Source organism: Carlito syrichta, unplaced genomic scaffold (genome assembly GCF_000164805.1).
Source record: "Carlito syrichta isolate Samal-C Ts95f unplaced genomic scaffold, Tarsius_syrichta-2.0.1 Scaffold135585, whole genome shotgun sequence".
Taxonomy (NCBI): Eukaryota; Metazoa; Chordata; class Mammalia; order Primates; family Tarsiidae; genus Carlito; species Carlito syrichta.
The window spans coordinates 266,797-331,299 of NW_007079681.1; the positions used below are offsets into that span (position 1 = coordinate 266,797).

General features: G+C 51.8%; 1 protein-coding gene across 1 annotated transcript; it reads right to left on the bottom strand.

The window, feature by feature from the left end:
- Nucleotides 1–17,291: 17,291 nt before the first annotated feature.
- On the bottom strand, nucleotides 17,292–59,663 carry LOC103250832 (metalloprotease TIKI2-like; the record flags this gene model as incomplete). Its single annotated transcript, XM_021708219.1, has 7 exons — nucleotides 17,292–17,778; nucleotides 26,229–26,498; nucleotides 29,705–29,795; nucleotides 45,570–45,744; nucleotides 51,935–52,081; nucleotides 57,370–57,463; nucleotides 59,518–59,663. Coding segments are annotated over 7 exons (1,140 nt in total), but the record flags the coding sequence as incomplete, so codon positions are not given.
- Between the last annotated feature and the right edge of the window lie 4,840 nt (nucleotides 59,664–64,503).

Genomic DNA, 64,503 nt, shown 5'->3' on the forward strand with positions numbered 1-64,503 from the left:
GAGGCAAGCCTGGGGAAGGGACCAAGAGAATGAAAGATTTTTCCAGGAGTTCAGGGGTTACACTGAAAATCCTTGCCCTGTCTCCGGGAGCTAACACGGTGCCCCAGAACATAGTCTACTCTATTTAATTGTAATGTTTGTTGAATGGATGAATGAGTTTAGAGAGCATGAGGAATACAACCTTCTCCTTGTATAGGGAAAAACCCTGGATTACAGAGAGGGGAAGGGACTTGGCCAAGGTCACACAGCAAACCCATGGCAGTGGGATTTGCCCTCAAATCTGTCTGATCTCAAGTCCAGGCTCTTTTCACGACCTCTCCAATCACTGATTGTTGATTGAATGGACAAAGTTCTGCATTCAAATCCTGTCTCCATCAGTGGCTTACCATCTGATCCTGGAAAAGTGACTCAAGCACTGGAAAACATTCTTCACTCCATTTTATAGATGTGGATACTGAGTCTCAGAACCACTAAACAGGAAGACTAAGACTGTGATCTGGGAACAGGTAGAGCAGGGATTTCACACATTCACTTGCTTAATCAATATTATTGGGTGCTGGGGTAGATTAATCTTTTGATCTGAATTTTTTTTTTTGAGTCGAAGTCTCGCTCTGTTTCCCAGGCTGGGATGCAGTGTCATGTTCACGGCCATCACAGCATTGACCTGTTGGGCTCAGGCGATCCCTCTGCCTCAGCCTTTCAAGTTGCTGGAACTACCACACCTGGCTTATTTTTTGATTTATTGTAGAGACGAGGTCTCACCAAGTTGGTGAGGTTGGTCTCGAACCCCTGAGCTCAGGCAATCCTCTCCTTTCGGCCTCCCTAAGTGCTGAGATTACAGGCTTGAGCCACCGCGCCTGGCCTTGGCCCAAATTCTTTACTCCATTGTAAAAGGATGATGACACACCCACACTCTTTGCCACATACTCTTGCAGTGAGGGAAGTATACTTCCTCCTTTCTTTGCTGTTGGGCTTGGCCATATGACTTGATTTGGCCCATGGGAAGTGAGTGGCTATGACACAACTGAGGACCTAAAGGAGCTTGAGTCTTGGTAGTTGCCAGGAGAAGAGTATGCTCTAGAAAGCCACTGCCCCATCAACTGCCCTAGAATGGACACACATGGGTCAGACCTGAGCCCAACTGCAGCCTGGAGACTGGCATGCAACCACCCAGCTGCCCGTCTGTGTGGAGGCCGTCACCCAGCTAAATTCAGGTGAGAACAACCACACTGAGGCTGACCTGCAGTCAACTCCTGAGCAGAACAGATGCCTGCTGTGGAAGGGTGGCTCGTTGTGCAGTATTATTGCAGGAGTTATTGATGGGTGCAGGAGCGACCAGATCCTATGCTAGGTAAAGAACTGCATTATAGAGAGGAACCAGATGTTGTCTATATTCCCAGGAGCTCACAGCTTTTTGGAGATGGCATTGCTAGAGAGTTTTTAAAAAAAATCAAACTCTAATTTTAAACATTATACCTAGCCAGGGGAGGTGACTCATACCTGTAATCCCAGCACTTGGGGAGGCTGAGGTGGGACAATTGCTTGCCCAGGAGTTTGAAATCAGCCTAGGCAACATAGGGAGACCTCGTCTCTACAAAAAACACAAACATTAGCTGGGCATGGTGGCACATGTCTGTAGTCCCAGATACTTGGGAGGCTGAGGCAGAAGGATCACTTGAGCCCAGGAGGTCAAGGCTGCAGTGAGCTGGGATCAACCACTGCACTCCAGCCTGGGTGATAGAGTGAGACTCTGTCTCGAAAAAATTAATACATAAATACAAGTAAAAATTCGTATCTAAATCTGGGAGGCCAATGCAAATTTGCTCAATGTTTCTTGTATGGACAACTGTAGATTAGCCTTGTAAGAGGAAGCTGACAAGTGAAACAAATACTTGTGGAATGTCTTCAGTGTACCAATGGCAGAATTTTGTGATGACAAGAGGCAGGTGAACTGGGACAGTGTCTTAGTGAATGATGACATTGAACAGTACATTAAATGAGCCCAAAGGCAGACATCTGCACCTGGTGTCTTAAATGAGGTTAACTTGACTCTATCCTAGAGTTATATAAGAACATGGATGCTGATGATTTGATCATTTTATGACTTTTTTCTCAGTGTATAATAAAAATGCCTGTGAAAACATGTTAGCTTGCCAGGTGCTGAGTGAGTGCCTATATTCAGGCCACTGTGTGTGCTCGTCACATGGAGAGAGAAGAGAGTCACTGAGACACTTTACCAAACAATGGTTTTTATTAAAATGTAAAAATAGTGACTGTAGTGTCCAACTCTGAGAGTATATTTGTCATAAAATCAAAAGTGACTTTGGAAGCTCAGATGCTCTTTGGAGAACCCAGAAGATGCTGCCAAAGTTCTCAGGCTTAGAGTCAAGTGGTTTTTTGTTAGTCCCTTGCGAGCTTACAAGGTGGGGTGGGGGGGCGGTACTTGAGCCTGCTTTTACCCTGAAGGGAGCAGCAGAGAAGCCGGGAGAGGCTGAGATGACAGAGAGGGAGTGAATGATGGACCAAGAACCCGGAGAAGGCGAAGGGAGAGGGCTGGGGTCTAGGTTTGAGTGGCGGTGGGGGATAGCCTTGGAAGGGAAAAGGGACCCTCCATTCACCAAGTGGGGCGATTACATGGAAGTAGTTTGTCTGAGGAACCAGGCTGGGACAGGGCAGAAAGTTGAGGAAGTTCAAAGCAAAGGCCTCAATGAATTAGAAGGCAAAGAACTTCCCTTGTGAGTGAGACCCATGGGGGCGGGGAGGAACAACATGGAGGGAGGCAGCAGAATGAGGGGGCTGCACAGGGACCAGGGGCTGACAGAGGCACAGGGTTGGTGGTGCTAAGAAGTGCATCTTGATGAGGCCAACTGAATGTGTGAGGTGTTATCTGTTCAGCTGAGTGACTTTATCTTTCAAGAATGTTTATTCTTCATGACTCCACTCCTGTAGCGTCTCCTCCAAAAAGTCTTCCCCAGTTCCACTCCTGTCTATGTATTCTACCTCCCCAGGTCTGGTGGGATCCCTCTTGGGTGTTCTGAAAATCCTGTGTGTTTCTGTCAGTCCTCTTCCCAGAGATGCTATGTCCTGCAACTTTGTATCCCCAGCCCACGTAGGACATGGTTCATGACTGGTCCTGGGTCCTGGTAGTCTGGAGGCAGAGGCACACACAGCATGCCTCCCCTCCCATAGTCAGATGTAGGCTAGGTGGTTGAAATGGGGCATCTGTTTTTCCCACCCACCTCCACTCTCATTTCCCCCTTCCACCTCCCCTGTGGTTCCAACTCCTCCTTCTCTTCTTACTTTGACTTTATTTTTGGCCCCGGGCTAAGCTTGTCTCATCATTCATGGGCCTTCCTGAAGGTAGTGCAAGTGATTCCTTCTTGCAATCCTGCCCTCCTTCAGAGACTTAGTTTCCTTGTCTGTAAGGAGGATAATGCCGCACTTGCCTAGGGCTGCTGGGAAGATTCACATGCGGTGATCTGATTGCAGCTCATGGCACAGAGCTGGGCACAGTAAGTGGAGCTCCTTCTCCCCCTCTGCCCACTTCCTGTCTCCTCCATACTGCAGCCTTGCTCTCTGGCTCCATCACTAACTTGCAATCAAGTCTGACCCTCCCTCCTGGGCCTCAGTTTCCCATCTATAAATCACCACCATCAACACATGCATGCATGCTCTCCACTAGACTGTGAAGCCCTTGAGGACAGAGCCTGTGTTCAAGTCAACACCCACTGCATCCCAGTATTCGTCAAGGGCTTAACGTGTAGATAGGCTGGATCAGTTTTCATGACTGTGATTACTGTTTGGGTAGTGGTTTCTGTCGCTGTGACTACAAACAACACCCTTAGTAGTGCAAGGGTGAGCATCCATGATTTAGAGAGCTTACTGTTGCCTGGTCATCCACTCACATGGGTCAGAAGGCAAGTTCTTTGCTTCTGATCTCAGTCATATCCCGAGGAGCCTGTATTATTTATTCGTGGGTCCTCAGGACCCAGCCAGGGACTGACACGTAGCTCACATCTGAGATCTGGCCAAGGGGTCAGTCCCTGAATTGAGGTATGGGAGCGGGCCTCCAATTTGCCTATAGGTATACACATCTCATTAAAATATGTAACCCTAATTTTGCCATGAACAGAGCATTTCAACATTCACAGCACAAACCTCTCTTCTGAGAGCTGGTTCTGAGCCAGACAGAAATGGAGCAGTGGAGATGTGGAAGGGGTGTGAGCACAGGGACCTCCACCTGGTGTGGGGAAGGGGAGACATCAGGCACATACAGCAGTCTACCATAGAATACAGGTGGTGGCCCAGTGGCTTGAAGAAAACTATCACAGGAAAGGGACAGAAAGGCCGGAGTGCAATGGCATAATCATAGCTCACTCTAGCCTCCAACTCCTGGGCTCAAGCAATCTTCCTGCCCAGTCTTCTGAGTAGCTAGGACCACAGGCATGCCATCATGCCTTACTAATTATTTTTATTCTTTTTGTAGAGACAGAATCTTGCTTTGTTGCTCATGCTGGTCTTGACCTCCTGGCCCTGAGTAATCTTCCTGCCTGGACCTCCCAAAGTGCTGGGATTACATACATGAACCACCGCTCCTGTCCTCAACTTTTATATTAAGTGTAAAAGAGTGGTTAAGCCTGCAGGTTAACCACTGGAGTTGACATTGGCTTGATGACTACAGGCAAATCATTTAACATCTCAGAACCTCAGTTTCCTCATCTGTAAAGCAGGGGCAATGGTCTTCACTTTCAAGGATGCTATCAAGATTAAGTTCTTTAGGTGCCAGTTAATGAAAACACTTGTTTGTGCATTTCTGAGGAGTCCTCACATCTTCTATCCCAGATTGGATGCCAGTTCTTCTTGCTAATCTGGGCACAATTCCCTCCTGTCACTTGCCTGGCCTGCAAGGCTCTTTGATAATAACACTTGGTGTATCTTGAGCATTATTATTTTATTTACACCTCACAATAACCCTGCAGGATAGGTATCATTATCATCCCAATTTACAGATCACAAAACAGACTCAAGGAGGTTGAGTCAGTTGCACAGGGTCAGATAGCTTGTAAATAGCAGAACTGGGATTTGACCACAGGCCTGCCCAATTCCAAAGTCTGCCTGTTCTGCTACTCATTTTACCTCCCTAACCAACTGGCTCTTTGTCCTGTCTTTTTGTTCCTTCTGCCAAGAGCAACCATTCTGCACTCTATGGATGTAATAGTGAATCCCTTTGAATGAAGTCACTTCCTGCTTGAAGTGCACCCTGGAAATAGACTCCCTCACTGACACCAGGAGACTGACACTTCCTGTGTTGCTTAATAATAAATCCCCATAGCAGCTTTGTAAGGGTTATATTGACTCCATTCACTTCCTGTCTACAGTTATTTAAGCTATTTACAGTTGCGTTTTCATGAAAAGCATCCAGTTACTATTGATTCAACATCTTTCTGGTGTCCAACACCAGGTTAGTCAAGGGGAAGGTGTTTTCTGACCTTAAACCTAGAATCCATTTTGGGAGATAAGACCCGTAAAAAAAAATAGCTGGCAATGCTGAGATGTATGTGGTAAATACCTGTGAAGGGGAACAGAAAGTGAGAACTCAAAGGAGAAGGCAATCTGGTGGCTAGGTGGGTAGGGAGGGGTAGGGAGAAAGTCACAAGAGGCTTCTTGGGAAACCTGGGGTTGGGGCTGAGACTTGAAGGCCTGGTAGAACTTGGAGAGGTGAAAGTGAGAAGGACATGTGTGATGTGTTTGCAGCCCAGAGGATCAGGGCCCATTGAGGCAGGAGCCCAGCATGGGTGCAGGACCACATTCTTCTAAAAGAATCTCTCTTTTATAACCCAGAGCCTCTTTGCTCCCTGCGTGGGGATTTTTATGACCCCATCCATCTGTTTGCAGTCAGCCTCAGGTTTGCTTTGAAATTCAAAAGCTGAAAGGGAAGTGTTATATTGGAGCCAGAGCAGCAGGCTGGGCAGCTTTTTCTGAGGAGGGAGCGGCCTCGAGGAGCATAAACCACTGCAGGGAGAACACCTCTTCTTGTTGGCCTGAGTCCCTGTGAAGCATGGGACAGGAGTGCTTGAAGGAGCAGTGGGTGACCAGCCAGGAGGTGCTTCCAGCTGGTGGGTCCAAGCCACCGGCCTGTGTGCCCACCAGCTGGCAGCCTTAGCGTGTGTGACCAAGAGTGGAGACTCAGGGGACCTTCGGCCGGGACTTCGTGCTCCATCCAGATCCATCCGGCCTGTGTTTGTTTCTCTTTCCTGCTCTGGCAGACGGGCCTGGGCCCGCTGGGAGAGTTGGCTCAGCCCTCCGTGCCTCCTAAATTCCCTGGCCCAGCAACCACCCCCTGCATTCCTTAGGAGCCTCAGTGTCCCGGAGAGACAAGATTTTTTTTTCCATCCCCTTGAATAAAAGACTTTTAGTGACAGTCATTGGTCAAGTCCAAGATCCACAGCCCTGACTTCCAAGTCCTGCTTCAGACGCCCTACTTCCCTCGGCCCCACACACCCTAAGACCACGTCCTCACTGATGTACCTCCCCTCGTCCTGACACCTCCCCAGCACGTCTCTCCACATGCTCCTTCTCTGTCATTCACAGCCAGAGGCCCACAGCACACCCCTTCGAAAGCCCTCCTGGGTGGTTCCCTCTTACCCAGTCTGTCCACTCCCCACATTCCCATAGCTGTCTTTCCTGCCTCCACTTCCAAGTCCCCCCCCAAGTCTGCTTTCTATCCCGCACCCACCTACTTCCTCTGGCTGTACCTTCGAGCCTCTGCTCGAATGTGTTGGAAATGCTCCTAACGAGGATCGGGAGCTCCTCACCAAGTCCTGAGGACGTCAAAGGGCTCCTCTTAAAGCAAGTCAAGTTGCCAGATTGGAAGCTGCTAAATGCAGCAACAAGTTGGCGGTCTTTAGCATGTGACGCAGATTAATTTTTTAGAAGGGAAGGTTTCAAAGCCTGGGAGTTGAATTGAGAGGTTAGCAGGTAGAGGAAGATCCTGAAATTCTAACCCATCAAAAATAAAAGGCTCTTGAAAGATCATCTGCTCAAATTCCTGCCATTTTTGAATGGGGAAACTGAATCTCAGTAAAGGGATGTAATTGGTCTAATATTATTTATGAAGTTCATGGCAAAGCAGAACCGGGACCCTGTTTGGGTTCAGAATCAGTCATAACCTTCCGCTCACACCACTAGAGGTCCCTGAGTGAAGGTTGGGGGGATTGTGGAAACTCAGGGCATACGCTCCTTTCCTCTTGATGTTGACTTTATAGATATGAAGTGCTTCAGGTCGGTTGTCCAAGTTAACTGTCATTACAACTCTATAAAGTAAGTCATCCTTATTCCCCACTTCCCAAATGAAGCAAATAAGCCTGGGGTTAAGTGGCATGCCCAAGGAAAAATAAATAGTAAGTTGCCAGAGGGGGTCTTGGGGCCTAGGCCTGTTGCTTTTTGCAATATATCATGCTACTTCCTGTTCTGCAAAAAGTGCTACTCTCTTCAGGAAAATCATGCAGAAAAAGACTGGGGCAGAAAACAAAATAAATGGACTTTTAGCTCCAGGTCCCAGGAACTGGTACAACTGCTCAGGGCTTTTTATTTCTTGTGGTGGAAAGGTACATGAAGAGCCAGGGCTCTCTGACCATTCAGATCCAGTGTTCCATTCTGTTAAAAATTCTTTAGGGTACTCCTTCTGCAGGGAAATGAAATGTACAGAAAATATAACATACCTACATATAAGATTTTGAAAATTAAGGCCAGGGTCCATGACTCAGCCTGAAATCCTAGCACTTTGGGAGGCTGAGGAGAGTGGATTGCCTAAGCCCGTGGGTTCGAGACCTGCCCAGGCAACTTGGGGAGACCTCGTCTCTACAATTAATAAAAAATTAGCCGGGTGTGGTGGCGAGTACTTGAAGTTCTGGCTACTTGGAAGGCTGAGGCAGAAGGATCACCGGAGCCCAGGAGGTCGAGGCTGCGGTGGCCAGGAGAGTGCCACTGCACTCCAGTCTGGGAGACAGAGTGAGAGACTCCAACTCAAAAGAAAAAAGAAAAGAAAGGAAAGAAAATTAATTTAATGCCCTAACTTTAAGGAAAAAGATACACTGTCACTTATATTAAAATAATATATAATTTGGTATGTCAGGGCACAATAACACTTGCAGACATAATGCAATAGTCAAAAGCCTGCGCCTAATAATTGACTTCCTGTGAACATGACAGTTAAAATACACAGGGGTACAGGCATGTGCTGCTCTGACATCTCAAATACACGGGAGTGTTGTGGGTACAGTGGAGTGCAAACATGGCAAACAACTCTTGGTAAAGCTCAGAATGAAACAAACGACATTCTTTTCTCAATATACATGGCAAATGCATTCCTTGAAGAGTCAATATATTAAAACTTTGCAAACAAATTCTATGTGTTTATAGCAAATGGATTTAGGTTTTAGGTTCAGATAATTAAATCTTTTTTCTTCTCTATTGAATGTTTGGCAAGATGTGCAAAAAGTGTACAGGATGAGGGAAAATTCTTTGTGTGGGGCTCTTAGCAGGTCACTAAGCATCTCTGCTCCATGACCACAGTCACCCCTCCCCCTCAAAACTGTATGGAAGCCAAACATTTCCCCCCAAATTTCCAAAACATCCTGTGAATGGTGATACTACCCCTGTTAAAAGACACTGACTTGGAGGTTTTCTCTTAGAAGTGAGGCATAGAAGAGGGAAGGCTCAGACCTGTGTTATACCTAGGGGTTTGCATTTATTTCAGTTTTGCTTTTGATGAACATAATTTGGTACTAACCTGGGATGGCACTAGTCTTCAGACTTTAATGAAATAGATATTAATGACATACCCTCTATTTTGTTTTTGAGTTGGAGTCTCACTCGGTCACCCAGCCTGGAGTGCAGTGGCCGCTCCTGGCCACCGCAGCCTCGACCTGCTGGGCTCCGGCGATCCTTCCTCCCCAGCCTTCCAAGTAGCCGGAATTACAGGCATGCGCTACCACGCCCGGCTGATTTTTTGATTTATTGTAGAGATGAGGTCTCGCTGCCCAGGTGGGTTTTGAACCTGGGGGCTCAGGCAATCCACTCACCTCAGCCTCCCAAAGGCGCAGGATTATAGGCTGAGCCACCAAGTCCGGCGCATACCCTCTATTTTAAAGACTATTCACTCAGGGGATGCAAGATTGAGAAGAACTGGGCTCTTCATGCAGGAGCTTTGCCCTTTTAGTATTTTAGGGGTAATAAGACAGAAACCACAATCTGAGACTGGCTGCTTATGAAGCCCGGGACTTCAGAAGACGTGTAATGTGTGAGGCTGGGGGGACTAGGGCAGACTTCTATGGAAAGGTAGAGATTAAACTAGACCTTGAAGAATAGGAAGGAAATTTCCAGGTGAAAACATGGAGGATGGGCAGCTGTGAAGGGGACAGTGGGGACTGAGAGATGGAGTTGGGAAATTGGAGATGTGTTCAGGGAGCCCTGAGTATCTCTAGGTGGCTGAATCCTGATCTTTTGGGGGGAGGTGAGGGAATGTGTAGTTGGGGAGATTGGCTGGGCAAACTCTGGCTGGGCCTGAAAGGAAGGATTACTGGGGAAGAAAAGAGGGAAGAAGGTTGGGCAGGAGGAAGCAGAGGCACATTCCATATTAATTCTAACTCCTTGAGAAAGGCCTCTGCCCTGATGGTAACCACCGTCTATTAGACTGGTGGTACTCAGCGTCTGCCTTCCTCATTGACCTGCTGGGAATATGAGACAGGGAGTATGCATTTCTCTAGTTGGCAGGATTTTCTTCTTAAACAAATCTACATGGGCCCAGTTCTGAGCACAGGGCCTAGCACCCTGTGGGCTCAGGTTTGGAGAGTGAAGCGTTTTTGAAGCTGAGGTGAATTGGACTCTTGGGCTCAATGCTTTCTACCTGGGGGAGCCACAGTGGGCTGAGGCCAGAAGAGGAGCCCGGGAGTCTGGAAACCCAGGCCTGTCTCCAACTCACAGATACGGGTCCACCTCTGAGTCCGGCTCTTGGTGGTCTCCTTTTCTGCTCAGTGAGGGGCCTGAGCCCAAAGGGGAGTCGTGTCTCCTTTAGCTCCCACATTCACGCCTTGCTCTTTCGGGTCACCTGTTTGGAACTCAAGGACACAGCCTGAGCAGCACTGCCCCCTGGTGGCAGCTGCCAGATGGCAGGAAAGCCAGTACCACCTTCCAAGTGCAACGCTTGCTGAAGGTAGCTGGTGCTTTTAGTATGTTTCTCTTTGGATAAGGCTGAGATGGGCCGCTCCAGAGGGGGTAGAGAGGCAACTTAGCAGAGTTAGTCTCTGCCCAGGGGACTCCCAGTAGTGCTTCCAATATCCTCCCATGCCCACCCATCATCACGGGAGAAAGTCCCCGGGACCTTGTGGCTTCATGGGTCATTCTGTTGCTGGGACCAGGCATGGGGTGTAGGGGGACGTAGGGCTCTGTAAATACCTTTCTCCCTCATCATCTTCATCATTATCATCTCCACCAGCAAAGGACTCAAAGCATGTAATCTCTACAGAGCACAAGCACCTCCACTTTATCCTAAGTCCTCACAGTCACTCTGTGAACTCGAAGTTATTCTTCCCCCACTTTATTGATGGGAAAACTGAGACTCAACGAGAGGAAGAGATGGCCCAGGGCATCATGCTTTTCCTCTACATCACACAACTCTGTTCCAAAGCTGCCGGTGGCTTCCACTGCCCATAGGGCAGTAGCCTCAGCCTGAGGTTACAGCCCTTGGATCCTGACTCCAGCCTTCTCAGGTGTATACCCTCAGCTGCTGCTTGGAAATCTGCCTCCCCATGCCCAAACGTTCCAGGGCCTCCAGCTGCAGGGGCTGTTTGAGGACCTTCTGCCTGCACTGCTGGTTTTGCCGCCTGCAGTTCTGTAGTAACAGCTAACATGTGCGCTGGGCCTTGGTTTCCAAGGCATTTTTACATCCACTATCTCATTAAACCTCACTGCAGCCTGTGCCAGAGGTATTTTTATTACCCCCACTGTAGAGGAGGAAAGCGAGGCTGGGAGAGGGGGAGGCACTACCTGGGTACAAGGCCGGACTGGACCCAGTCCCCTTGACGACCGGCCCCAGGCCCTGAGACTGGACAACCTTTGGGGTGGGGCTGAGGGGCTGAATGTGGGGAGCCTGACTGGCCCTGGGAGCAATATGTGTTGTTCAGTCTCCCTGGGAGGAGGCCCCAGGAGTTGCCTCCAGTGGCCCACCTGTCATGGCCCCTCCCCCCAGCCCCCAGCCTGCTCATGCCAAGACCTTGTTGCATTCTGACCCCAGTGGGTCTCCCCTCGTCTGCGTTCTTCTGTCTCCCCACTCAGGCCACCCCTTCCTTCTCCCCCTCCATCTCTCCAGCGCCATCTACCTGCCTCTCCTCTTGTCTCCGTCTCCGTCTCTTTGGTGGTCCCTCCAGCTCTGTGCCCTTGCTCCCTCTCCATCCATCTTTCTGTGTAATTTTTTTTTCTTTCACTGATCTCCCTTGCATTCCTCACCCCACCTTGGTCACTATCCTATTCAACCCCTTGCCTCCTTCCTGGGTCTCAGGGAAGTGGGGGTGGGGTGGGAGGAAGGTGGGGGGGGGCTGGTATAAGAGGGGGAAACACTGGAAGGAGACACCCAGGGAGATCAAGTCTCCAGCCCTTCCTTGCCTGGGAGCTTGTGTCTTCAGGTTGCAAATTTTATCAATCTTTTTTTGTGGCTGGTCAGGGAGGAAGAAATGAAAACTAAGAAAAAGAAAACACAGGAACTGTTGTGCAAGTCCAGAACTGACCGATATGAAATAGGGCTTTATGAATATTTTCTGAAAATAATTTCATTTTATGATGCTGTAACGGTGACTGGCCCTGCTTGCCTGGCTTGCTGGCTAAAGTGAGTGGCAGCTGGAACCCCACCCATGCCCTGACCCGCCAGTCCGGCCCGACCCTATCTCCAGGCAGACTGTCAAAATTGAACCAGAGGATACATGGCTGCTGCCCACTTGTTGGTGTGTATGTGAAAAATCCCCACACCCTTCATCACAGAAGTCTCCTTCTGTGTTGATAGACTGTTGCTGTGGTGTGAAAGCAGAGGAAAAATATGCTTGAGAGTTTTTCCCAAACACGTGGCATGAAGCCTCTTAAGCTGCTGGACCCCTGCTCAAACCACCCTCTGGACCCTGCTCGATTCTCTGCACAGGCACAGGGCCTGTTCAGTTCCTCCATTCCCCTGCCTCCGGCCTCGGCCCTGGAAGCAAAGCTGACTCCCCCTGATGTTCCCTGGCAGGAGGAGGAAGGAGGCCGTCTCACACAGAAATAGCAAGCCACTGAATTCACAATGTCTTTTATTAATATATTATGCTACAAAAATATTTTTGGCAAAATAACATTAATAGCATCTTTCTTTGTCTTCCATTATATTCTTAAAGAACTCTTCATGATAATTCACAGAGGTGAGGGCATAGGTGGCTACAGAACACATCATGAGTACCTTTCAAATACATTGACATATGAAGCTCATGTCACAGTGAGTCAAGTCGGGACGATGGTGAGCTCTGTAAGGCTCAGGGATGGAGCAGGCTCTGGCTTTCCCTGCTCTGGGTGAGAGCCTCCTTTGGCCAGGCATCAGCCCCGCTACCCTCCCCAGCCCCCAGGAACCCACGAAGTCTGAGAGCCCTTTGTCTCTGGCAGCTCACTGGAAACATCTGAGACTTGGATCCCGTTCAAAGCCCACTTTCCTCACAGCAGGACTCAGGGTGGAGGGGCCCTTCAAGGCATGCAACTCTGTCACCTTTCCTGCCTGCCACATGCTTCCAATCCCATGCAGGCTGTGTGCCGTGGGAGGGCAGCCAAACACTGAGCCTGGGACGGGGTTGCACCTCACCCGTGTGGAGCACCAAGATTGTACACATCATCCCCAACACTCCTCACCCTAGCCCAGGCAGGACATGTGATAAATGAGGAAATGAAGGCTCAGAGGAGACAGGGGCTTGCCCAAGGTCACCTAGCAAAGTGAAGGAGTACCCAGAATGTCTCCAGAGAGGAAGCACTCACTCCCATTTGAAGAAAGGATGGGGTGAGCTGAAGACCCCTGGAAAGGATCAGGGAGGGGCTCCATCAGTTCTCGAGAGCGCTTTCTTCCCTCCCCACGGTTGAGAGGGCTGGGAGAAAGGAAAGGAGCTCTGGGCTGGGACCTGGGGCTTGCGTTCCAGTCCAGCCCTCTCTCACCTCCCAGAAGGCCCCCTGCCCAGGAGCAGCAGGCAAGCCTGCCAGGATTGCTGAAGAAGGGCGAACATGAGAGGGGCAGTGGCTGTGGGTGGAGGAGGAGGCTGGACTGATTCCTGAGCCTTACTGGTTTAGACAGCCAGCCGGGGTGATTTTTTTTGGCTGCTTAGATGAATTTTTAGAAAAATAACAATGTTCAAAGAAACTGAGCATCACAGAGCCAGGAGGGACCCCTGATATCACCTACACCGGTCCCTTGCCAAGGCTTTCCCTCTCCTGCCACTTCCCCAGCCAGCGGGCACATTGCTCCTACTCGAACTCCTCTCCTGACAGGAAACTCACCACCTTCAGGGGCACCAGTCTATCTGTGGACAGCTTTGGCTTGGTAGAAATATTCCACTGGCAGAGCTAAGGTTTGCCTCTCTCCTTTTCTGCCTTCATTCCTTTCTTCCTCTCTCTCTTTTGGCTTCCTTCCTCCCCTCTTTCACATCTACAGAGCACCACCTTTGGGTCAGATGAGGATACAAGGGTGAGTTCACATGACTTTGCCATCAAATGGTTCACAGTCCAGTGGGGGAGCAGATATAGAAGTAGACAGTCACAGCACTGGGAAGTGGGTATCGTGATTGATGCCAAGAAAGCACAAAGAAATCAGAGGGGGCTTTCAGGAGGAGGTATATATGTGCAATATTGTGTCTTTTTTAGAAATGACTGAGATTCAGCCTGGTCAGACAGAGGGTGGGAGAATGAAAGATGTGGCTGATTGAGTCAGCAGGGCTAGGTCATGGATTGTCTAAATGTCAGGCTGTGGTTCTTATCCTATGGTCACTGAAAAACCATCACTTGACCCAGTTCTTTTCTCTGCTACACAGGATACCATCAAAGCTGCAATTCCTGAGCAGAACTTCTCTAGTCCTTCACGGTGTGTTAACTAGACTTTCCTTTTGGCAGAAGGACTTTTCCCCCTCTGTGGGATCCATTGTGACAATGGCATTGGGCTGGAGACCGGGCAGGTGGAACAAGTGGTCTAAACCCCTAGGCTTTCCCAAGTCTAGCTGAGGCCAGGAGGTCGTAGATGACAGTTAGAATGAAGAAAATACATTCAGGGTCTTTTGGTGCATGGGGAAATTTGCTCATAGTTGGCACAAGGTTCTATGGTTTGTGGACTCCAGACCTTTGCCTCTCAGGGTTAGAGGGGCCTCAGTGACCCACTGCAGCTCCCTGGAAGCCTAACCCTCACACCTGCACTGTGGGTGATGGGGTCTTCCCTGCCTTTGCCTGGCTGTTGGTGCATTGGATCAGCCATGGAGGAAGACCAGAGGCATGATCTTCTGTCCTGCCTCAGAGATTCCCTGATCACACAGCCAGCTTTCCTGAGAGAGGGGGACCTAGGGCCACACCAACATGCTGCCCAACCTTAGGCGGGTCACTTGACTCATTGGGTCTTGGGCCTTCTGTCTTTCCTGCCTGCCTTAAGGTCAAACATGAAAGTCCTAAGAAATGTACGGAAAGCTCTCAGAGGAACCGAGGCATTTTATGAAGCTAGGCATATAGTACATTTCTGGAAGAAATGTCTGTAGATGGTGGATAGCTTGTTCCATAAGTGGCTGCATATGGAATGGCAGTTCTCTGGCCTAAGATGAGCAAATTTATGAGCCCCAGTCATGCAGACTCCTATCTGTGTGCCTCAGGTCTTCTGGGACACAAGTCAGCAAGTTGAGTTCATTTCAAAACCTAACCAGCTGGTGGTCCCCAGAGACCAGTGAACTTTGGCTTCAGATCTGACCACAGGGGCTCTGGCTCGCCTGTCAGCACCTGTTCACCCAATCAGCTGGCCTAGCCATCTTTCTCTAAACTGATCTTTCTCTAATCTGAAGGTTCAGTTAAGAGAACGTTTGGGATCCCCCAATCTGCCCTGAAAAGGCATCTCGTTAAGACTAAGACTGAATCTGCCTGAAGTCAGGGGTCAGGACAGGAAAACCTAGGACAGGGCTGCTTGTCCCATCTTGATGACGAGTTCCTCTAGGCCAAGGAAGGTGGTTAGATTCAACTCCAATACAGAGCCTGGCATTGCCTGCGCTCAGTAATTACACACTGCATTAATTTACCTTCTTGGCTCCATGCCTGGCACAGATCTGGGCACACGGTCAGGTGCCTGGACTGTTTACCCAAATGCTTCATCTTTAATTAACCTCAACCTCCATCTCAATACGTCGCATGCCATACTCTACCCCAAACAGAGGGGAATCTGGCCCGTGTGCTTCTAATTCCTTTACACTTATCTCATCCAAATAGCTCTCTGCACGATCCGTTTGATGTCCAACTTCTGAGCCTGCTTTATAAGTCAGCTAAGCCCCTTCCCGCTCAGAAATAGGAAGTCGTATTTTTGCCAAGGATAAACCAACTCCAGTCCCTGGCCAAGGTCAAGTTCAGTTTATAGCGTGGTGCCCATGAGGCTGGCTGGACCCGCTGAGGCAGAGCTCCAGGCTCCTGCCAGGTCTCAAGCTCAAGCATGTCCATCGGGGCTGAGCTGGAAAGAATTCAACTGCCTGCCAAGATGCCCGTGGGACTTCTGACTGTCCCATGAGCTGCCCAGAGTTGTACCATTTCAGAAGGGAGACAGCTGCCAAGCTGGGCACGATGGCACTGGGGCCAATCAGTCATCAGCAAGCCCGCCAGGGAAACCCATGGAGCAGTGAGGCTGGGAGTTAGTGGAACTGCCCTGCTGGGCAGCTTTGGAGAAGCGTCTCCCCTCTCTGGCTTTTTCATTACTCCTACTGTTATTATGACTCATCAAGTGAAAGGCCCTTTCTGCACCCAGGTTCCAGGACTCTGTACTTAGTGAGACACCAGAACAGCTGGAGTTCAGGCCTGGGAGTCAGCCCACCTGAGTCTTCTGTCTCCCCAATCACCATTGTGGGGAGCAGAGGGGCTGGATAAGTCTCTTGAAGTTTCCATTGCCTGCCTCCCCAGGTACCCCACAGCTGTGCCCAACTCCCAGCCTCTGATTTGGCAGGAAGGCCTCTCATGGGTTCCAAGATTTGACAAGTAGGGGCATGAGACACGTGGCACATGTTGTTGCCAGAGCCCTCTGGCCAGAGGGACCAACATGAGCAATTGGTTAAAGGGTCTGGCGGGGGTGAGATGCTTGTGCCGGGCCCAACTTGAGCAAGCTGCCTCCCTGGGAGCTTCCCTGGCAGAGAACACGGACCAGGAGGCAAGGGTTGCTTTTGTAGCATGCTGATCTGGGGCTACAGCCTGACTGGGGGATCTTGAGCAAAGCCCCGTCACCTCTTTGGGAGGCTCAGTTTCCTCATCTGTGAAATGAGGACAGTCACATCTCACAGAAGTGGAATGAGAACCAGTGATTAAGTGACCGTGCAAAGTGCCTGCCTCTTACTCGCTGCGGGCTTTGGACAAATGCAGTTCTCATCACCATGATTATCACACATGACTCTCTGGGAGCCCTATCTCTAAAACTGCCTTTCTGAGCCCACTCCCATCCCTTGGCCCAGCTCAGTCCATTTAGCCATGATTTCAATAGCCTCTCCTGTATTAACTATACCAGAACAGAGAGGTCTGGACTCATGTCCTTGCTCACATGCTGCGTGACCTTGGGCAGCCCACCTTGCTCTCTTTGGATCCATTACTGGGGGCTGGGGACCACAACATCCCACCCCCAACCCACCCCAGCGCTTTGGTCGAAACACTTACCAAGAGCTATGGAAGGCCAGTTCACAGACACTCAGGGTTTTCAAAATAGCAGCATTCTCTTTCCTGACATGCCTTCCCCAGCCCTGGGATGCATCCAGGGCTGGAGGGGAGGACAGTCAGCATTCACACGTCTGGTTCCCAAATCCAGCTTCACAAAAGCCAAGCCTGTCTGTCTGCCCCTCCCTCTGAGGTCCCCACAGTGGGAGAAGCCAAACCCAGACCCAGGAAGCTTCGGCGATCCAGGAGCAAGCCAGTTCAGAGCCACAGTCCACAGGAGGTCACAGATGTCTTGGTTACCTGGAGTCCCCTCCTGGGTTGGCCCTGGGGCAAATTAAGGGGTTATAACATAGGCCACATAAAAATAGTTTTATCGGTAGAATAAATACACTTTTCTTTTTTAATATGGACACATATTTTACAAAAGAGCCCCATAGCACTATGGGAAATTAAGATCCTTCTACAAAAAAGAAGATGTAACTTCGGTACAATCAAGCTCTAGTGTTCTAGCCCGTCTCGTCTGGACTGCCCTGCATGTGTTGGGTACCCCTGGAGGTGGTGGTGGTGGCAGGAGTGGCGGGGTGTGGCCGCAGACCTTCGGGTGGTTTCTCTGGCTTCTCTGCAGGAGGTGGCCAAGGTCAGGAGGGCCCAAGGTTGTGCAGCAGGAAGGGGGCAGCGATGGTGGCAGCGACAGGCAGGAGGCCCAGGGTGGGGTGTGTGCGGCCAGGTGCTGAGCCGCTGGTGGACCCTGGTGGGTCTTGCTGTTGCAGCTGGTCCGAGAGCTGGAAGGGGGGCTTGGCAGTCCCGGAGCTGTGGGTGGGCTGGAGGGGCAGGGGTGGTGGTGAGGCGGTGGTGCTGGAAAGGAGGAAACACAGGGCAGAGTGACCATCGGTCACTTCAGGGCAGAAGCCTTAGGGCTCAGATCCGATTTTATCTCCTTTTCTCTAAATGGAGAAGGAAACCAGGGGCTTGGGCAGGGAAAGTAAGCAGCCAAGAGCCACAGAGCCAGCCCAGGTAAGCTCTGGAGGCCATACTGACCCTCCTGTGCCTGGCTCCAGGGGCTGGGCCAGACCAGGCCCTGGGGGCCGAGGGCCTCAAGAGTGACCACTCAAGAGAACGGGTCCTAGGCAGAAAGAATTCATGTTAAGGAAGAGGTAGATTCACTGACCCATACGGGAGCCCGGCTCCCTGCACTCTTCCCAGGCAGACAACAGAATCACACAGAAAGCAAGACAGGCAACTCCACACTCTCACATGAAAACTGCTTCTCTCAAGCAGCCTTTATGAATCCGGCACTTCATAAATGATACTTCTGGTCCTCACACCAAATCTTCCGAATGGCTCTCATCATTCCCTTTCCATCACTGAGAAAACCGAGGTTCAGAGAGGCTATGTGGTAGCCAGAGAGGCTACCTAGTGGTGGGCTCACAGAGGGAAGCAGTGTTGTGCGTCCAATGGGAAGGATGTGTTGAGTGAAAAGTGCAGTCCTTCATAAATGCAGAGAAACAGCATCTAGTTTGGGAGGTAACAGGTGAGAATTTTGGCTCAAGAAAACCTTTGTGACAAATAGAGTGAGACAGAAAGAAATAAAAAGAGATTACACATGGGTGTGAATTGGCAGGCTGACCTGAGCCCAGCATGTGGTGGCCTTGGGAAGCTGGAGAGAGGGATGGGGCAAGACAGGATGCAGGACCAGGTTACTGGCTCAAGCCCAGGAAAGCAACAATGAGCAACGGCAAATGGACGAGCAAGGAGAGAGACCGAAGGCAAGACAGGGACTGAGGAGGAGAGTGGACAATGACAGAGGCTTAACAGAGAAGTCACAAGGGCAGGAGTTAGCCAGGAGGCCTGTGGATGAGAGAGACAGGTTCTGGGATACAGAAAAAAGCTGGGCCCAGAAGTAGCAGCCGAGACTGCCCTCAGGGATCCAGGGCAGCTAGGAGACAGATGAAGATGAGATGCAGGGACCCACAAGCTCCATCACACCAGAGGCGTGGGCCAGGGGCCAGCCAGCACACAGGGGACCCCAGTCCAATGTGGGACTAGGAAGGTTTCCTGGAAGAGAGGATGCTGAAGCCGATCGAGAAGGCAGAATGAGTCTAGCCCACACGGGGAGGCACTCCCAGCAGGTGAAAGAAGTACTTGGAGATCCCTGCCCCTATGCCAGGCTCTGTGCAAAGCACCTCCCAGATCTTGACCTTTCCTCCTCATGATAACACTAGGAGGCAGGGACGACTGCTATCCCCATTGTGCTTATGAGGAAACCAAGGTACTGAGAGGTTAAGTAACTTGCTCCAGGACCCACAGCACAGCCAGGATCTAGACTGGGCATACCTAGGTGCCCACTAGCAGATGCATGGGATAGGCTGGTGGAAACAGGGCAGGGTAGTCTCCATGGGGTCTGAAGTTGGGGCACTTCCCTGCCTCCCATTGCTTGAGCCGGCCCTGACAGGCTGCTCATGCCCAGGTCACCAGGCCGCATGTCCTCGGGCTGGGCCATGAGATCCTAACAGCTGGGATCATACAGTGAGAGCCTGTAATAATCACCCAGAAACTTCGTCGCTGTTCTGGCTGAATGCCTCTCACACGGTCCTGTCTCTGTCTCAACCTCAGCCTCAGCCTGGTGGTGGGTAGGGGAGCCCAGGGTCAAGCAAGCACACCCCTGCCTCCAAATGGGCTCGGCTCAGGTCTTGGCTTGGGTGTTCTGGGCACCCTGGCCTGATGTATGTCAGTAAAGAGAGGGGTCTTCACTCACTGCCCCGACTCTTCCTCTCCCCTCTGGTGATGTTCTGACCATAGGTGTCCGCTGAGTCCTTGCAACCTGCAGTCTACAGGTGGGATGCACCACAATCTTGTTTCCGAAAGTCTCAGAGGAGAAGTTAGGAGAGGAGGCTGCATGTGGAATCAGCAAGGGTGATCCAGGTGGCTCCTAGCGCCCCTTACTCACCACAGAATCCACCGTGTCATACCTCTCCCCCATGCCAGCCTGTTGTGGCCTGGCCTCCCTCCCTTTCATGCTCTCCTGGCACATACTTTCCTCCCTATCACACCTATCTTCCCACTCACCTTGGAAGGCCTGACTCCATGACCCTGCCCGGTGGTCTTCTATGATCTGCCCCTCATCCCTCATTGCCACCTGGGGTAGTTAAGTCTCCCTTAAAACCTTGTACATTTCTCACTGACCCCCTATGCCATAGGTCTGTATCTGTCATATGCGGTTTGCATACACATAAAGTGCTTGAAACAATGGCAGTAGGGAGCATTAGAGGAGGCTGGCTATTTCTAGCATCATTATTAACATTTTTGCAACTGTATCCCTCCCACAAACAATATCCTCCATGTGTGGGGCACTCACTGTGTGCCAGCAGACACTGCTTGATGTCATTTTATTATTCTTCCCATCTCTCAGATGCAGAAACTGAGCTTAAAGGACATCAAGTTTCTTGCAAGAGAGAGAATATGCCTGGGCCAGCCTATCTCCCCAGGTTGAGCCGAGCCAAGGTGCTGTCCCTGCCTGAGCAGATGAGCAAACCCCTGGTGGGGAGCCCACGAGTGAAGCGTGGGTGCTTCTGGCTGAGGCCTCTAAAACCTGTGGGTGGCAGCTTACCAGGGCTGGAGACTGAGGCTTCCTCTGGCCTTAACCCTGGAGGGGATTCTTGCCTGTTCTGGGTAAGGGTCACTCCCTCAATCCCTTTCCTCCCTTTCTTTTCTAATGAAAAGAAAACCCCAAACCCACACCCCAACACAACACAATAAATCTGTAAAAATTATTCCTAGCTGCTGCCCCATCATTTCAGCCTAAGCAACTGAAAGGCTTGGAGGGTTGGCTTCAGGGGAACAGCCTGCTGAGCCCCTTGGGGTACCCAGAGCTGGGGCCCAGACTGGCCTCGGCTGGTCCCACTACTGGAAGGCAAGACCAAGTAGGAGTCATGAAAACTATGTCTCATAAGGTGCCCAAAGACATTTTCTTTCACACTTTGAAATCCAAAGAAGAAAACTCTCCTTTGGAGCCTGAGTGGGGTTTTTATTGCTTGGAAGGAGTCCCAGGGAAATGGGGTGGGACTGGGGGGATGCAGAGGACAGGCCCCTCCAAATGTCCCAACCCACCTCCCTGGCCCACTCTGCTTGCAAAGCTTAGTCCCCCAGTCCAGATCCCTGCCCCCTCCCGGGCTCATGTTGGGGAAAATTGTCTCATGGCAAAGCAGCCTTGAAGCCAAACCAAACACTGTGAGTGTTCCCAGGCTCTGCAGATGGCTGGCACCAAGGGCTGAGTCTGCTTTGAGTCAACAGGGACCCTCAAGTGAGGAAGGGGCTCTCCACCCGGGCGGAAGGCATAAGCCTATACTATGTTCTAGCCTATACTATGCTCCTGGTTTGCTGTGTGACTTTGGGCAAGTGCTGTCCTCCAGGCCTCAGTTTCCCTGGCTATACTATGAAGGAGCAGGAATAGACCCACGGACTTCAACATGCTTTTCAGCGGCAGAAGCCAGAGTGAGCTCTTAGGTGGAAGCCCAAGGAAGAAAGCACAGAAGAGCAAAGCTGGCACCTGAGACGCTGTCAGCTGTCTACCCCCGGAAGACCCTCCAAGGGGCTTCCTAGAATAGGGGTTGATCTTGACACAGGGCTTCCAAGCGCCATCCCGAGTTCTAAGCATCTTGGGTCATGGCTTTCTTGCCAATATGAGGGGCTGGTGGGCTGTGCCTTGGGTAATCTCCTTGGAGAGTTTCAAGGAGATACAGGGGAGACTGGGTTTGGGGTATACAGGACCTGGGTGGTGGGTGGCCCTGCTGCCTGGGGTTGAAGCCCTTGATGTGATGGGCCAGAGGATACCCTGCTGTGGCTCCAGTCTGGGCCTCAGCCTCTCTGGGCCAAGCAGGTCAGACGTAGGGAGATAGCCAAAGCAACTGGGTCACCTATCTAAGACTTCTGCATGTCTAGGGCCCCACCAGCCTCTACACCTTTGTCCGCATCATTCTGTGCTGGGAATGCCTTTACCCTTTCTTGCCGGATCATTTCTGACTGATTCCTTCCCAGACATAAGACAGACAGTCTGGCATGTTTTCTAATAACTTCATAGCAGACCACAGGTAGAAAGGTCTGTCTCTTCCTGAGATGGAAAACTAGGGCCCAGAGAGGAGGTGGGACTTGCCAAGGCCACCTAGGAGAGCTGAGGCATGGTCTATGGATTGTGGCTCGGGGTTCTTCAGTGGCACCGTACTGGGGAGCCATCTGTCCCTGACTATGACCCAAGACTTCTCCTGTTCCAGTCCCTCACCAGCACTGAACACGGTATGTGCCCAACATGCTCCTGTCAAACGGGGGGAGTTCACAGCACCAACCCAATAGCTCACTTAAGGGCTTTAAGCCTAAGATCTTCTAAAGGCCCCGAGCAACTTCCTGCTGGGATAGAGGGGTGGGTGGGACATCTCAGACCAGAGACTCTGAAAGTCACAGGCACCAACAGGAGCCACAGCTGTTATGGAGTGCTTCTGGTGGTCAGAAGCTGATCAGAGCTTTACAAGTACTGTATCATCTTAATCTCTAAACCCCAAAGCAAGTAAAAGGGAGGGAGGGTAGATTTGAATCTCATTCTGCCTGAGTTTTTCTGTGCTTTCATTCATTGGTTGACTCTGCTTCCCATTTCTCACGGGGGCATCTTCTGCCTCTAATCTGATGGGGTCCAGGCATCACATGGTAACTCTGACCACCAGGACCAGCAGGAGGTTCACAGACACTTCCCATGGGGGAGGAGCACTGTGTCTCTTCCGCTCTTTGAGGGCTTTGGCCATTTGCTCAAACCTCAGGGGAAACTGAGGCCCAGATAGCAACGACCCCTGGAGTATGTGTATCCTGTACCCCTTGTCTCTGCATGGTGACACCCACAAAGCTCTGCATCTGTTACATCACCATGTCTGCCTTGCTTTGGACCATGCCTGGTACTCGGAGGCACTCTTCCCTACATCTGCCCTCATGATTGTCTTTCCAGTCTGGATGGCCTGATACTCTGCTCCCATATTTCTGCCATGATCCCCCATCCCAGTCAGCGGTGGACTTGGAGAACAAGAGCTGGCATCACTTCCAGAGACCCGTGAAGGCCCTAACTGCACAAAAGGAGAAACAGAAAGGCTGCCACATGCTCCATGCTGCATAGAAATGCCCCAGCTTGCCTCTGACACAATCCTGCCCTGCCCTCCTCTGGCTCTCAGAGGTGAAGGTTCGCTGACAATGCTTTGCTGCCATGTAGCCATCTGTGGACACATGCTCCGCCCTTTCCACGGTCCCCATAAATCATCCTGCCATGGGCTGCTGCTTCTCTAAACTTCCTCCAGTGTGTGTTTACATCTCGGGTAATGAGGGGCAAGGGGGCCAGTCTGCTCCAGGTGGTGTCCGGGTCCGGCGCTCACAGGCGCATCCTGGTCTCACTCTTTCCTTCTCACACTCACTCCCCCAACCCAGATCTGTCCTCAGGGCCTCCCTGCCCCAAGACACAGAGGAGGGCCCGGAGTCCAGAGGACTATACCAAGACAGGGGCACATACAGGCACTGTGGGGGTGGGGGGACAGAGAAGGTGGGAAGTGCAAACACATGGCAGTGGGCAACATTGGTGGCCCTTAGTGTCAGACACCTGCATGGCTCTCTGTGTGGTCAGCCCAGTTGCCTGATCTGCTGAGTCTGCATGTGTAAAATGGGCCTGTCTTCATGATTTTGGGCAGGATGAGGGATAGGGTGAAGGTGGGTACCTGGCATGGGGGGAACTTGACAAATGTCCACCAGCTCCACACCCTAAGCAGAGACAGGAGGAGGACAAGGTGGGGCAGCACGCAGCCTGGCGAGGACAAGGTTGGCAGATTCTGAGGGAGAGGGCAGTGGATGGGGCAGAAGGGAGGGGAAGTCCCTGCACCCAGGCTGGCAGCAGTGTGGGGGCACTGCAGAACCTCAGGCTGAAGGGGGGTCATGCATGAGGGCAAGGTTCCAGGCCGGGAGACCCACCAGGAGCCCACCACAGGGCTGTAGGCACAAGATAAGCTGGGAGAGGTGACAGAGAGGAGGGGACAGCTCTCATGGGGTTTGGGAGGAGAAAAATGAGAACACTCTTGAACAGAACTAAAGCTTCTAGGGACATGACTGTGTTATAAGGGCCACCAATGGGCCCTGGTCACCCCCTGAGAAAATTATCACCCTCTGCTCCCTCTCAGAAAATTGGAAATGTGGGGACCATAGAAGTGTGGGGTGGGTCCCCCGGGAGCAATGAAGGCCATGCTCTGCACCTGGGCCTCTTGGGGAGCTCAGGGCCTGCTTCCCAGAGGCAGCAAGAAATCTTCAACAAACAGGCTGCCCATCGGTGGAAACTTTCTTCTTCAGCCCAACCAGATGGGAGAAAGTTAGCCAACCACAATCTACCTTTTGGGATGGAGAAGGAGCTCCCCTCTTGCCAAAGAAAAGCTGTTTTCTTCTCCTAAAATTGGGCTCTGTGTTTCAGAGCTACGTGTTGTGAGAAGGAAGCTGTTTGGAGTCATTTGCAGAAATTTACCTTTCAGACATGGTTAGGGGCTGGGAGCCCGCTGCTGGAGCTGACAGCCCAGCCTCCTGTCACCCCATGGGTTGGCCCCATTGCTGGTCAGGTCTCCTGGTCACCGTGGCGTGTTGATCAGGGCTCTGATGACCAGCCTAATTGGAACTCTTACCTCAGGCTGCCAGCTCCTTCACTTGCCTGCGCCTCCTTGGCAGCCTGCACGCCCTCCCCACACTGAAGGAAGTGGTTCTCGGTAACTCTATGCTCTCGCTCCCAGTTAGAAGGGGGCAGCCCATGCTGGGCGCATGACCCAAATGTGTCATAGCCAATTCAGCTACAGCAATGCCTCCTCGTCGGGCAGGCAGGGCAGGCAAGGGCTCTGCAGAAGTACATTTCTCAGGAACCCAAGTCAGGCACTTTGAAACCAATGTCCAAAGGATCAATGGGCTCGATTCTTATATTCTGGAGTTCTTTTCCTTTTCTTTTCTTTTCTTTTGAGTCAAAGTCTTACTCTGTCACCCAGGCCAGAGTGGTATGATTGATTATGGCTCACCGCAGCCTTGACCTCCTGGGTTCAGGTGATCCTTGCTGAGAAAAATCCTGACATCCCATAGCCCACTACTGGTCATGTCATGTCCAGGGCTGGGCTACTGCAGTGGGTCGGATTCTACCCCTTCACTGACAGTCCCTCCCTGGGATATCCATAGTGCTCTGGTGACACTGCTCACCAAATATGGAAATTCCTTCCAAAAAGTGGAATCTAGGGAGACTGCTCTGTACTGAAATGTTACAGCATCTTGGTTACAGCAGGAGCTTTGGTGACAGGTCCAGTAGAGTGGTGCAGGTGATGGGAGGGGCTTATAGGCTTATAGAAAGAGGACTGAGGGGTCTTAGTACATTAGGATGATTTTTGTGCCCGCCCATTTTCAATAAGGTTTATCACAAATCCTTATCTGCTCCTGAGACAGAGCCCACAGCATCAAGGGCAGCTGTTACCCTGTCCCACTTCTTTCACAGAGCAGGGTGCTCTCGGCAGCCTCCCTACCAGGCTGTCAGTCACTCGGGCCTCCCTGGCACAAGAAGCTTATAGCCTTCTGGTGTAGCTAACCTGTTCCACTTTCTCCTATTTTGCCTCCAGTTCATGGGACAAATGGAGCCTGCTTTGCATAGGTGTGTCCCACGGAAGATAAGTGCAAAACACACTTCTGTCCACTGCACCTGAATGAAGCTTCCATTTCTTCATCTTTAAAATGAAGAGAATTGGCTAGACGTGTTGGTTCACACCTATAATCCCAGCACTTTGGGAAGCCGAGGTGAGAGGACTGCTTGAGCCCAGGAGTTCGAGTCCAGCCTAGGCAACATAGCAAGACTTTGTCTCTACAAAAAATTTTAAAAATGAGCTGAGCATGGTGGCATGTTCCTGTAATCCCAGGTATTCAGGAGGCTGAGATGGAAGGATCGCCTGAACCCAGGAGGTGGCGGCTGTGGTGAGCTTTGATCCATCATGCCACTGTACTCCAGCCTGGGCAAGAGAGTGATACCTCGACTAAAAATAAATAAATAAACAAATAGATAAATAAAATCAAGAGAAGTGTACTTGCTCTTGTTCTGGGAATAAAACTGGAAAAATCAGATGTGAACGTGCTGTCTGGGCCAATCTGTCATGCCTCCCTTACAGCAGGGCTGGCCTGGTGATAGTGTGCAGAGCTGTGTGGACTGGGGGGTTCTGGAGTAGGCTACCCCTGTCTGCGGAGGCCCCAGCTCCTGGGCAGACCTACCCTCCCCTGCTTACCTATCCTCAATGCGGACCCAGAGGTCATTGAACTGCCGCGGACGCTGGTGCGTGCTCTGTCTCTTATGCCACTTCCTCTGCCGGCCGAACTCCTCCAGCTGGCTCAGGCTGTCGGGGAGCAGGAGGTGCGGGGACAGAGCTGGATCCTCCTCCTCTGGCGGGGTGGTGGGGGTCGCTGAGGGGGCTGCAGGGACAGCAGCAGCTGGGGTTGCTGGGGCCGGGCTCGTCGAGGTTCCCTCAGGAGGGGGTGCTGGGCTCCCGGTGGCAGGGCTGGAAAGGAGCAATGACACATGGGGCACACGTGTTGGAGCATGTCATCCACGTGCGGCAGGGAACAGAATTCATGACAGAGTTGTCACGGCAGGAGAAATCGCCAGGGGGTTTGGTCCTAAGGACAGAGTCTTAACTCATGCCTTCAATTTTTCAGCCAGCAGATACTTACTGAGCACCCACCCTGCCCCAGGGACTTGCCAGGAGGTGGATGGGTCTCAGTATGACTGAAATAGACAGCACTCCTGCCCTCTGAGACCTTACATTCCAAAGTGGAGGACAGAGTGAAACAGAGGATCTCAGATGGTGCTACCTGCTGAGGAGAAATAGAGCAAAGACATGAGAGGGTGGGGTGGAGGGCACTTCAGGATGGTGGTGTGGTCACTGGCAGGTGACATTTGAGCCTCGACTAGGAGGAGGTAAGAAAGTGAGCCCTGGACTGGTCTCTGGGGGCAGATGTGAGCCTGGTCAGGGTCTCATTCATTCAACAACTCTGGCTGGAGAACTTCCGGAGAGTGACCTAACCTCGATGGGCCGCAGTCTCCCGCTCTGTTAATGGGGTTATTGCAGCCTGTTATCTCACAGCGTACCTTATGAGAATTACGCAGGTAAACACAGCCAAAGCACTTAGACAGAAGAGTGTCTGACAAATAGTAAACAGTCAAAACATTTTAGTAACTAATATCATTAACATAGTTTGTGTCATGTATTCATCCAACCACACATTCGTGCACTTAACTCACATTGACTGTGTACATTTCAGCAGAGGCAGGACAGTGTTAAGTTGTTAGAACTCGAGCTGGACATAGACTGATGTGGGTCCACAGCCCGACTCTGCAATGGACAGGCTGTGTGCCTGAGGGCAAGTCCCTGACTGCCTCGAGCTGCAGTCGGCTGTAGGCCGGGAGGGACCATACCACCTACTTCCTGGGGCTGTTGTGAGGAGGAATGAGAGGAGGCCCTAGCACAGGGCCTGGCTCATGCCTCTCTTTGACGCTGGCCAACAGCATGTGGACCTGGCTGTCAGGCAGGCACTGAAGTGTCCTGTGTTGTATTGCAGAATTCATGTTCTATTTAGCGGCACACACATACAACTCTTAGCCTGGGGACATCCTCTGCTCTTTTCCCTTCTATTCTCTCCTTTCGTGGCCCTAAGGGAATTCATTGTGGGGACATCTGCCCCTGGAAGAAGGTTAGGAAGGGTCTCAGGAACTGTGTCTGAGCGAACGGCAGGCAAGATAAGGCGGAACCCAAGACAGCAAGCAGCCGGCCTCCCCAGTCGGCTGTCACATGGCACAATGGGTGAGGGGCTTCTCTCTCTTGTAATAGGGGAAGGCCATCGGCTCAGCCTCTCCTCCCTCAGCCCCATGGCAACCCCAGGTTCCCAGGGTGCAGGCTGCCTGGAGACACGCAGCTGCTGGGGAGATAATTCAAAACAGTCAGACAAAAAGATAGATCCAGGAAGCACCTGTGGCTGATGATGGCTTTCATTGTTGGAGCCTCCTCAGCATCCCCACCCCCTCCACCCTGCCGGCTCCCTCACTCCCCTGTGCAGGAGACTAAGGCCAAGAACCCTTGGAGCAGAGCCTGGGGGGAGTCACGGGGATAGGGTGGGGGGGGGGGAACTTCTTCCTCTGATGTAGGGGCTCTGAGATGACTAGGAGGCTGCCAGCCTAACCAGCCCACAGGCCTCCCTTGCCCTGGCCTGGACAGACACAATGAGCTTCAACGGGAAGGTCCTTGGATGTGGAGGTGAAGGGTGGGGTGAGGAGAGAAGAGGGGAACTTAAGGAATGACTTGTCCCTGAGGCTACCTTGGAATCCCCACCCCTCAAACACATACTGGTCCTGGCCCCTGATACAACTGGTCTGTGCTGGGTTCAATCAGTTCAGGCAGAAAGCGCAATCTTGTCATTCTGACTCAGAAGATGAGAAGAGTGGGAGACTCGGATGGAGTCCTGGTGTAAGGGTTTATAAAATTCTCCAGAAGTGTCATGGAGCCAGGGGAGCTAGGAGACTTGCATCTCAATGCTCTGGAGATATCCTCTAGGTGATCCAGGCCTCATCTCTGAAGAACAAGGTCTCAGTCATGTCTGCGTCCCCACTCCGCCCCCAGAGCCAGTACAGGGCATGGCTAGGAGCTCAGGTGGCCCTAGATAGAGCCACACTGCCACTTACAGGAGCTTTGTGTCTTTCTGAGGGTGACTTTGCCTCTCTGGGCTTCAAGTTGCTCAATGATCAGGCGGAGATACTGAAGTTCCTACCTCGAGGGGTTGTTGTGTGGATTAAATGAGTTAGAAGGGTTTACAGCCCGGTACAGAGTGAGCAAATAAATATTGGCTATGATTATTTAAGCTCCTTTCAAAACTCTGGGTCTTATAATGCCAGAAACAGGAGCTGAAATCACACTGTGCTACCCCTGTGGGCTTGTGAACGGGTTATGAAGGTTCCTGCAGGAAAGCTGGAGCACTGGCAGCATGGAATCCTGGAGTGTGAGGATCTTGTCACTGACCTACAGGCTGCCCAGGACCAAGGGGCTGGCTCTCACTGACACCTCTGCTGTGCTCGGCCTGACGCTGGTGCTGTGGACCCATAGCAGGACTGAGCTGTTCCCTACCTTTGGGCAGCCTCCAGACTGGGGGTGTGGGGGACGGGAAAGCCCCCGCAGGAATAAAGGGTGGTTGCTAGTGGCCATTTGAGCAGATTGAGTGTGCCCTGACAGGAAAGTCAGGAGTGAAGGGCACGGCCAGAGGCGGCCACGAAGATAAAGACAAGGCTTGGCTGTGGCAGTCATGCCACCACAGGGTGCGGCTATGACACAGGGAAGAGGCCAGGCCCCTGCTCATCCCCCCATGGCACCATCTTGATTTGGGGTGGGGCAACCATTGAGTCCTCCAGGCACTCAGAGTCCCCCTGACCCTCATGCAACTCGCTAGTCCCTAAATTCCAAGTGCCTCTCCACTCCTAATGCTGTTCCTGCTCCCATCCATGCCCTGCCCTAGTCAAGATGGCTTCCCAGCCTTCTATCTGACTTTCAGCTTCCAGGCCAGCATTTCACTCTTGCTGCCTGGTAGACCCGTCCCCATGAGGCCCTATCTCATCCGAGGTTTCTTTAAAGCCCTCCCACAGGTTTGAGCAGGGATGCAGGAGTAGCCAGCTATGTGGCATATGGTCAGGCACGGTCAGTCCCAACACTTCCCCAGATACCTGTGGATGGCCTGTCCTGCAGGTGTGTGGTCCACCTCCAGCCCCGCCTGCCGCAAGATGTCGATGACTGTGTTATTCCCAAGAAAGTGACCTGAAACACAAGAGATAAAGTGGGCTCAACCCCATGCCAGGCCACCAGCCCCTGGAGACAGCCATCCATGGGTTTGTGTCCACACCAGTGACCTACACCAAATCGGAGCCCCGGACTCCCTGAGAGGTGGGGTATGGCATAGTGGGTGAGATGTGATCCTGGTGCCACCTTGCCTGGGTCCAAAATCCTGACTCTGCTGTTTACTAGTTATATCTCCCCCTGTCTTAATTTCCTCCTCTGTAAAATGGGAATGGTTTGTAATAACAACGTTTGAGGTTGTTGTAAGGATTACAAAGATCAGTGGCTGTTATGCAGCAAGGGCTCTCAAGTGTTTCCTGGGGCATTACTATGACTCATACTATTAAGCTGACCCCAGCCTCTGACTGTCCAGGCCGGGGCAGCCTTCAGCAGTCACACAAGGCTCAGGTCCAGGAAGCCCTTAAGCCCCCAGTGGGTCTGTGGTTCATCTTTGTAAATCCTGTCCGCAACTCAGTTCTCCCGCCCTTAGGGTGGGAGTGGGGTTCTGTGATCTCGTGGGTCTCCTCAGCAGACTCCCACAGGGCAGAGCTCGCATCTCCACTGCCCTGCACAGGCTCAGCATGTGCTCACTGCATGAGAACATTCACAGATCCATCTATCCAACACTGATGGAGCACACACTGCGGCCTGGGCCCTGAGATGGCCACTGAGGACTCGCTGAGGTGTAAGAGCCCAGCAGGGAAGAACTTCCCATTACCTCAACTGATTGCAGGGACCAGTGGACACTGACAGTGGCCCCGAGGAGGTACAAACACAGAACTGAATCCTCCAGTGGTGACCTCCAGAGGTGTGTGTCAGGACAGGGGCTGGCCATTCACTCAGCAAACAGTGATTACAGTTGCTCTATGGCCAGGTCTGTGACTAAAGAAATGGATCATTGAGTCCAAAGCCCCAGATGAGAATGAAAATCACCCTCCTTTGTTGAGATGCAGGATTGAGGTCCCAGAATACAGGTCAGTCCTTTCCTCTGGGAGGAAGAATTTTCAGGAGGTCAAGTGAACGTGACGGACACAGGAGCCGTTGGAAGTCAGCACCTTCGGACACCCCTCTGCCACCTGGGCCTCCGTCTCCCCAACCTCCTCAATGTAGGCAGAGTGGGGTTGGCTGGGTGCTTGCCCAGAACTCCTGCCATCCCCACTGCTGCTGCTGCTGGGAGCCTGCTCTGCAATCCTGCTCTTGCAGGCAGCAGTCTCCTTTCCACTCACCATGCATCACAGATCCTGGGGCAACTCCCTGCACTATTCCCCTGATTGCCTGGGACGGTGGTGACAGGTAGAAGCTGGAGGTCAGCATGTTGACAGCCCCGGGGTGGTCTAAGAGCTGTTGGGACAGAGATGCTCCTAGCAGAAGGGGCTGGGCTGGGACTGCACAGTGGCCAGATCGGAGGGACAGAACTGGCAGCCCTGTGGTCCCGCCAGTCTTGCACACCTCTGAGCTAGTTTCATGGTGCCCCTGAAGTCCCCAGCCCAGAGATCTCCCTCTTTCTGGTCTGCCATAGTCCCTGAAGTGCCACCTGATGATCACTAGGAAAGATCTCCGAACCAGGGTTGCTGGAGGGCTTTAGTCTTGGCTACACCATGCTCACTCAGACGCTCACTCAGACTTGGGCACATCCTTTACCCTCTAATGCCCCAGGCTCTTGCCATGTAAAGGGCAGGGATGTGGCTGGATAATGCCTACAGGCTCCTCGAGCTCTCAGAGTCCATGCGGAAGGTTTTCCTTTGACTCGAGACCCTTAGGAAGATATTATCCCCCTCCCTCTCTTCCTTTCTCCATGAATTCCTTTCATTCATTGAACGAACACTGCCTGGGTGCACGGTTCATGCTGGACAGTGGTGAACAGGCAGGATCCCGTCCCAGGCACCCATGGTCTCAAGAATCTGGCTCTTGGCCAGGTGCCGTAGCTCAGTCTGTAATCCTAGCACTTTGGGAGGCCAAGACGAGGGGATTGCCCGGGGATTCGAGACCAGCCTGGGTAACTTGGTGAGACCTCATCTCTACAATAAATCACAAAAACTAGCTGGGCATGTTGGCATGCGTCTGTAGTTCCAGCTACTTGGAAGGCTGAGGCAGAAGGATTGCCTAAGCTAAGAAGGTCGAGGCTGTGGTGGCTGTGAGTATGCCACTGCACTCCAGCCTGGGCGACAGAGTGAGACTCCAATGAAAAAAACCCAAAAAACAAAAACCAAAAAAATCTGGCTCTTGTGATCTGGGCACTAAGCATGAGGCAGAGGGAACTTTCCCCACAGGAGGTTGTGAGGGCACACAGGGGGCCTCTAAACCTGTCTGGGGTCAGGACAGACTTCCTGGACATGGGGGGCTAGCTGCAGGGTGGGATAAGAGTTAACAAAGATAGGAGTGGGTGTTCCAGGCAGGAGGAATAGCATGTGCAAAGGCCAGGAGGTGAGTGAAGCATGTTTGGGAAGCTAAGGGCAGGATAGCACAAGCATAGACAGACCCTTCCAGAGCTCTGGCCCCAACCTAGTGCTGCTGAGGGCAGAAGACCCAGGCTGCTGCCCAGGCTCTCAGTCTCCCCCTCGGCTTGTCTCCCTGAGCAAGTGGCTTCCCTGCCACCAGCCTCAGTTTTTTTTTCATGTGTGAACCCAGACTGCAGTCCTGAGTGATGGGCTAAAGTCAGACCCTGGTTGGGCCAGAGTTACCCCCACTCCTGTTTGCCCCAAAGCACGATCAGGCTGGAAGGGGATGGGGAGTGGCGGCCTCCGGCTTGTAAGAACTCTCTGCCAGCAGCTCTTGGACTCCACTCCTGGCAGCAAAGGCAATTCCTTCTCTGCCTCTATGGAGACCTGTTCAAAGACGAGGACTCGTGGTCCAACAGTGGTCCCTGCGTATGCCCGGCAGATTTGAAGAGCCACCAGGGAAAATAGCCCTACCTCGGGCTGTACAGAAGCAGCAGCAAATATTTGTGACTACTGCATGGCTACTTCAAAGGAGCATTTCTGGACTGAGTGGAGACAGAGGAGCGCAGGCCCTGGCATGGCCCTGGCATGGGCAGGGCTCCCAGAATGCCCGTTCGATCTTAAGCACTGCGTTGCAACCACGTGTCTGGCCAGCCCGCCCACCCATTCCCTCAGTCTCAGCCATTCCAGACCACGGTGCTCCCCTGAAGACCCTAAACAGAAGACTCCAGGCACTCTGAGAAAACTAAACCAATCAGAATAATCCTTTCGATTTCCATCCTCTCCTCTAAGTTGTGCCTACCTTCTCTCCCTCCCTTCAGGTCCTCCCACCCACGCCCACAGGAGGTGCCATTCCTATGGGGTCTGAGCCCCAGAACTTCGAGGTGCCAATTGTGCACTCCCCAGCCCATGTTCCCATACCTGTCCTCTCTGGGACTTGGTTCCCAGCTCCCCATAGCTGAGGTGGTGACACCGGCAATGTCCCTGGTGCCCACGACCCCACCTGTCCTGGTTCTTGCCATGTTCCTCTCACTGCCTCCGTCTGTCCTTCTACTAGGCTCCTCCTTCTCCTGCCCAGTCATTGTGGGAGACCCTGGGAACCCTGCCCTCAGCCCTTGTTTCTTTTCACTCTTCTCGCCGTCATCCACTATGATGGTTTCCACGGCCACACAAGACTGACTCCTCTGGAATTGCCAGCTTAGCCCAGACCTGCTTGTCCAGCAGCCTACTGGACATGGACACCTAAACGTCCTGAGACCCTTTACAATCCAACTCCCCCTTCTCTCCACGGCTGGCTTGTGTCTCAACCGAGCTCTGCTCCCCAAGCCACATAGGCTTTGTCTTCACTCTTCTCCCTCCCCATCCTCACACCAGCAGTCCCCAGAGTCCTGTGATGTTACCTCCGCAATAGACTTGACTCGGGTCCAGGTCACTATCACCTTCTGCCGGAATCACTGCAGAAGGCGTCTCCTGCTCTCTCTAGCTCACCTCCTCCCTGCAGCTAAGACGAGCTTCCCACAGACTGTCAGAACGTGCTCCCAACCAGCCACCTGAGCGGAGACTGTGAGCTCTTCCAGGGCAGGGGCCATGCCTGATTCATCTCTGTCCCCAGAACTAAGCCCAAGTCTGGCATGCAGCAGTGGCTTCGTGAATGTTTGTTGAATGCGTGAGTGACAAGACCTGTTACTCCATCTCCTTTCCATGATCTCATCCTATCCCCAGGAGACCTGAGCTCACGGACCTCCCCTTTTCGTAGCTCAGCCTGCTCCATGGTGATGCGCCTCCAGATCCCACCAATCCTGGAAGCTTGGCCCTTGGACCAGCCCCTGAGTCAGGGCTCAGCACATGCTATCCCCAGGGGCTGGCAGACAGGGCCTGGGCCTGCTTCCAAGGTCAGAAATCCTGAAACAGGCGCCACACCCATCCTGGAACCTGCAGGGAAAGTGGTGGGAAGTCTCCAAAGGGGCCCCACGATTTGGGGGCTCAGCCTGCAGGGCTTGCCCAGGCTCCCCGGGTCTTCTGGCCACGGCTCAGCAGCTCCTTCCAGCACTGACAGCTGTGCTCAGGCCAGCTCTCTGCAGGAAGACACGTTCCATTTCATCTGCTGAGTTCCATTTCATCTGCTGAGGCCGTGTGGATGAGAAGAGGAGGAAGGAGAGGAGGGTTGCGGGGGTGGGGCAAGCAGAGCCACAGAGACAAAGGAGGGGGAGAGAGGAGACACACAGAGAGAGGTAGGGAGAAAAACAGAGAGATGCAGCAGGGTACGGAGGAGGGAAAGAGCTCCTGGACCAGGCAGACAGAGCAGACAATGGGGAGAGAGGGGCCCAGAGATAGGCAGTAAGAGACCCAGAGGCAACAGCAGGGAGAGAGGCCAAAGGGGAAACAGGTTGACAAAGAGAGAAAGAGATAGAAAGAGACAAAGACAGGGCAGAGACACAAAGACACAGAGACAAAGAGGGAAGGGGAGAAAGGGAGAAAGAGGAGAGAGAAAGAGAACTCAGAAATAACAGACACATAGTGGAGGAGAGACTAATTCACTGAGGACATCAGGGAAGGCTTCCTGGGGGAGGGACTCATGTAGTCAGGACTACAAGCCCAGGGTGGGATTCAGATGGAGATTCAGGAGAAGACAGCAAAGCAAAGAGGAGCCAGGGCTTGCAGGGGGAGCTACTTGGAAGACCGAGGTGGAAGGATCGCCTGAGCCCAACAGGTTGAGGCTGCGGTGGCCGTGAGCATGCCACTGCACTCCAGCCTGGGCAACAGAGTGAGATTCCTACTCCAAAAAAAAAAAATGATGGGGCCGGGTTGGTACTTATCTCCCGAGAGAAGTCAGGGTCCCACAGAGGACATTTATATACAAACAGGAAACAATCTGAGCTGCACCTGCTCTGAGTGGGTGCAGCCCCTTGATGTCTTAGTACAGATGAAAAGGTTACCTTTCTCCCAGGTGCAAGCAGGCCTGTGCCAGAACACAAGGGTCAGAGAGCAAAGCACAGGTCAGTCTTAGCCCATGCAGGTCAACTGGCCACGGCCTGACAGCCTCTGCTGGCCCCCGACAAGGGAAGGCAGGTAGAACAAAGAATCCTGGCCTGGGGTTAGGGCAGAACACCCAGTTCCTCAACTGACTGCTCAAGGAAACCTGGAGCAGTTTCCTTTCCCTCTTTGTGGCTCACTTTCCCCACATGGTGTTGGGCCACATGGTCTCATGGGTCCTCCCACTACTGTGATTCCCTGAACACATATTCATCCTTAGTGGGTCTCCCGGACGTGTGATGCTTCTCAAATGTCATTTCATTTCATCCTCTCAGCAGTGCTTCAAGGTGCCGCTAGTTTTACAGACAAGGAAACTGAGGCTCAGCAAGGGGACGGGACTCGCCCAAGATCACACACCCGGTAGAAGGCAAAGCTTGGACTTCAACTCAGAGATGTCCCAGTTCACTGCACGTTCTCCTACACCCACTCTGGAGTCCCGGTGGCTACAAGGGATCTCGAGTTTACGTCTGGGGGCAGGAAATCGTCAGAAACATGTGTACCTTCCAAGGTTCACCAGATTGGAGGGAAGAGAGTGCGAGTGAGTGCGGCAAGAACAGTCGGCCAATTAACAGGGCAATGTCAAGACCGCAATGGAGGCTGGGCAAGGGAGGAGGGAGAACCAGATGTTCCCACAAAGGCTCCAAAGCAGCACGGGGCCAGCACACATGTTTTCTCTCCAGTGAGGATGCTGGGTTTCCAGTTTTCTCCTCCTGGAAGAGGCATCCCAGGCCCATATTTATGTTCTGTCTGAAATTAATGCAAGGGAAACTTTCAAATGCTAATCTAGCTGCCAGGACGGACCGGCCGGATATCAAGCCATGGCGGTGTTTGTTTTCCCGAGGAAGTATGACAGGAGGGCTGGCCAGGAGGGCCAGCGGATGGATGGACAACTGGTCTCCCAAGGCGTGTCTGGCAGGAACTGGCAGGCCTGAGTTTCCTTTCTCCTGCTTCGCAGGCCAGCCTGGGGCAGGGCTGGGCCTTTTCAGTTCAGTGAGGACTACGATGACACCTCCTCTGTACCCAGCCTTGTGCCAGGAGCTGAGACATGCGGTCCCCACCCCAGGGAGGTCATGGTGTGGAGGGGGAGATGAAGGGGCGAACACTCCCAGGACGGCGTGAACCATGCAGTGATGGAGGGATGCCAGGGGTTGAAGCGGAAGGGGTGGGACCCAGATGAGGGAGTCAGAAGAAGAGGGGAGGGCAGGCGCTCCTGACAGAGGGCACAGCACGAGCACAGACACAAAGCGGAGACATGGCCTGGTGTGTGCTGGCCACCAGCAGCACTTCTGGATTGTTGGAATAGAAAGTGAGAGGAGGGAGGGGCAAGAGTGAGGGCTGGGGCAGGATGTTGTCTTTCCTCCGTGAAATTCTGGGACCTAAGGAAACTCTCCCAGGCAACTGTGTGGCTGTAAGGGAGTGAGTGCTCCGTCCCTGGAGGTGTGTAAGCAGAAGGTTAATGTGTGCCTATCAGGCCTGCACAGGGTATTTGGACTTCCTGAGGGGAGCTAGTCATGCCTGGGTGGACCCTGAGATTCTGCCTGCTTCAGCAGCCTTTACCTTGGCCTTGGAGGCTGCTCGAACTCCCTGTCAGAAATGAAAGTGCCTGGCGTTTCACCTGGCTAGCTCAGTTCTCCATTAACACCACAAAGACAGATGCAAATTCTGAGACCAGCAACCCCGCCTACCATTCTCCAGCACTTAGAAGGCATGGGACACTTGGACTCCTTTCCTCACCAACCCTCATATCAACCCTGCCGAAGCTAACAGAACTTGCCCTGTCACCGGCAGAAGGGGCAGAGGTGGGCTCAAGCCTGGGTGTGGCGCTGGTGTGTCTGTGTCTCATGGTGATGCTGGGGCCCCATGGGTGCAGGGGAGGCTCCCTCTGAGGGCAAGATCTGCTTTGGGCTCTGACACCTGCCTGGCGATTGTCCAGGTTGAGGGTCCTCTTCAGGACACCCCCAGTTGCAAACTTCCTCTTAGAAGGCACCATCTCTCCAAGCCAATCCTCTTGATTCCTTTAAGATCCGCAGGGCCTGAGTCTTTTATTTCCTTTGGACTAGATTCTCTTTTCATTAGCATTTGGTTTAGAAGCCCAGAAGTCACCTCCATAAAATCCTGCCCCATCCCACTGGTGAGGGCATATGCCCCGGGGGTTTTGGCCAGCCTGTGCCCGGAGGGCCTAGAGAACTCTCGACATGAATCAGTCGTGGCCCCTTTCTTTCTGGGAAAGACCGCTCCAGATCCAAGCAACAACCGACCGCACGGTGTGATTTCAGGTCAGCCTAGGAGCCTGTGAGGGGATGCATGAACTGCAGGGGACAGGGCCCAGCCCAGGGAGCCCCTTGGGCATAGCAATCACTCTTTATACAATCAGAAGTTCCTTTTCTAGAATTAGGGCCCAAGGACTTCCAGGTTGATCAGCCACTTGGTGGGCAGGGATAGGGTCCCACCCCCTCTTGAGCCTCAGTGTCACTTGGGGGTTTTCCTGCAGTGTCCCAGCTGGGTCCTCAGCATCCACAGAGCTCTTCTGTCCCCTCCTCCCCAGAGGCCCTACTCTCTCCAGTGTGCGAGTCCTGTCCTTAGAGAACTTTGAGCTCTGAAGGGCCAGGGGCCCAGAAATGATAGTGGCAACACAAGGCCTCACATGTATGGAGTGGCAGTCGGGTCAGGCACCGAGCCGTGCAGGTGCTGGTCAGCCAGACCTCAGGCCCAGGTGCAGAGGGGGCTCTGAGGTTTGAGAGGGACTAGGTACCTGCTCTGCCCAAGGTTCCTCTCATCAGAGAATGCCGGGTTTCTAACTCACGCTGTCTGGCTCCAAGCCCATGCTCTTTAGCTACAACAGTCTGTCATCTCCACGGCGTCCAGGAAGAGAGCTGAGTCCCTCGCTGAGATTCAGGCATCCTCATTCACTGAAGGAGCAGCCTTGGGAGCCCACCTGGGATATGGTTCTTTTCATCTCTCCTTTTTTTTGAAAGGTTTGCTGGCTCCCGCTAGGGACGAACTAGGACAAGACGTTCCTCTGGCTGACTGGATGCTCTGGCCTGACTCGGGAATGGCAACTCTGGCCAGGGATCGCAGCCCGTCGCAGGCATGCCAGCTGCCAGACGTACACACAGTGGGGTGGCGGGGCCCTGTGAAGCACGGTTGGAAACACTGAAACTCTTCCAGATGCTGTGGCCTCCAGCTTGGGGAGTATGGCAGGCCAGGGACGCTTGCCCGTGAGAGGAGAGTGTCTGCGTGTGCTGCCTCTTGTCTTTAAGGTGCAGAAGGCCTTACATGGACTGTGGCTGCTCTTCTGTGCCCTCTGAAGGGCAGAGGGTCCCGAGGCTACTGAGTGCAGAGCCAAGAGCGTGAAGGAGGGGAGTGTGGATCTTGCCCTTAGGAGTTTGGTGTTCATGAGAGGGACTAGAAGGCCGTTAGAACTGCATCAGGAAAATTGCTACCGGTTCCCACTCCCTCCAGGAAGCCTTCTCTGACTTACCCTGCCTCCTTTCAGTGTCAGTCATGCAAACCTCTGCTAGGAACTGCTGAAGGTTGGGGCGCACGGGGACCTTGGACCTCGCTCCATCTAAGCTCCTCACTGTGCCGACAGGAAAGGAAAGGTTCTGAGCAGGCTACGTGGAAGGTCTCAGAATGCCAGACGTACACGTGACACCAGGTTGTTTCCTTTTTCCATCCTTATGGGACTGAACTCTCGTTTGGCCCTACTTTCTTTCCCTTCTGGCTTTTCCCTCCCTAACTATCTTTCTGCCTCCCTTCCCTAAGCACCTTCCTCCTTAGCACTGAATTCTGCCCTCTGCCAGCCTCTGGCTACACGGTTCACTTGACAGCACTTGGCACTCTCTCACTGGTTGTCTGGTCTTGTCATTTGTCAATCCAGCCTCAACTTCCAAAGGCAGACATGATGTTGTTGGACACCCTTCCTCCCTCCAGTATCCCACCATGAGGGCAAGAGATATGGGTTCCAGTTCGGGTTTTGCTGTGGGGTAATGTAGGAGCAGGGGCACTTCTGCTCACGGAGCTCAGCGTGGGTGCAATCATTCATTTATTCATTCAACCAGCAGTTAATGTGCACCTTCTCAGAGTTCAGTGAGTGGACAGTCTAGGCTAGGAGATGACAGATAGGCTCACCATGAGTGGAGCTGCAACAGTGAAATCCTGGGGGACTGTGGGAGCCTAGAGAAAAAAGGTTGTAGAAGGCCTGGCAGGAGAGGGGACGAGGGGAAGGTCATTCTCAGCAGAACAGAAGGCCCAAGGAGCAGCTGCATGGGTTTTTTTTAGGGAGGCTGGTCGTCAGGAAGGAGAGCCTAGACAGTGTGACCACCATTTCACTTCAGTTCTAACACTCTCTGACTTCCCATCTGTACCTTGATATACTGATCTGCCAAATGGAATAATAAATACCATCTTGTCTCTCTCCAAGAGGATTTGAGGATGTGGGGGCGGGGGGTCAGGGTCACATGAGCTGATGAATATGGTGTTCCTCAAGCAGGATGCTATCTGCTCTCCAGGGAGCAATTGTTATTGTTATTAATAAAAAGGATGTTGATGATGTTTGGTGTGTTGGGGTTATATCTCTCCTTTCTCTCGAGCCTGTGTCCTTAGCACTAGTGTGCTTCTATGTCCCTGCCCCTCTGGTGTGTTTGTGATTGGGTCCCTGGCACTCTAGCTGGAAACAGGCTGGTGTGGGCTTGGGACCCAAGTGCGTGGGCTCTGGGGTAACAGATCCAGTGGCTCTGTCTCCGGTGCTCACCCTGCCTGCCTTTTAATGCTTCCAATCCTGCTTGCTGCCTGGACTTCTGTTTCCTGTGGACAGGTGGTGGCAGCCCTTCATGGAGGGATTTCTAGGTCCTGGAAGGATCTTAGCTCCATACCCCAAGGAATCCAAGAGTGGGTGGAGCAAAGGATGCCTGGATGTTAGAATGTGCAGATGAGAGCATGTTAGGACATTAGGGCCAAATAATCTTAGAACAGGATGTTAGGGTCAAGGGTTTTGGAGTGCCAGAAGTTAGAATTATACTCAGATAATAGCACGTTGGGAATATAGACTCTGTGATAGCCATTGGTTCTTAAGTTCAAAATGAATGGGTCCTAAAAGTTACCAGGTCTACCCTTAAGCCTGGTTTGTGTCTCCAACCCAGCTCCTCCAGTTCCTATATTACGTTCTATTCCAGGAAAAAAAAGGGCTAGATTTCTAGATGACTGAACAAGTAAACATCCTGAGAAAATCTGTTTTCTAGAACTAGGGATGCAATTCTCATTTTCTTCTAGTGCCCGGGGCTGACATGCCCTCTCCCACCTCCCAAGAGGCCTGGGCCCAGAAGATACCATGTGGCAGAATTGAATGAACTTCATGCTGTGTGATTTGGTCCCATATGTCTTTACAGACATCTCCTAGGTGTTGGCAATTCTGAGGTGTGTATGGGCTCTGTTCTGGAGTGGTTCCCATGCGATGGGATGACCAGTGAGCAGTGGGTGCCAGGATAAAGTCAGGACACAGGCCTGGGGAAAAGCATCCATGTTTACACCCTAGCTGCCTGGTGTTGCTGGAGAAAATTTTACAACTGCAACTTGGCAGGGTCAAAGACCCTCCCTGCCAGTCGGCTTCCTTGTGTTCCTAGCACCGAAGGGGCAGATTTGTGGCAGCCATGTGCCCTAATCTTGGCCCCCAGCAGACATCACAAATCAATCAAGACCTCTTCTCTACTGAGTTCTGATGCAGTTTTATTATCCTTGATACCAGGCAGCCATTACCAATCAATCACCGTTGGCCCATGGGATGAAATCTATTTAACTTCTTGTCCTGATCAGTTCTTTTGGCCAATCTTTCTTTCATTTATGTCAAATATTCTCCTCTCTTCAAACCAAGAGTTCTCCCACCTCCTTCCTCTTCCTTTGCAGATGACTTTAGACAGCAAAGCTGTGATTAGATGCTATCAATTGAGAATCTGACCTTCTTTTCACCTCCAAACTACCGGCCCCCTCCCTCTTTCCCCTTAATTACAAGTGAGGAGGTGCTCTCCTCTACCTAAGAACAAGTCCTGCGCCTGAGCGCTGGTATTATCCTCCCTACCTCCTTGGAATCCGGGCTTGTAATTTTTTTCCCTCTGTCCTGTACCATCAGCTTCACCCATCCTAGTGTATTCTTTCTATCATGTTTTAAGCATGCTCAGTTCTTTCTCAAAAAAACAAAACAACAAAAAAAAAAACAACAAAAAAAGTGGGTGGGTGGAAGGAACAATGCCATTACCAGCTTCTTATTTTGCCAAGTAAGGACTCTGAGACCCCTATCTGCCTTCTATACTTTTTAAAGTAAAGTATGTTTTAACATCATACTCAGTAGAAAAGAGATACCTTCACAATATATGCCTGTAAATTGAATACATTTGGCTAACAAAAAATTCACCAAATTGTACTAATTTTTCTCAGTTATGTGTAGACCAGAGGAAACCCAAGGACCTGCATTTGCAAACAACTGGACTAGAAGACTGTTGTTGGGCGGGAGGGGATCCCTCAGGCTCAGCCTGACCAACTGCATTAGTCCAGCAGTCAGGAAAGAGGCCTCCTCTCCCCTTGAGCTGACGCACCCCTCTGTAGCTGTAGCCTGGCTACTTCCAGACCGTCTGGGCCTGCACACTGGCCACAACCAATTCCCAGTCAGGCAGGATTTTCCCCTGACATCACCCAGACCTACTCGGAGCTGTCACACACGTTTGTACCCCACGTGGAAGAGGTCACCCAGTGCTAGCTGCAGAAACATCACAGTTCTAAGGATGTTCTTCTGTGAGATAATGGACCAGCTAAACAGGCACTAGTTTCCACAAAATCACCCACATTTCTGAATGTAGACAGCAAGGGCACCATGTGCAGGGAAACGGCCAAGGCTGGGACCCAGAGGCCAAGGTTCACAAGGATGTTCTGTCTGTATGGCCTTGAGGAAGCCATCGACCCACTCTGTGTCTTAGTTTTCATCTGCAAAATGAGCATCATAATATCCATCCATGGTGTTATATAATCAGAGAGCCTGGAATGGTAGCTGGTACACAGCATGGGCTTTTATGTTAAGAATCCCTCCACCATGGTAGAGCATTTTAGCTCTGTGATCTAAAACAAGTGTATCTAGCACAAGCCCATGAGGCAGGGGTATTATTCCCATTTTACAGATGAGGAACTGAGGCTCTTGGAAGGGAAATGGCTTTTCCAGGACCTCTTAGAGGATAGCAGTAGAGCCATGCTTTATACCTAGGTCTCCTGACTCCAAAGCTCTTATCCTCTGCACTGAATGCCCCTCCTCCACCCTCAGAGCAGAACACAGGAGGGGCCAGACTGCCGCCAGCACTAGATGGGCAACAAAAGCCCAGGCAAGCCGCAAGATCCCCACACAGGAGCATGGGGAGTATGGCGGTGTCTGCGGGTCGCACTCCACCAAGAGAGCGCTTGGCCCCAGCCCTGCACATAAATCCTTCAGCCTGTCACCGGATGTGGGACTCAGAAGTTACATGACCATAAGAATGTAACGAGGCTGGAGTGGACTGCTCTCACCACAGCTTTCGTGCGGATGTGTTTCATGCCAACACGCTGACTCTGGAACAGGCCGCTTGGTTGGCATGATGCCCCGCACAGGAAAGCGGAGCCCTCGGATCCTCACTCCTAGGCCTGGGGTCCAGTCCTAGCTCTATCCAGACTCCCTGCTCACATCCCTGCCCCTGGTGGGCCTCAGCTGCCCACAGCTAAGATGAGGCAGACAGGCTCAAGCTCAGAGGCTCTGTCCAGCTTGGAATCCTTGGGTGAAGTAGAACTGCCATGCAAAATGGGCTGTTGTTTCCAGGTGAGGCTGAGCCAGAGGTGGCAGCTGCCAGTGAGGTCTGCACACAGCTCTAGACCTGTTGATTTTGGAGAGGTGGTTCACGAGGGCCGAGGCAGGGTTTGCTTTGCCCTGACTTTACTGCCGGCTTATCCTAACAAGCAAGCTCACCAGGCTTAAGGGAACCCAGGATGAGAGGCTCTGGTCAATTCATTTGTTCATTTATTCACTCATTCATTCTTTCATTCATTCACTGAGCTAGAGACCTATCACAGGCTACCAAATGATTAAGCGATGATTAAGTAGTGTCTGCCTCCCAGAGCCCAAGAGTGGTGAGACACAAAGACAGAGCCAGCACCACTCGCCAACCACAGTGTGGAGAGCAGGGAGAAGGTGAGGTGCCAAGAGCTGACAGAGGCCAGGACCAGGACAGTGGCAGTGGGAATGGACAGAGTGAACAAGTGTAAGGTCCTTCTAGTAGTCTGTCAATAGGACCGACTGGTATGGAGATGGAAGAAAGCGGAGTTGGGCGAGATGCCTGTGTGCTGGTCTGTGTGCGAGATGCCTGTGAGTGGACATTTGTGCCCTGACAGCCTTGAGGCAGGTTCAGGAAAAGGAGGTCAGTGTCCAGGGCTGCCTGCACTGCTGGGATTCTCACCTTAACTCTCCTTCTTCTTCACCCACAGGACAGAGGTGGTGGTAGCTACCTCCAAGCCCTGGGTGGCCTCTGTCCTGGGCATTGGCTCTCATGGACAGGGAGGTCTAATCACTCAGGGTGGCATGTGGAATCCCTCATTGGCCTCCTGGTACTCTGGGGAATCCTCTTAGGCCCCTGGAGAAGCAGGAGTGCTGGTTGACTCAGAAGGGCTCCCCATGTGAAGTCCACTGGGGGCTGCTCTGCCCAGATGCCATAGAAAGGAGAGCTGTGGAGGCAGCTGGATGGTGAAGGAGAGAGTACATAGGAGAGCACTTCCCTGCATGGATCCCCACCATTGTCCTGACTCACGCCAGGTATCCTGCAAGTGTCCTACAGCTGAGGAGTGGCCTGTCCTCTCCATGCAGTCAGTCAATCCTGCTCTGGCCGGCTTCTTAGAGCCCCTTGCAAGAATCCCTCCCTTCTCCAAAACCCATGTCTGAATAGCCCCTGGCACCCTAGATGGCCCCAAAGGGTCCTGGCTCTTCCTATTCAGTGAGTAAACTGAAGCTGTAAGAGGGAAGAGACTTGCCAGAGGTCACTTAGGGCCATGGCAGAGCTCCAACTGGAGACCATAACTCTTTCTGTTCAGTTGTTGTGGCCTCATAGAGGCTGTCCCTGGGGGTCCGTGTCCACTTCTGAGCCCTGCACATTGCCTCTTCTGTGTGAGGGCTGCAGAGAAGGGAGGAGGCCCACCTGGCTCTTGCCCTTGAGGTAGCTGGAGTTGAGAGGCCAAACAGTGGACATACCCCACTTGACAAAATCAAGACTACTCATCCTAGAGGGCAGTGCAGGAGTGACAGCAGGGGAAAGGAAGGGCTGGGGCAGTAGTGACAAGATCAGTGCCAGGCAGTGAACATGAGGACATTCAGCAAAGTCACCTCGCTAATTCCCACAAAACAGGAGATGAATTCTGTCATCTCACATTGCAGGTAACATGAGCAATAGCTAAATGTCTGTTGCTATAACTTACGAATCAAAACTGACTAACAAAGGAGGTCAATATGATATCCTGTCTTGGTAGGGACAGTCATGGAGAAAGAAAGAACAAACGAGGGAGAAGGGAGGAAATCTGAGAAGGAACAGTGAGAGACGCTGAGCAAGCCCTACACCTGGACATCTGAACTCCCCTCTTCAGGAAGCCACAGGTCCCCCAGAAGAAAGCACTGAGTTCATGGTTCTACACTCATTGTCATTATAATGATGATGATTGTCATGGCTGCCATTTTGTATGTAGCGGGTTATTTAAATGTTATCACTCATTTTTACAACTATTCTACAAGGCAGGTGTTTTCAATGCATCAATAGTTGTTGTTACCACTGTTCATGTATGGAAGAAGGAATTGAGCCTTTGAGAAGGTTCCAGCCAAGAGGACGTAGCTGAGCTGGGATCTGGAGCCAAGACTGTGGGATGCCAGCGCCAGTCTCTCCCCCGGGGACACACAGCCCTCACAGCCACGCCCTGGTTCTGTGGGCGGGCCTGAGGTGGGTTGGAAGGGGGAGCTGGCTTTAGTTCTGGGGCCTCACATGGTTGCCTGGGGCACAAAGGGGCCACAGATGTTATCTGTGACAGGGACAGGGATCACTGCCCTTGCCCAGGGGGACCAATATGAAAGAATCCTTGACCAGAAGCAGAACTGTCCTGGCTCCCAGCTCTGTTACTGGGCACACTTAGATGGGGCTTCTCCTGTCCCATCCTGGGCTTTGGCTATTCTCTTGGTAAAGCAAAGGTCAGGAGATTTTCTCAGGATTCTGCAAACAACCCCTTTCCCCACTGTGGCCCAAACCTGCTCCGAAGGCAAAGAAACAGATCTTGTCTTCATTCTCCTGCAGGAGTGCCATGACCCTCTTCCCCATGCGCTCATTCCTCTTATAGATGAGCTCCTGACGGAAGTAGCTGTCGATCTCCTGGGCTGTCACCTGCTCATGCGGTGGAAGGGTGGTGTTGATGAAGTTGGGTAGCTGCAAAGGCAAGACAGAGGCTGCTTTAATTCTTCATGGAACCAGGTGGACTCCAGACCAACACACACAGCCTGGTGAGGCTAGGCAACCTACCTTTATGAGCATGCCTCAGGGGGCTCTGTGTTCTGTATGTGTTTCTCACCCATGCCACACCCATGCCCAAGTCCTCTGAGATGAGCACTGCTTTTCCAGTTCTACAGATGAAGCAAGGATGAGTGGGAAAAATCCAGAGACACATGCAAAGCTGCACAGCAAGTGAAATGGCAAAGCTGGGGTGACAGCCCGGATGCTGACCTTCTGCAAGTATCACTCTGCCATGTGTCTCTGCCCTTTGACCCTCAGCTCCCAGGTGCTGAGGTCCAAGGAGGCTTGGACAGTGCTCACCTCTTTACTCCCACTTCATCTCGAAGCCCAGGACTGGAATGTACAAGGAATCCCATTCAGCAAGAGGGTAGACAGGGTCACCTGAGCTGCCTGGTGTAGTAGGAAGGTCATGGAACATGGGATTAGGCTGTCTTGGCTTCAACTCCTGTTCTGACACTGTGTGGTACTGGGCAAGTTACTTAATTTTTCTAAGCCCACGTTTTCTCGCTTGTAAGATGGGACTCATGATGTTGTGGGGACTGAATGAGAGGATGGGTTCTGTGGGCTGCATCTGGCCCATGCCACCCTATGGAGGTGAGATGGGGTCATCACCTTTGGTTTTCCAATGCCTGGGCCACCATTTGTGGCCACTATCCCTAGCTTCCCCACTTCCCAGGACATAAACCAATCCCCAAATCCCTTCTTGAGGACCTCAACTCCAGGACCACATCTTCCTGAGGACGATGGCTTGCTCAACACCAGGCTTGGTTCTACCCAACTTTCCATGCTCCGAGCACTTCACCATCACTTCATGCTCCATACTTGGCCACGTGGCCTGGGAGCAACATCAATGACATGTTCCTGAACTAGGCAGAGAGAGATCGAGGGGTAGACCCTCTGTCGTCTCTGGTCCCCAATGCCTGGCACTTAGAAGGTGCCCAGATTCCTCGGACCTTGGATATAAGGTTGTGCTGTCTCTTCCTGGCCACAGTCGCCCCTCCTGTGTTCTTTCATTCCCAACATTTTGTCTTTCCAGACTGGATGGTAGGTCCAGGTGTACCTGCACCATTTCCTCTAGTGCATGTACAGGGCTGTTGAGGAAACTGAGGCAGGGAGTCAGAACATACCTTCTCTTTTCCCATAAACTGTCACTCTGACCCCCAAGTGTGTGCTCACAGGATGTCTTCACCTGGTGTCCCTTCTGCCACTGCTCTATCTTCACTTATCTGGACACAGAGCATGAGGCGCTAGGTCTTGCTGACTGATGGGTGAGGTGGATGGAGAGCCTGGCATGGGGAGGCTAATTTCCCGCAGGCTTTATCCCCCAGAAGGGTCCTGCAGCCCAGCCATATGGCTTCTAGAGTCACTGCAGAGTTGTAACACTCCTTCTGAGGAAAATGGAGGAGTCAACGGAGGCTAAGCCCTGAGGGACTCTGAGGAGGCTACCACATCTGCCTCTGCTATCTGCAGATTCACTGCCCTGGGATGAACAAGACAATAACATGACTAGTGTTTGCTAACCTTGCACAGTGCATAACCTGCATAGCCTTTCTGAGTGCCCAATCAGAGTTAGTGTCCAGGGAAATAGGCAAATGAAGGAATGGAGTTCTAACTCTCCTTGCTATGGAAGTGACAACTGGCAGTCCTAACAAAACAGGCCACACTTGAACTTGATGCAACTACAGGAAACACTGAAGGATTCTGAGTAGGGAGGAATGCAGAGAGGTTGTGACTCAGAGTTATTTCTGGAAACAGGACCCTGGCAGGCTTTTCCCTATTCCTTTGATATGGGAGAGAATATGAAACCAACAAACAAATATTTGCCTAATGTCTAATTAATGAATGAATCAACTGAGAGAGAGTAGAGGTATAGGGGTTGTGAATATAGGTCCTGAGTCAGACAGACAGGACAACTTGGGCTGGAATCTCTCTTTTGCTGCTTACTCGCTGAGTGGCCTCTCTGTAACTGGAAAGTCACTTGGCTTCTCAGACTCAGTTTCCAGATTGGTAACATGTGGGTCATACAGGTTGTTGTAGGGATTAAGCACACTGAGTTTTGGAAAGTGCTTAGCACAGTGCCTGGCACAGAGAAAGTCTTGAATCAGCGTTAGTTGTTAAACAACTAGCCTGGGGATGGAGCTGGCTTAATCACCCTTCCCAGTGAAGGGTGGTCTCGGGCAGTGGGTAGTGATGGAGATGACAAATAAATGACCTTCAGAACCATCAGAGAGCCACGAAGTCAGCATTCTGCTTCCCTTCCCCTCCCGAGGGTCCCTGGGACCTGCGTATGCACCCTGCCATTCCTCCTATGCTTCCTGACCACAAAAGGGCATCTGTACAGACAAATCTCCCCAAAATTAAATTTCAAAGTCATGGAGGAGTTGGGCTGGACCCCCAGGCTCCCTGGGCTGGCCAGCACTGGCCAACATTCTCTGCAAGTTTCATGCTGATGGGCCTTGGCTCCAAGTCAAGGATGGGGCCTGGGTTTGGGCCAGGGCTGAGATGGAAGCAAATTAATGATGTCATTAGACTTGTCAGGGGCCTTAAATCTTCCATGATGAGTTTAAGTGCAGGATGCACAGTAACACTGTAAAAAGGACATGTAAGATCCCCAGGGAGGGGGTGATGAGGAGGTGGGTTGGACAGGACTGGGGTGGGGCTGTGGGGATGACTACAATGTAGGCTCCCCTGACCCACGACCCAGCCAAGGTCAGGTCTGATGATCAAGCGCTCAGGTCTGCTGACGCCACTGACCTCCACATCCGCAGCCCTTCCCTGTACCCCATCCACCCAACAGACCCCCCCCGTGGAAACTTCCACTGTTCCCACTCTGTGTCAAGCTAGGGGGGCATAGGGCACCCTCAGACTGGGTCCGCTGCTCTTGATGAGGCTCACAGCCCCGTGGGGGTATCAGATATGCGGGCAAGAACACTGAGGAATCTGTGCTTCGAGAGGGCGGTGCAGGATGTGTGAGTCCAGAGGAGATACCTGATAGGGCAATCATGTGTCTTGGCTTGTCCAGGGCAGGCCAGGTCTATGGCTAGAGGAGATTGCTCAATGTCTGTTAATTATTTTGAACCTGAATTGCATTGGATCTTTCACTCTCAAAAGTATCTGGGTTTGGACAATAAATAAATGTGGCTACTCTATGCCCAAGGCAGGTGGGGGCCTCAGGCCAGGCTTTCCAGAGGAGGGCCTTCATATCACCCTGTGATGCTAGGCACTGACAGTGCTGCCAGGGGCCTGGGCTGCAGTCATTGCTGCGGGTGGGGACGAGGAGACAGGAGGTAGGCAGACCAAGGAGAGGTGCCACTGGCCCTGGTCCCTGGCAATATCCACCAGGACCTTACACCAGTCCCACCGGAGCCCTCCAGAGGCCGCTTCATCATCCTCCACGCTGCAGCCAGAGGCAGCTTTCTGACCAGGCTGCTCTCCTGCTTACACCCTCCAGGGCTTTCTCCACTCCCCAGCAGGCACCCTCACCCCTGCATGGATGGTGCTCTGCTCTGCAAATCTGTCCTTCAGGCCTCCAGCCACACAGCTTCCTCAGTCTGCCAGCCCCCCTCACTCCAACCTGGTGGACTCCACTCTCAAGGTTGGTTCCCATATCACCTTCTCCCCGAAGGCTTCCCAGACTGCAGGCAGACTGATTGTGGCCCCACAGCCTCCGTGTCCTCATCTCCCTACAGACGTGTGACCCCCAGCAGGGATGCAACCCCATCTCAGATGGATTCCCATGGGCACTGGATTTAGCCTTGCTAGTCTGACACCAGGCTTTTCTGCATCTGCAGGGTTGCCTAGCCCCTCCTCAAGGGGCTAGCTTCTGCCTTGCAACCCTGGGCGCAGCCTGGGTTGCTCTTCAAATCTGGGTGACCCAATCCATCCACCCTGTGTCCCACTTCAAGTACGGCTGCCAGGGGACCACTGAGGCATTTTCACCTGCCAGAGACAGATCAGTGGTTGGGACACAGGCTCAAAGAAAACCTGAGTTTGCCTTCTCTTGAGGCCACATCATGCTTCCCTCTCATTCCACCTGGCCAGGGCCTGAGGCTGTGACCAGGCCCCCTCTGCTCAGGATTCATGGGAGCAGAGCACCCTGGTTGCTCAGGACTTGTGGGCCTGTCCCCCAGCGGATGACGCAGGCTGGAGCCTTGCCACAAAGCGGGTCCCTAGTAAGACCCTACAAGTGTCTCACGGTATCAGCGCTCTCTCCATCTTCATTTCTCCACCACTGAGCCAAAGCTTGTGGGATCCCGAGCCTCCTGTGGCAAAACCTCCAGCTTCTTCTGCCTCTCATTCCCTGCATTGCATCAAGCAGGCCACAGGCCTACGTCTGCCCATGCGACAGTCACTTGCTCTGCCAGGCCTGCGCTGGGCAGCGTACCCTTGTCCTCAAATGCTTGGAATCTGGGACTGGAAGCACAGACAGCACACCACAGCCAGCCTGCTTTTGTCTCTAGCCTGAACACTCACCTCTTACCTCCGCCCCCATTCTCTCTTGCTTCTGGCTCCTTTGCATGTGGCTTTCTCTGCTGGAACATTCTTCCTTCCTGCTGACACATTCTGTGTCCGTTCTTCTGTGGCCTGTCATCCTGCAGGGATCTTTCCTTCTCTCCCCAGCTCCAGCCCCTACCCCAAGCCCATCTAAAAGAGCCTTCCTGCCACAGGCCCCAAAGGTATTTTCTGCTCCTCACTCACAGCGAGGGTCAGTCACACTCTGGTGAAGAGTTCTTGAATCTCCCTGTCTCCCCTATGAGACTGTGAGTCCCAAGAGGGCAACTCCCTCTCATCCGCCTCTATGTCCTTTCTCATTAAATAGTTACTGGATCCAGCTCCACACCCTTGCCCTCGTAGGGCTTACGCTGTAGTGGAGAGGAACAGACAAATAAATGGCCAGCCATCAATGCATCAAGTAGATAGTGTGCCAGAGGATGACAAAGGCCATGGGAAGCATGACAAAGGGGGTGAGAGTGTGGGCATGGGTCCAGGCCATGATTCTAGATAGGATGGCTGGGGCTGGCCTCTCTGAGACGACGGGATTTGAGACAAGAGCTGAAGGCAGAAAGGGAGTGAGCCGTGGTGCCACCAGGGAAGAGCATTCAGCAGAGGGAGCAGCCAGCGCAAAGGCAGAAGCAAGTGAGGTGGGGAGGACCAGCAAGGAGGCCTGTGTGGCCACAGTGGAGGGAGGGGAGGGTAGAAGAAAACAGCTAGAGTAGGGGTATGGTAAGGGGGCCACACAGGCCACAGTAAAGAGTCTGGCTTTTGCCCTGAGAAAAATGGGGATCCCATGCAGTGTCCTGAGCAGGGAAAGGGCCCGTTCTGCCTCATCCAATTGCTTCTTGAATGAATGGGTATTCAAGGGCCATGACAGGAGGCATGGGGGGAGGGGAGCCTAAAGGTGCCGGGAAATACCTCATCCATCCAGCGGCTCGGGAAGGTTTTTCAGGAGGTGACAGTGGACTGTGGGAGGGAGGATCCTGGACAAAGGCCCAGAGTTTTAAAAGATAAGCTACATTAGAGTAGCTGTAAGTTCCACAGGTCAGCAGAGCAAGGTCTGTGGCGTGGGGGACCTGGGCTGTGACAAGGCCAGCAGAGGGCAAATCCTGAGGGCCTTGAATGCTGGAGGAAGTATTTGGAACTCACTCTGAGAACAAGGGGAAGCCATGCTCAGCCCCCTCGGGGATCTGACAGCCCTGATTCTTCTAGGACTCGAATCAAAGCAGAATGCCCATTGCTGGACTCAAGTTCAAGCTCTGAGTGACTGTGGACTTTTCCTTCCCTGGGTCTTAATTTCCTCAGATGTAGACTCAGCCTCTCAGAGGCCTCCCTGGAGAAGCTTCTAGGGTCTTAGGACCCAGAGTCACTGGACCTGGCTCAAGCTACTGCTCTTGATAACTTGATAACAGCTCAAAAGTTCTGTGGTTTCTGGCAAGTCTCTTCCCTTCTCTGAGCCTCAATTTTCCCAATTATCAAGGGCAGATAACAAGAGCTCCTACTTACCATGCCTAGAGAGAAGATTACCTGTGCCTATCACACGTTAGGGATCTAATAAATGCCAGATGGGTTCACATGGGTCTGGTCTGAGGTCTTTGGAGAGGAACCTCACCTGGGACGTGTCATGGTTGAAGATGACCGCGTTGAGGTCCCCGCAGTTGTAGTGCTTGATGAGGTCCTCCGTGGTGTAGGGTGCCTGCAGGCTCCCGGCCCGCACACTCTCGTGCTGCAGTAAGGTCTGGTTCAAGGCAAACAGCACCTGCACCAAGGAGAGAGAGGAATGAGGGCCCTGGCTGGGCGCTGGTGCTGGTCCTCCCCACTCTAGACTTCAGGACAGTAGTCCTGAACAGAGAAGGTATGTGGACCGCACAGTCGGCTCAGGTGGCATGTCTCCACAGTCTCGCTCCGGGTGTGCTCTGCCTACTCTCATCACTAGCCTTTGCCCACATGGCCTGCTCCTGCCCTGGGTCTTAATATTTTACTCGTGACGTGGCAAAATGAGCATCCTGCTTGTGCCTGGGTTTTGGAGGAATGGATGAGATTTTCTTTGGCCTCCTGTGCTCCTGTGCTTAGAAAAGCTCTAGAATGAGCACGGACTAATTTTGTAATCAAGAACACCTCCAGACAAGGCAAAACACACAAATGAACAAAAACAGAAGAAAGCCCAGCTAGATGTCAGGGGCCAACCTGAAGGCCATCCCCTCCGGGAGCCTGCCTCACCCAGGGAAAGGCCTAAGGAGCTGGGTCCCTCAGCATCACATCCGTGCTCATACTCAGTATGTGTGTCCTCAAGCTCCTCTGTCCAGGTCACTGTGCTAGTCATGGTGCCCAACCAGATGTGCCAAGCATGAGGACCACTGGGTGTGGTATCCGGAATGCTGCCCAGACCTCGCCCTTGGAATCAGGGTCTCTGTATTTTTAAGAGGGCCCCTGGGTACTTCTTAGGCAACCTGACAGTCTCTGGCATTTGAGGCTCGTGGCTCTGAAGGAACCCAGGTTGTCCCAGGTACAAGGGCTCTGAGAGATTATCAAATCCAGTGTTCCCATTCTAAATGGGGAAACTGAGGCCCAGAGGGAGGAGGCACCTGCTCAATCCATACCACCTGGACTGGAGTTAGTTTCCTGTGACTGAATATCCCAGACTACTTTGGTCAACAGAAGGGAGGAGCCTGACCATTATTTGGATTATTTAGCACAGATAGGAGAAAAGCATGTGGCAGGCCCTGTGCAAAATGTCAGGAGGCGATTTCGGGTCACCTGTCCCTGCTGTCTCCCCAGCCCAGCCCTCAGTCTTCAGGCCCTGCTCATTCGTCTGTACTAGCCCCAGCCTCTCGGCTCTTCCCAATTTAGGCCCAAGCATCTCTCACTGGGTCCACTGCTACTGTCCCTCCCATCTCCCTGTACACCCCTCCCTTTCCAACTATCCCATATTCTTCTGCCACCATCATCTCTCTCTCTCTCTCCTGCTCAAAACATTCATGGGTCCCTCCTACCTGGAGGTTAAGGAGCTAGCTCTTGAGTAGAGTCTCCGAGGCAGTAACCTGGGCCTTGCTGTGGTCAATAATCTCGATTCTTATATGACTCTCATAACTCCTGATTCTAAAATACTTAGCGCTCTGTAAACAAAACAATCTTCTGCCTCCTTATAAGCTGTTCCACATTCATAGAAAACCCTGTCCCTTCCATTCTCCACTTGCAGACTCAGACTTGGCCATTCAGACCCTGCTCAGCTATCTTCTCCAGGAAGCCTCTCTGATTACTTGGGAGCTAGGTGAGGCTATTCCCTGGGGCTCTCCTGGTCTCTATGGGTGATAGATGCACACATGAATGGCCGCTTCATCCCTCCCCGTATTCATGCCTTTGCCATGGTGCTTTGTCGCTCCCTTCCATCCTGAATCTGCACTTGCTTGAGCCAGTGGGATGCTGGCAACATTACAAGTGAAGACCAGAAAAGTGCTCAAGGCTGTTGCTTCCTGCACCTCCACCACTGCCCTGAGAGCAACCCAGGCTAACCTGCTGGAGGATGAGAGACATGTGGAGCAGAGCCACCCACCACAGTCATTCTAGACCAATGCCAGCCAAAGCCAGTCAACTCCTAGATATGTGAACAAGTTCAGCCAAGATCAGCAGAGCCTATTCCCAACTGGCCCCAGATGCAGGAGCAATACATGCTTACTGTAGTTGCTACACGGTGCAGCTGTGGCAACAGCCAACTGACACACCGTGCTTCCCTCCACCATGGAGGCAACACTAGACTGCAGTGGCTCCTTTGCTGTCAGTCTTCCATTAGGCTATGAGCTTTCTGAAGACGGGAATTGTGTCTTTCTCACTTTTGAATCTGCAGCACTCATCACTGTGCCTTGTAAAGAGAGGGTATCGCCTCAGCCTTTATTTCTTTGACACCTGCTATGGTCATTTCATAGTTCAAGGCTGCTCAGTAAGCCCTAAAGATAAGCCCCTAGAACTTGGGCACTCTGCATTTTGAGGCACACCACCACCACATGGCAGAAGATCCTGCCAAGTGGCAGCAGTCACTTGGTTCAAGAACAAAAAAGCTCATGAAACAGGTATGCACTGCTCAGCCAAAATATTGACATGGGCGACGGGGCCAAGCTTGTGCTCATGAGATCACCCCCATCCCCTCCCATTTTTGCTCGTGGCTGGGCAGGGGAGCTGGAGTGCGCTGGATGCAGCCCAGGCTGCTCCCCATAATGAGCTGGCTGGAGATGAGGTCAGAGCCCCCCACCCCACCTCTGGGCCTTCTCCAGGCCTCTAGGCTCTGGCCGCCACCACTGAAATTCGATCTGGCGCCATCTGGTGCAGGGTGTCGATGGCAGCATGGTGGCTGGGGATGGATCACAGGAGGCAGTGGCCTTGTTGCTGTGGACATTGCTAAGGCAACAGGCACTTCCTCCCATACGGCACATGCCTCGGAGGAAAGTGTCCGTGTCGAGCTGATCCGCTCTCCCGCTCCGGGGGCCCGGGACACACAGACTTCCTGAGACCACGCCTAGCTGCTGCACACACCTGCCCTGCTGCTTCTCAGAGTCAGCTCGGCCAAGGCAACACCTGACCTGTGGTGAGGTCATTGGCCCAGGCGCCCAGAAGACTAGCTGGAAGGGAAATGGCCCCCCTGGACCTCGCCTGACTCACAGAATCTCTTCTGCAATAATGTGGTCCTCACGGAGCTGGGAGGTGTTCTCCTGAACTAAGTACTTCAGAATCTGCAGGGTGCTAAAACAGTCTTGGCATGTAGTAAGTGCTGGATACATGTTTGTTAAATTGAACTGAGAAGAAAATAGACCCAGGCCTTCCCAAATTAGAGGTGAAAGGGCCCCCAGAGGGCATCTGGTCCAAAGGCTTTTCAAGCCTTTTTTAGCCATGGAATCCGTTTTTGCTGTTGTTTTTCAAAGGAACCTTACTTGGAACCCAAAATGTAGAGCAGATAAAAACGGAAACTTCCCTGGTTGTTGTAAGGGAGGCAGGCTGAAGCCTGAATTCCCACCAGCTCAATGTTACCCCACAGCAGGACTCCCAAGGCCTTTCTGTGGAACCAGTGGATACCTTGGAGCCTAGTTTGAGAACCACTGTTCTCATCCTATAACCTCATCACATAAAAGGGAGGAGTCCGGAGTAGGTAGGGTGGGGCTTGCCCAAGACCACACAGTGAACTAGGGGCAGAGTGGGCTCAACTCCAAGCCTCCTGATCCCTAACCCAGGACCCTTTGCAGTGCCCTGGACCACACAGCAGGATTCCCAGACGTCCACAGGTACAGTCCACTTTGATCCACACTCATTGTTGCACTTATTTTCCTTCTGGAGTCTTGTGAAAAAGCCAGAAGTATTCAGTGACTATTTACTGTTGGTCTGTTATGAGTAAGCCCATTATAAATAGTCTATTACTAAGATGTAAAACTGAGGTTAGATCATTTATGAGGCATTTCTGTGTGTCACAGTAGGAATGTGGTGGGGCTTGTCATCCCTGAATCCTCCCACCCAGATAGGGTTTGATGCCTCCAGCAGACCCCTGCGTTTCCCTTGCTCTGGACACTTATCCCACTGAAGTGGGATAAGTCCTGATCCCTGACTCTCTGATCACTGTTGAGTCCCATGTGTCCAATAGCAGACACAGGAGCCACTGCGAGGGAAGGACAGATCCTGAATCATGTGCTCTCTCGCCTACACCTCTCGTCCTGTACCCTTCTTGCACAATTTATAAAGAAGTCTTCACCTCTCCATTACTAGGAGTATTGTGTTTATTGAGCACTTACTATGTGTCAGGAAATTTCTGAGCTCATGTTAATGTATTTAATCTTTACAGCAACTCTAAGCTAAGTCTATTATCAATTCCATTTAATCGATTTTTTAAAAACTGCAGCAAAGTGACATTAAGTACCTCACCAACGGGGATAAAGCTGGAGAGGGGTAGACCAGGCATTTGGGCCACCCTGGAATGCATCCTCTTAGTTACCCACTACCCTTTGGTAGCGTGCTGTCTCCAGGAGAGGGTCAGCAAGGATGGTGTCTCTGTTCACAGATGGGAAACCAAAGAAGCAGAGGAGAGTGATGGGCACAAGGCCATGCAACTGGTAAAGGACAGAGCTGGGGTTGGAATCACATTCTTCATGAGCATTCTCAGTGCTTCCAAAAGAGGGAAGTTTCTTTCTTTCCCTCTTTCTTCCTTTCTTTCTTTCCTTCCTTCCTTCCTTCCTTCCTTCCTTCCTTCCTTCCTTCCATTCAACAAATGACAGAGCTGGGGTTTGGAATTACATTCTTCATGAGCATTCTCAGTGCTTCCAAAAGAGGGAAGTTTCTTTCCTTTCCTTCTCTTTCTTTCTTTCTTTCTTTCTTTCTTTCTTTCTTTCTTTCTTTCTTTCTTTCCTTCCTTCCTTCCTTCCTTCCTTCCTTCCTTCTTTCTTTCTTTTCCTTCTTTCCTTCCTTCCTTTCCATTCAACAAATGACAGAGCTGGGGTTTGGAATTACATTCTTCATGAGCATTCTCAGTGCTCCCAAAAGAGAGAAGCTTCTTTCTTTCCCTCTTTCTTTCTTTCTTTCTTTCTTTCTTTCTTTCTTTCTTTCTTTCTTTCTTTCTTTCTTTCTTTCTTTCTTTCTTTCCTTCCTTCCTTCCTTCCTTCCTTCCAACAAATATCAGCGTTAGTGTCTTCTCTGCAGACATCTGAGCTGGTAGACTAACTGGACTTGGTTTCCATCTGTGCGAAGCCCGTCTTCAAGGCAACTGGTCAGTACACAGGTGGGGTGATAAGCACACAGGCTTTCTAATGAAGTGCTGGCCCTGACTCCCACCTACCCCTCTGAACTCCCAAGCCTGGCGCTGTTCAGACTGCGCTGTTCAGACTCCTAGGCCTCAATGCTTTCTGCGCCTGGCCACCTTAGAATAACAAACCTTCTTTGCACATAGCCTCGGTGGCCCACTCTAGGATAATGTTTATGATAAGACTTTGACATGGAATAACAAACATTGGGCGGAGGCTAGTGCTGCCTCTCTCCCCGTGATGGCTGTGTGGAGGGCAGCCACTGAGAGCTCACCGGGGGCCCCTCACTGGGGCTCACCGGGCACAAGGTGGCCTGCGGCATCTGCCGAGTGAAGGACCGAAATTCAAACACGTCTTCAAACAGGGCCCTAGGATGGAGTGAGGCAGGCGCCAGGAGGGTGGGGACAGGTTTATTGTTCCAGAGAAATCTAGTAAACAGTCCTGGATGGGCTGGAACAATGAACACTGAGGCTTGTGTTCACCTGATGTCCAGCAATGGCACTGTGCAAGAGAAAGCAACAGGATCCCCTGGGTCAAGAAGGAGGTTTGGACCAGACCCCTTGTGACAGGTCTAGCTTTTAGGGTGGAGGTCTGCTAACCCATCCTGAAGCCCAGGGGAATTACAGTAAAGAACTCAGTCCTCGTGGCCCAACTTACTGAGCACCCGCCATGTGCCAGGCACTGTTCTAGATGCTGGGCAGTTAACCAGGGACAAAACAGACACACATCCCTGCCCTCACACAACTTACCTGCTAGAAAGGTAAACAGAAAAGAAACAAATTATTAGTAATAGTATTTTTATGCAGCATGTTAGAGATACAACAATGACTCCTTTGAACTAGAAGTTGAGACTGCCACCCAGCGGCGTTGCAGTCCTCGGGCCTCTGAGTCAACAGGCAAAGAAGGGGGTCACTGTGCTGGGTGGAGTGATTGGTCCTATTAGACTGCTACTCCAATGGAAGTAAGTTGGGTGTGTCTGGAACACAGGAGATCTTTTAGGGCATCTTTTAGTATTACCATACCCTGAGATTAAAGTCAATGGAAAACAACAACAACCCAGTTCAGTCAGAACTACTAAAGATGGCCCAAAGCCTTTAGGAATAAAGGTCTGGGACACTCAGCCAGGTTAAGAACCATGACCAGGTGAGGTTGTTGCTGAAGGCAACAGAAATACAGAATGAGTAGTAGAAGAAGAAGGTGGTTATAAATACCAGCTACATCCATGTGACCAGTTACAGAAACAGGAACCATTACGAGTATTCCTCCTTCTTTTGTTATAAATATGTGTGTGTGTATGTTTATATCTCAAATATCTTTGTTTTCTTCCCTACCTATCCCCTTATTATGTAACATAAGACGTACTGACTTTATATCAAAGTATTTAAGTCACAGGATATCAAGGAGAAGAATAAATGCCACCCACAGACTTTGTATTCTTTTCTGAAGAAAGGACTAGTGTGCTTTTGGTTGCACACAGGATAGTTGCATCATGGTAGGTGGAACTATGACCATGTCATTGTCCTTATTTGGAGATTAAGTGTGATTTAAGGAGATGTGTATGGGTGCCCAGTTGACAAAGGGTGGACTCATGGGGATTAATTTTATATGTTAACCTGGCTAGGCCACCTTACCCAGATATTTGACCAAACATTTTTTAGATGTTTCCACGAAAGTACTTTTTAGATGAGACTGACATTTAAGTCAGCAGAGTCTTAAAAATGCATAATGTGGGTGCTCCATAATGTGGGACTCACCCGATCATAGAAAGCCTTAATAGAAACAGTCGACCTCTTTCAAAGAAGGGGGAATTCTCCTAGCAGACTACCTTTGAACTTGAACGGCAGCATCAACTTTTCCCTGAACTTCCAACCAACCCCACCTATGCAGTGTATGAGTCAATTCCTTGAAATAAATCTGTTTATCTATCTATCTATCTATCTATCTATCTATCTATCTATCTAATCTCTCTCTCTCTCCCCCTAGCTATCCAAATGCATACATGCATTCTGTTGGTTCTGTTTTTCTGGAAAACAAATACAGTATGTATTACAGAAAGAAAATAAAGCAGGCAAGGGGATGGAGAGTGATGAGGGAAGAGGGACCAGCAGGTGCAAAGGCCCTGGGCATGTGAAGAGAAGTAGAGGCCAGGGTCTTCTAAGGAGGAGAATAATGGAAAACAAGATCATAGTTAATGAACATACCAGATCACACAGCTGTTGCAAAGATGCTGGAAAACTATCTCATGCCTTAATCTTTTCAGATAGAGACTGTTATTCCCATATGACAAACCAGGAAACTGAGGCCTTGAAGATGGTCAAGTTGCTTTCACGAAGTCCCACATTGAAGAATTGGAGCTGAGATCGAAACTCAGGCCTAGCTGGCAGGTCCTGGGTCCTTTCTGCTACATCTAGACCTGACTCACCAAGCCACCTCCACCCAACCACTGACAGGAAGGACAGACATAAACAGAAGAGTAGGGGCTGGTCTTTCAGGCCCAGATTCTGAGTGGTCAGCTGGGAAGTAAGAGGGGCCTAAGAACCTTAGGCAGAGGGTGCTGTCAGAGTTGCCCTGTGAGGAAAGGAAAGAGGTCACCCTTGCCAAGGTTCCCCTGGTTCGTGGCCTCTCACTCTGTTTCCACTATATCCAGTCTTGGGATCTTCCCCTATGTACCCCCTTGATCTGGAGCCCTCTTTCACTCTCCTCCTTGCATCTGGCTCCTTCCTTCAGACATTTCCTGAGCCATAGACTGGGCAGGTCCCCTGCCAGGTGCCCCCAAAGCACCCGACACCTCCCAGGCCATGACACTCCTCATACTCTTAACTGCCTGACACCCATCCTTCCTGCTTGACAGGGAATGTTCTGAGGGCAGGCAAGTCTTCTGTCTTGGTCTTGACTGTTTCCCCAGAGAGAGCATAGTATGTGCCTATCACGCAGATAGCGGATGCTTGAAAAATACTTGTAGAGTGAACAGATGAACAAACAGCCAAGTGAGTCAACTATCCCAGGACCCCCATCCTGAGCTATTCCCTGCCAGAACCCAGTACCTCCCATGCCCACAGTTGGGAAGAGCTGTGTCTCCTGGACCCTGGGCCAGACTAATCTCTCAGCACCCAGGCAGGGTAGAGGGCAGCTCCCTTCACAGGAAGCTTTCTCCAGCCTAGGGGACATTTCCTCAAAGGTTAAAACCTGCCAGCTTCCGGCTGAGTTTTATTTATTTATCCTCCGTGCCCCATCCATAGCACCAAAGCCATGCCGACTACTTCCCTATTTCCTGCTCGGGATTCTGAGCTCTCAGGCCTCCGGCACAAAATCCTGTCTCCGGACACTGGGCTACTGAGCAGAAGACATCCAAATAAACGCAAGGTTTCCTGGAGCGGGGCCTGGCTCTAGGCTACGAGTGGGGACCAGAGATCCAGGCACCAGCGGACACTTCACTAGGAACCCCAGAGTCTGGGCTTAACCACATGGGGAAAAGAACTAATTTACACATTCATTGAACAAATACTGATTCGCACGTAAGCAGCAGACGCTGTTCCAGGTCCTGGAGGTACAGTGAGCACAACAATAAAGATCCCTGCCGTAACACAGCTTTCATTACAGCAGGGGAAAGGTGGCAATAGAAAAAAAAAACAAGCAAATGATTTAGTATGTTAGAAAGTGATAGTTGCTAAGGAGAAAATAAGGCAAAGAAGAACATAGGGAGTGCATGTGTTGAGGGCTGACATTTTATTATTACTATTTTTTTTTTTTTGAGTTGGAGTCTTACTCTCTCGCCCAGGCTGTAGTGCAGTGGCATGCTCACAGTCACTCCAGCATCAACCTGGTGGGCTCCGGTGATCTTTCTGCCTCAGCCTTCCAAATAGCCAGAACTACATGTGCATGCTACCACGTCCCGCTAGTTTTTGATGTATTGTAGAGATGAGGTGTCTCCAAGTTGCCAGGGCTGGTCTTGAACCTGCGGATTCAGGCAATCCACTCGCCTTGGCCTCCCAAAGTGCTGGGATTATAGGCTGAGCCACCAAGTGTGGCCTATTTTTTAATCTTTTTTTAGAGACAGGGCTTTACCCTGTCACTCAGGCTGGAGTGCAACGGTGCGATTGTAGCTCATTGTAGTCTTGAACTCCTGGCTTCAAGAGGTCCTCCTGCCTCAGTCTCCCAAGCAGCTGGGACTATGGGTGCATACCACCATGCCAGACATTTCAGATAAGAAGTCCAGGCAAGGCCACAATAAGACACGACTTTGGAGAAAAGATTGGAAAGAGATGAGGGAAACAGTCATGTAAGTATCTGAAAGAACAATCTGTGCAGAAGGAACAGTAAGTGCAAAGGCCCTGAGGCAGGAGTAGGATGGATGGGTTTGAGGAGTAGGAAGAAGGCCAGTGAGGCTGTGGAGGAATGAGTGAGGGGGAAGCCCTGACTTAGGCAGGGACCCAGTAAGAAGCAGTACTGGGAAAGTGAGTTCCAATGAAGTAAGTTCAACTGAAGGAGTGATGGAAGACCACAGATGGAATATTCACAAAGCTGTGGAAGGGGAGGGCGGAAGGGGAAGGAGGGAGAGAGGGGTAGCTTTTCTGCTCCTAAACTTTTAGGGAAATGGAAGAAGCAGGGACCCAAACTCTGGTCAGGCTTGAGAGGGAGCACAGCTACTGTTGACCAAGGCCTGGACCATGGTGGCACCCAGGAGTAGAATGGTGGTAATAACTATTTCAGCTTCCTTCCCCTTCTGCCCACCCACTTCCTGCCAGTACTGTCACTGAGATGAGGCTAAGGGGGTGAGACAGGTGATACTGGGTCAGCCCAGAGCAGGGCAAGGAGCGGAGGATCCGGAGAGGCAAGAGAAGAAATTTCCAGCACAAGGCAGAGAGGTCACGGTGAGGGGGGCAGCGGGACAGCTCCTGCAGGGCCCTGTGGGCTTCAGAGGCCTTTGGCTTCCTGAGTGAGATAGGAAGTCTTGGGGAGTCTGAGCAGAGAGGTGATGGATAAGCTGTGTGGATGGAATCAAGGGAGGCAGGGACTGAAAATGAAGGCAGCTCTGCCCTCTTCACTCCCCCCCATCACATCCTAATACCCAGACTGTGGATTCAGAGAACCACAGACTTGGCCTTGAGCACAGATGTCCTGTGCCCCATAGTGGCCTGCTGGATGAACCCAGTGGTGCTAGTCATAACCCCATCTGCCCTGCAGGGTGAGTTGGCTAAGCCCTCGGTGTTTTCCTGGATGGGCATCAGGAGGCCTGACTCACCCTAGCTTTCTTTCCTCCTTTTCTCTAAATGCTTAGTTTCTCCACCCAAAGACCACCCTTAAAGATCCCAGGGTTCCTCCTCTGTCCTTCAAGTCATGCCAGGAAATGCTCATAAATCCAGAGCCGCCCACATGATGAGATTAGCATTCTGCCGGGTAGGGATGTTGATGGCTGGGACTGGCTGGGGCCAGCCCAGAGGCTTGGGGACTCCAGGAAAGGGTCTATGTGGGGTCTTCCCTGTGAGTGGGTAGAGGGGTCCTTTGGCTTTCAGTTTTCAGTGCAGATAAGCCAAAGGAAGGCCAGAGACCTGGATTCTGGTGCTGCAGACTCTGACCCAGGCCAATTGTGGGACTGGTTCTCTGGGTCACAGGGTCCCTGCCGAAATAGGAGGGTATGGGAATCCCTCTCAGCTCTGGAAGGCCTATTCAAGGAGCCCAACGTTTAGAACATTACATGCACCAGTCCAGACACTTTGCCTATGAAAGCTCATTTACTCATCATAACAGACCTGTGAGGGCAGTCCTGTGAGGGCAGCATTAATGATCCCATTTTGCAGACGGAAAACCCAAGGCTCAGAGAAGTAAGTGACCAGTGCTGGGGGCTCCTCACTCAGGCCTTAGTTCCGCCTGGGCTGAACCCATCAAGCTTGCCCTGCTGCTCCTGCTGTGAATCTTCCCCCCGCCCCAAAAAACCCACCTCTGATCTTTTAAACCAAATACACTCTGAGCAAGGAGGAAAAACAGTAAGTGGTATTGGAGAGTCCTGGAGAATCCCCTAGATGGAGTTATTTGCAGTTATAAAGCTCTGAGGCCACAGAGGAGATGGACAGAGGAACAGGTAGTTATAACATGGTAGGTTAATGATAAAAGTTAAACACAGGGGTTTGGGGCCTCAGAGAGGGTTTCTGCCCCAGCTTGGGAATGAGTGGAGGAATAAGGGTGAGCAGAACTGAGGGTGTTCCCTGCAGAGGGAGTGCATGGGGTGTTCAGAGATGGTCAGGAGTCAGGCCTGGAGGAGACCCAGAGGTCAAGGGTCTTTAGTCTCACACCGTGGTCTCCAGCCTCAGCCCCACTGGCATACACAACCCTTCTCTACCTGATCTTCAGACCATGGACAAGCTGCTGCAGATGGTGAAATGGAGGAGGAATCAGAGACAAGTCAATTGAGACCCATGGAGGGACAATGGTCACACAGGTCATCTGTCAGCGGTGGCCTTAATCACCATCATTGCTATTATCGTTATTTAAGCAGTTGCTTCCATAGGATTGAAGCATGTCATTTTTACTTTTCCTGCAGTCTCAGACCTGCCCTGCTGACACAGCTGCCTAGACTTCAAAAGGCAAGTCTCCATTTTCATTTGCAAAATCAGTATGAAATTCCTAGAGGGCCCGTCTAATTCCTCTGGTCTGACCACACAGCAATTACCAATTTGCAGGGAGGGGGAGGGTCTCACAGGCCCTCCAACACTGTGGGGACCTCCGTCCGCTCTGCCTTGGTCCTGGGCAGCCGCCAGAGAAGACTGGATTGGAAGGCGCACCTCCAGGTGGCCCAGGGTGGGAGGAGAGGAGCCAGGCCTGTGAACGCTCAGTACTGATGAGAGAAGTCGTAATACGCCTCCACCGTCTGTCTGCCAAGCCACCGGTTATCAAACGCTCCAGAGACCAGCAGCAGCAGAAAGGGCGGGGCTCTGACCCAGCTTCAAATCCGGGACCTGCTATACGCAGGTTGCATGAAGGTCTCATTTTGGCTCTTTCAGTAAAATGCTGTGAGAATGTGAGGCAGGCCCTTCTCTCTAGGCCTCAGCTTACACATCTGCTAAGTGGAGAGAATAATTTGTCTAGGCTGCTTGAGACTAGCATTCTATAAACCTTGCAAAAACGATTGCCCTTTCTTAGGATATACACAGACACACATACTTTGAGAAACTTCTGTTCCCTAAACACTGGGGTGGGTCCCGGCTGCAGGAGGTGTTCCAAGGAGGGGCAAGAGTTCAGTATGTGTGGATGGGGGATTCCCATTCCTTCTTCGGTGTTCAGTGTGGACCAGTGCTGGGCCCTGTGCTGGGGCCATGGGACCAAATCAGTACCCTTTCACTTTGAGGAGTCACAGGCAGGGGTGTGAAGCAAGGGAGGAGGTTCCTGGAGGACACGAGGCAAGATCAAACAA